The 72,089-nt window shown below is 33.6% G+C and overlaps 3 protein-coding genes and 3 non-coding genes across 19 annotated transcripts; 3 read left to right on the top strand and 3 right to left on the bottom strand.

The window, feature by feature from the left end:
* Positions 1 to 32,129: 32,129 nt before the first annotated feature.
* On the bottom strand, positions 32,130 to 52,797 carry LOC118204899 (uncharacterized). Of its 6 annotated transcripts, none has more exons than XR_004760906.2 (3): positions 51,814 to 52,797; positions 44,196 to 48,613; positions 32,130 to 32,509 (listed from the first exon to the last, which is right to left on the bottom strand). XR_004760906.2 is itself a non-coding variant. In XM_085809602.1 (3 exons), exons 1-2 carry the CDS (start codon positions 50,898 to 50,900, stop codon positions 48,598 to 48,600), a joined length of 516 nt encoding a protein of 171 aa, XP_085665728.1. In that variant the 5' UTR covers positions 50,901 to 51,785; the 3' UTR covers positions 32,130 to 32,509; positions 44,196 to 48,597. The 6 variants fall into 6 exon arrangements, 5 of the variants coding, with proteins under 5 accessions (XP_085665728.1, XP_035233087.2, XP_085665726.1 ...); XM_085809602.1 differs by lacking the exon at positions 51,814 to 52,797 and adding an exon at positions 50,405 to 51,785 and having other exon boundaries at positions 44,196 to 48,617; XM_035377196.2 differs by lacking the exon at positions 51,814 to 52,797 and adding an exon at positions 50,405 to 51,783.
* Positions 48,888 to 49,006, top strand: LOC118204900 (5S ribosomal RNA). Its single transcript, XR_004760907.2, has one exon. It is a non-coding gene; the product is annotated as a 5S ribosomal RNA (ribosomal RNA).
* Positions 52,798 to 54,647: 1,850 nt separating the features above from the next.
* On the bottom strand, positions 54,648 to 59,966 carry LOC118203939 (uncharacterized). Of its 5 annotated transcripts, none has more exons than XR_004760685.2 (2): positions 57,771 to 59,963; positions 54,648 to 56,798 (listed from the first exon to the last, which is right to left on the bottom strand). XR_004760685.2 is itself a non-coding variant. In XM_085809603.1 (2 exons), the coding sequence occupies exons 1-2, from the start codon at positions 59,079 to 59,081 to the stop codon at positions 56,779 to 56,781; spliced, it is 516 nt and encodes a 171-aa protein (XP_085665729.1). In that variant the 5' UTR covers positions 59,082 to 59,966; the 3' UTR covers positions 54,648 to 56,778. The 5 variants fall into 5 exon arrangements, 3 of the variants coding, with proteins under 3 accessions (XP_085665729.1, XP_035232143.1, XP_035232142.1); XR_004760684.2 differs by having other exon boundaries at positions 54,648 to 56,794; XM_085809603.1 differs by having other exon boundaries at positions 58,586 to 59,966.
* On the top strand, positions 57,069 to 57,187 carry LOC118204901 (5S ribosomal RNA). The gene has a single exon (XR_004760908.2). It is a non-coding gene; the product is annotated as a 5S ribosomal RNA (ribosomal RNA).
* A 4,831-nt stretch (positions 59,967 to 64,797) lies between the features above and the next one.
* Positions 64,798 to 68,148, bottom strand: LOC118203942 (uncharacterized). 5 transcript variants are annotated; one of them, XR_004760689.2, is made up of 2 exons: positions 65,952 to 68,144; positions 64,798 to 64,979 (listed from the first exon to the last, which is right to left on the bottom strand). XR_004760689.2 is itself a non-coding variant. In XM_035376256.2 (2 exons), exons 1-2 carry the CDS (start codon positions 67,260 to 67,262, stop codon positions 64,871 to 64,873), a joined length of 552 nt encoding a protein of 183 aa, XP_035232147.1. In that variant the 5' UTR covers positions 67,263 to 68,148; the 3' UTR covers positions 64,798 to 64,870. The 5 variants fall into 5 exon arrangements, 3 of the variants coding, with proteins under 3 accessions (XP_035232147.1, XP_085665730.1, XP_035232148.1); XR_004760688.2 differs by having other exon boundaries at positions 64,798 to 64,975; XM_035376256.2 differs by having other exon boundaries at positions 64,798 to 64,975; positions 66,816 to 68,148.
* On the top strand, positions 65,250 to 65,368 carry LOC118203949 (5S ribosomal RNA). The gene has a single exon (XR_004760692.2). It is a non-coding gene; the product is annotated as a 5S ribosomal RNA (ribosomal RNA).
* Positions 68,149 to 72,089: the final 3,941 nt, after the last annotated feature.

Genomic DNA, 72,089 nt, shown 5'->3' with positions numbered 1-72,089 from the left:
TAATAATAATAATAATAATAATAATAATAATAACCTTCTTAATTTTTTTAATTCAGAATATTCTATATATAAATAAAAAAAAAATAACAAAGCAAAATGAAATTCAATCCAAGAAGTGGCATAAAATTGTAAATATCATTCAAATATTGGGAAAAAAAAGTTTTCGAATATAACCGATGCTACATAAATTCTATCAAATACGACTCTCATGGTGGCAAGCTGTGCCTTGCTGGTATTTATTTCGCCCTTTAGCACTCCCGGCAATCCTTCCACAGTTTGGATATGGCATCCAGTCTCGGGATCTGCAAAATTATACCTGTAATCCAAGTTAAATGTTGATAGGTAGCATTTCTTAATTACTCTTTCTTACATCCTTTCCACCGTCTAAAAATATTTATTGCTGCCATCCGCGATGTTTTCCTGAACAGCAGTCATGAGTGTTAGCACAGCGATCGGGAACGGCGACTAAAAAACATTTTTTGGACAAAAGTCTTTCCGCGAAAAGGCTTTAGTCTATTTACACGATTTTTTGGCTCAGTCGATTTTATTTCTTTTACGAGGCAGCAAAGATTTTGCCCATACATCCTTCAAGTTTTATCCAATTTATGTTCGTATTACGGTTGATTTCACACTGAAGTTGACAAAATTCATTAGACGTCAATTCGTGACACTACAGCACACGATAAAACAAACAGCTCTAAGGAAAGAAAGACACAAGCCTAACCACGTTTTGGTTCTCATTCCTTTTTTTTTTTAACAGCAAGAACGTACATAACAACACCATATAGGAAACATCCCATATCTTTCTTGGAGTTAAAAATTCGCTTCATCGGAAGATTTGAGAAGACTACTTTCCTAAGAGGAGGGATGCCTTCGAGTAGGACTTTCTAAAGGAAACTGGCTCGTATACGCGGTACCAATGGGAAAAACCACGAAAAGGTCCATGCATCCATCCCGTCCTCGGAATTCAAACCTCGGGCCGAACTACCAGTATTCAGCGACTTTACCGCTCTGCCGCTGATAGGCCCTCCTTTGTCCTGAAACAATATTCTTCGTCATTAGGTAATTGCGAAATTGTTCAATCTATCTCACTCATAAAATGTCAGGAGCCCCCCCCCCAAAAAAAAAAACTCAAAATAACGAGTGATGATATTTCAGACGAAATCTAGAAATCTTGGACCACGATATTTCAATATGAACTTAAATTCTTACACGATATTTTGCGCAATTTTGGCGCACTTCTAACTGACGTCGCTCTAACAGAATGGTACCAAAATTTTAAATTACAGTTCTTCAAATGCTCAAAACATAGTAATAATATTAGCTTCTGTTGTTATTTATTCAGTAAAAAATCTCGAATTCCATCTTAAAAGGATTTGATTTCGTAGGAGGGGGAGGAACCAGGCCCGCGCCAAGCCTAATCTGAGCCGTCGTGCAAATGTCTAGCGAGCGCCTTTATACAGTGACGATTTTAAAGGGACATTGCTTGTGGCTAACATTTAAAATGAAACATTATTAGCATAATGATATGAAAAACCAAAAAAATATATGGTACTTTTCCGTTTTGCCGGCGCAAACGATAAAGTCGCCATTAATGGTACGACTGATGTCAGACGGAATATCTTCGCTGGTAACCTTTTACGCCTCCTTTTTAAAACACAAATACCCATTTCGTACCAGATTGATTGCTCTTTTCAATACTGGCATACAATTACAGAGAATATTTACAAAGATAATTAAATTTTATGCCCTAAGACAATTCGCGGTAATTAAGTCAATTAGATGCAATCACATCGCTCAACCGAAGGCGAAAATATAGAAAAAACAAAATCAAGAGTTAAATTCATTCATTCTAATGAGAATGCACTAGCGAAGTAAAGTACTACAGTTTTACAAAATTTCTGAGTAAGCTATTAGTACGAAATGAAATAATTCTTGCATTTAAACTTTTATTCCAGATTAAGATTTAACTTGAAATTAATGTAAATAATTACTGAGAGAATTAGATTTTTGTAGCGTAGTTTACGCGAGATGAGATCAATTTAAATGATGAAACCATATTAAAATGTTTATGCCTTCAAAATCAAAAATTATTAGAACTAATATTTGTTAAAGTTTTTTCTGTTTATACTGTATGTTGTCGCCAACAAAGTCTGCTTGGCGAGATTTGCGCCGGCGAAACGGAAAAGTACCAAATATATTTTACATTTTAATTTGTCTAAATATGCAAACATTTTGTGCTTTGTTTAAACCCATACTCAAACATATTTATTGAAGAATTATACATATATTATTTATGTTATAAAAAGCCGCCCAACCGGTATAGTGATTAGCATTGTTGACTGCCGTGCCGAAGGGCCCGGGTTCAAATTTCGGAGAAGGTATGGATGTTTGTAATTGTATTGTGCACGTGCGGTATGAGGCATTCTAAATATGCGAAGCAAAAGTCCTCTCGAAAGGTATGGAAAGAGGGGTGGGAGACGCTCGGACCTGTCCCCCAGGATGCTCTCCATCAAAATTGGGGGCGAAATTGAGCTAAGTCGCACTGTCACCTGTAAGGTGCTCAAGGCTGTTGCCAACGACAGGCGTATCTTCCGCTCCTTACCCCGAGGAATTTCGTGGGCTTGGGCTGACTGTAGGTTAGACAAGCGAGCATCAGTCAACAACAACAACATATTATGAAAACATAACACTGTAAGCGAAGCGAAATAATACATTAAACGCATTGGATATCAAATATGTTGCTGAACACTATTTATTATCTTAAAATTAAAAACAAATTAATATACATATCTAATAAGTTTGCACTGAATAAATTGTTGTTCGCAGCGTAGTTTACGACAAGGTTCAAACTGTGGTTACAAGACATAAAAAATACTCTAGGGCTGATATCTAAGGATATATCCAAAATTCCTTTTTACACACCGCTGTGTTGTTGACAACGATGTAGCTTAGAGTTTCAACCGGCAATGCCACATTTCCTCCAAAGGTTTGCAAAAACTGCAGTTCTTGCATAAGCTCTATACTATTTATCTGGCTTTGATTTTTATCAGTTAATGCTTTTTGCAGGTTTCGGCATAAGTTGAGCCGATCTTGTAAATGTATGTGAACGAAAATACGTGATGCGTATGTAAGGGTAGACGCGTTCGACAAATTGCTTAGTCCTTATTTTGTGTCTAGTGTTGCAATCGTAGTAATTTGTGCAACATTTATCTTTTTTGTGATTTTTTTGGCGATTGATTGTTGTTATTGTTATTCTACATAAAAAAGGTTAAGTGCAGTTACCATATTATGTTAAACTTAGGTTAGCTTTTTAATTCAAAAAAGCGACAATTTGAGCAGAATTACTCGAAAAATGTTTTTTTACATGAACCATTTGTTTATAAAACTAAAAATTATTATCTTTCGCGAAGAAAGGATTGACATATTTACGGAGTACCACTGAATTTAAAATATACCTATCTGAGATTTGAAGAAGTAAAAATATACAAGGTATTCTGAAATCAAAAATTGGCCATTTTCCGATTTTTATCTATATGGAAAACCAAAGGAAAAATGTTCCCTTATTTCATTAAGTCTTAAATACATACTTTAAATTTGCTTTATTTATTTCAATAAACAAAGGAATACTACCACCTCCTTAAATTATTTGTTATTGATCTAATAGTTCATATCTTTTCCAAGCAATGGCTGAACATATACTCAGTTTTTCAGAAGTGAGGTAAAATATTCCAAACAATGACTTTTCGAGTGTTCTTAGAAGAAGTGTTTTACGCAATAGTTATTATAATAGTTATTTTCTACTCTTATTTTTACTTTTCCCCAGATGTCGGAAGATGCAATGAAGAAAAAGAAAGTGAGAAGAAAACTTAATAAACCAGAACTTTAAAATTAGTTAGTTTTTCCAAAACGCAGAGAATACCCTACCTGACGCTACTAGCACTAGCCATTCATCAACGTCTCAGCTGCCATTGAAATTGCCAAAAGAAACTAATAATCAGAATGATGTAGAAAGTGTTTTCACCCCGGGAATTACCTTTAACTTCAATGCAGCCGATCGAAACAACAGAAGAAATACTAGTGAAATCTAAACTTTCTGCAGCAGATACGCATTTTCCTGTGCCTGATGATTCCGGATTATGGCCCAAGTCCATTATTGCCATCCCCAGTTCAAGCCTAATAGAAAATGGTCCTGGATATCCTGGTTTCAAGTTTCGGTTTCCCAAAAGACAAAAATGGACGTACGGACGTAAATGTTTTTAGATGTACTTTTGTCGAATCTTGCCAAATAACTAAAGAGTTAAAACGTTGCTAAATTCTGCTGGGAAGCACTTTCGCAAAGACCCGGTAAATGTAAACATCGCCAATTTTGGCGATAATAGTTCAAACCTGAGAACCCAGCAGATTCAACTTATTCGCTTGTTCGAAGGTTGCAACCATTCCTCTTACGTTTATTTTGGTGAATTATCACCGTCGTTGTTGGCATTCGCCGATTTAAATTATTCTTCACTTATTTATTATTAATTTTTCGTAATTTCACGTTATTTTTATGAACTTTTAACAATAAATAGATATAAATATTTTCATATAATTAAAGAAGTTTTCGGTGACAGATGCTGGATCGCTGGAGGGAGTCATTGATAATTAGTAACACGGCTGTTAACGTAGCGAAGTACGCAAAACCGCTAGTTTTCCAACCCCTAAAATATTTTTATTTCGTGGGCCGCCAAAATATGCATTTTAAATAATTAATTAACTAATATTTTTATTTTTTTTTTAGTCCAAAGGGGCCTTTTGTTCCCAAAGGACTATTGTTTTTTGCGATTTTGCGTTGAATCACTATATATGTCCGTTTCACTTTTCAAACTGTTGCCACCAAATTTTAGAGTCCTGCATTATATTTGAAGAAATTAAATGATGAAAAATCTGCATAAATGTATGTATATTTCTCGCATTTTGATAAAACAACGGAAATTTGGAATTTGTTTTATTATCAATTTCATATTTTGTAAAACTTTAACGAATTTTTGATTAAACTCAAGGATTTCAAAGAGAGCAATGGCAACACTGTACGGGAAAAAAAAAAAAAAAAACATTTGTATCTCCAGCGCCCGAGACTGATAATGAATAATACCGTGACCAAACACTTTAGATTAAGTATTCTCTACCTCAGTACTTGAGAAAGCAATCCTGCCATACAACACATAGTTAACACTTGATTACATGATATTACAAGCATTTTCTTTAGATTTGTGCTACGAGTGGTTAAAACGGCTCAATACTGGTAGTTCAATCTCGGCTCAAATCCTGATAAAATAGCTGGCTGTGCAGGTTTTGTTTTTTTTTTTCCCCGCATGCGTTTTGCGAAATTTTTGTGGTTTTCCTTAAGTGATGTAAATATGAGCCTACTTACCCTAGAAGCATGGCTACAAAATTTGAATCTAATAATTTTTCTCTAAGACAAACGCTTATCCAAACTGCAACAGTAACATTTATAAGGGGTTGTTCCGTCTCGATTAGAATATTTATGTCTATTTGTACTGGCTTAATGCTTGCAGCGCGACGTAATGTTAGTGGGGAGAGCCCAGTACTAATCAGTAAGCGATAGGGATGCACTCGGTCCACACCGAGTCTCCGCTCCTCTGCCCGAACAAAGCGGCAGTCAATTGTTAATTGTTCCTTACTCACTTCCTTGCTCGTTTAAGCGGCATTATTGTTTTTGGAAGAAAATAAATGTTGTTAAGTTTCTCAACTTGACTTTTATGAATTAATATACAGTCCACAACTACCAATTGCTATCAAAATTTTGGTCCTAGCCGACCCGAAGAAAGAACAGCAACTATGGATAATGTAATATCTTTGAATAGGCAACGCGGTTGTCTGAAAGCAAAAGTCACAAAACTGGAACACTGTCTGCGTGACTTCGTCGAAAATGAAGAAAGTGAATCCTTTTTAGAAGTGAAATTGCAATCGTTATCAGGAATAAAGCAATCCTTGGATGAATTAAAACAGCGGTACTTCAATCTACCAGCACAGGTCGCCATAGAAGAATCTTGTGAAATTATTGAAGAACTGGAGGACGATCTGGAGAAAATGGAGGTAAGTCTCAAATACATCCTTTCAAAATTAAAATCAAAAGTTAATGCATTACCAGTACGTAAAAATACTGTTGAAAATATTAATGTTAAATTGCCTGAAATACCTTTACCTCAATTCTCGGGAAAATATGAAGAATTTCATGATTTTAAATGCCAATTCATATCCTTAATTGCTGAAAATAAGAAGCTAACTGAAACACAAAAGCTTTATTATTTAAAGGCTGCTCTTAAAGGAGAGACAAAAAATATCGAGAATTGCGAAGATACATACAAGTCACTGTTTCAAGCTTTAGAATTAAGATATGAAAATAAACGGGCGATAGTGGATAGTCATATTCAAAATATTTTAAATCAAGAAAAAATTCAGCAGTAATCACCTAAAGAACTTCGCCGATTATTAGATCATACCAAACGCAATCTACGCGCCTTAAAAACGTTAGATTACAATCTTGATAGGCTATCTAACGCAATTTTAATAAACATTCTCCTTCAGAAAATTGACAAGGAAACCCGGAAGCAATTTGAGCTTACCTTAAAATCTAAAGATGTTCCATTACTCGATGAATTTTTAAATTTTCTTGAAAACCGAACTTTGGAACTTTGGCATTCATAAAAATATGCCTATCAAATTTCCTCCTAAACCCAGTATCGGTGCAAAACCAAAAGGTTTTTGTTATAAATTCAATTCATTCCAACTCAAAAAAAATGTATCCATTGTAAAGGAAACCATGCCCTCTTTAAATGTAGTGCGTTCAAACAAATGAATATTGAAAATAGGCACATTATCGTCAAAAATAAAAAAATTATGTGTGAATTGTCTAAAAACTCATTCCGGAGAATGCAATTCAAACTTTTCGTGCAGCCACTGTTTCCGAAAACATCATTCCCTTCTCCATATGGACAATGACCCTCAGGGTCCAACGGAAACTCCCTGCTTTCCTCCAAACCAGGGAAAAACAAACCCCTCCGAAGAAGCTTCGGGTGACAATATACAGCAAGCAGTACATAGTCTTGCATCCATTTCCGGTGCGGGAAATTCTGTTTTACTGAGTACGGTGGTTATTTATGTGACGAATGTGTTCGGGCAGCGCTGCAGAATAAGAGCCTTACTGGACTGCGGTTCGCAAATGAGCCTCATCACCAAAGAATGCGCATAATTTTTGGGTTTGAAAACTAAACCCATCCGAACGCACATTTCGGGAATAAGTGGTTCAGCTCATTCAATCAAAGCGAAGATTTTAGCCCATATTTCGAACGAAACAGAGACCTTTTCTCACAATTTAGAATTATGTATTATTCCAAAAATAACAGATGTAATTCCTTCGACAAAACTGGGTATTTCTAATCTAACGATACCGCATGACATTAAATTAGCAGATCCTAACTTCTATACACCTGGTAAAATCAATATATTGATAGGAAATGAACTATTCTTTAACATCTTGAGGGAAGGTAGAGTTCAAGCGCTGAATGGAAACATAATATTGCAAAACACAGAATTTGGTTATTTAATGACAGGGATTCTACCTACTGTTAATAATCAATCCTATTGTTATTTGATAAAGGAATCAAGTCTCGATAATGCAATTAAGAAGTTTTTCGAATTAGAATCCTTCCCGGGAGATGGTAAGGAAGTCGTAAAGAATGAAGAAGAAATATTTTGCGAAAGGCATTTTAATGAAACATACTCGCGTGATAAAACAGGTAGATACACAGTAAAATTACCTATGAAGGATGATGCTACTTCTATGCTGGGTTCATCTAAAGAAATTGCTATTAAGAGACTGAATACAATTTGGAATCGTCTTGATGCTAATAAGACTATGGCTAATTTGTATAAGGAATTTATGAACGAATATTTAAGCTTAAATCAAATGGAACCTCTTATGCCCGTGGATAACTGTGACACTTGTTACTACATTCCCCATCACGCAGTTTAGCGCCCGGAGAAAACTTCAACTCGATTAAGAGTTGTTTTCGATGCATCGTGTGAATCATCCAGTGGCTATTCGCTAAATTCAATTCTATTGAACGGAGGCACAATTCAAGAAGATCTTTTTTCTATAGTTTCCAGGTTTAGAAAACATCGTTTTGCCTTTAGTGCCGATATTAAGCAGATGTATCGACAAATACTCATACATCCATCGCAAAGAAATTTACAGAGAATTGTTTGGAAGCCAAGCCGCGAGGCCCCAGTTCAAGTGTATAGGTAACGTACGGTTACATACGGCACTACTAGCGCACCGTTCTTAGCCATGAGAACCTTAAAGGCATTGGCAGCTGACGAACAGGACTATTTTCCCAGGGCGGCTGCGGTCACATCTACGGATTTTTATATGGATGATATCCTGACAGGAGGAAATACTTTAGAAGAAGCAAAGGAGCTTCAGTCTGAATTAGTACAAATGCTTCGTCGTGGAGGTATGGAGCTACATAAATGGATATCCAATCATCCTGAGCTGCTTCATGATATTTCAACACAGGAATATTCCTTTGAATCTCAAGAAAGTGTAGTAAAGATGCTAGGAATGTTCTGGAAACCGAAGGATGATCACTTGACTTTCAAAACAGCTGTGAACAATCAAGATAGCTTTACTAAACGTTAGGTGTTATCTGAAATAGCTAAGCTTTTCGATCCATTTGGTCTCATCGGACCCGTAGTAACGAGGGCAAAAATATTCATGCAGAGACTATGGCTGCTGAAACTGGACTGGAACGAGGAATTACCTTCCAAGGAGTTGTGTGAATGGAAAAAAAGTCCTTTCCCAGCTTCAGTTAATCGATCAATTGAATATTCCCAGATATGTTTTAACTGAACATTCCGTTAGAACTGAGATGGGTTCTCGGACGCTTCGTAAAAGGCTTATGGTGCAGCTATTTACATCCGTTGTATTACCACTGATGGAATGAATTATTTCAATCTCCTTTGTAGCAAATCCAGTGTTTCTCCTATAAAGCCTGTTACAATTCCACGTCTTGAATTGTGTGGAGCATTACTTCTGTGTAGGCTTGTGTCAAAGGTAATAACAGCTCTGCAGCTAAGTATCGATGGTGTTTATTTGTGGTGTGATTCTACTATTGTTCTAGCATGGATAAACACGCCTGCGTACAAGCTCAAAACTTTTGTGAGCAATCGAATTGCTGAAATTCAAAACTTGAGTCATCGATTCAAATGGGGTCATGTTGCCTCAAAGGAAAATCCAGCGGATATAATATCCCGAGGAGCAGACACTAGTGAACTTTTGGCTAATTCCTTGTGGTGGTCAGGCCCTGAGTTCCTCAATCAGCAACTTCCATTTCCAGAATGCATTTCTTATTCGTCGGACGAGGAGTATGAGAAAGAACTGAAACAATCATCAAGTCCAGTTCTGACTTTGACAATGAATGAACATTTTATAGACTCTTTTTTAAAACTTTCCAATAATTTTCCTAAGCTTATCAGAATTCTCAGTTTTATTTTCAGGTTTATCTTAAATTGTAAATCTCAGGATAAGATGCAGAGATATTTAACTCTAGATGAGATGAAAAAGGCTGAGGAGTTTCTTATACGGCATGCCCAATTAACTGCCTTTAATTCGGAAATTACAGCTCTTCGACGAGTAAACCTATTCCTGCACAAAGTAAGTTAAAAGGTCTTGACCCTTTTCTAGATGAGAATTCTCTTTTAAGAATTGGAGGAAGATTAAAAAACTCAAATTTATTATTTGATTGTAAACACCAGTTAATTTTGCCTCCTACTCATAGAGTTACTGTATTTATTTTTGAATATTTTCATAAGAAGTATCTACATATTGGAGCGCAGGGTTTACTTCATCAGGTGCGTTTGAAATATTGGCCCATTCACGGCAAGGGCTTGGCTCGTAAGATAGTTCATGCTTGTGTGATTTGTTTTAAAAACAAACCAATTGCAGCAAGTCAGGTCACGGGTAATTTGCCCACTGAGCGTATAACTCCGACTTCACCCTTTCTTAATTGTGGCGTTGACTTCTGCGGACCATTTCATGTACAATTCATTACAGATAATGCCACAAATTTTAAGGGGGTTCATACAGAGTTAAAGCGTTTACAGAAATTGATTAGAAAACCAGATGAGGCGTTATCCAGCTATTTCACCTCAGAATCTGTAGTCTGGAAATTAATTCCCCCTAGATCACCAAATTTTGGTGGACTGTGGGAAGCGGGAGTTAAACCCTTTAAGTACCATCTTAGAAGAACTATGGGAAGTACTAAGGTTGCTATGGAAGAATTTCTTACAATCATTACTCAGATTGAAGGAATTTTAAATTCACGCCCGTTAACCCCTATGTCTAATGATATTAATGAATTTGAAGTTTTAACGCCAGGACATTTTTTAGTCGGCCGTCCAATCACGTCTATACCAGAGCCTGAACTTATTGAAATCACTGATAATAGGTTATCAAGGTGGCAGCGCACAACAAAATTTGTTCAATTAATATGGAAGCGTTGGCAAACAGATTACCTCAATCACTTGCAATAGCGCAATAAATGGCAGTTTCAGAAATCCAATGTAGAAACAGGTGCAATGGTTCTACTTAAGGATGAGAATTTGCCGCATTGCCATTGGGCCTTAGGTAGAATTTTAGAGACAGTCCCTGGTACAGATGGTAAGGTACGTGTAGCTAAAGTTAAAACTGCTTCAGGAATCTGCACTAGATCTATATCAAAGATCTGTTTATTGCCAATGTAATATTCAAATTTCTACTGACTTTATATATGTTTGTGGAATCAGTTTATACATTACAACAATTTAATAATGATTATATGTTTAAAGGATTTGTATAGCTTACTTTGAAATGTATGTGTATTTTAACACTTTTTATGTCAACTTAGTATATATTGTTTGCATAATTACTATTTTCAATATTTAAGGTTCTTAAACTCCATAATTCAGTTTTAGATCTGTAGTAATCTGACAATTATTTATGTGATTATCAGTTTTGAAATATTGTGATTTGTCACTAATTAATTAATTGAAATTTTTGTATCAAATTTCAATGCCGGGCGGAATGTTCCGTCTCGGTTAGAATATTTATGTCTATTTGTACTGGCTTAATGCTTGCAGCGCCACGTAATGTTAGTGCCGAGAGCCCAGTACTAATCAGTAAGCGATAGGGATGCATTCGGTCCACACCGAGTCTCCGCTCCTCTGCCCGAACAAAGCGGCAGTCAATTGTTAATTGTTCCTTACTCACTTCCTTGCTCGTTTAAGCGGCATTATTGTTTTTGAAAGAAAATAAACGTTGTTAAGTTTCTCAACTTGACTTTTATGAATTAATATACAGTCCACAACTACCAATTGCTATCAACAGGGGTTGTTATCAAATCATACAGCTTCATATTAAATAAAGATTCGAGAGATTTCACGATTTACACTCGATAGAAATCAATTTTATACGTTCATTATGCGGAAAAAACCTTACAGATCCATGCAGAATACATGCATATTTATGATTTTTCAGTCATGGCAGGTTTTCGCATAAATCATTATTGTAGTCATAATTATAAGGTTGATTCTTTCATTCCGATTACTTTCAATTTTTTTTTCCATCTCGAAAGAAGAAAAATAGCATACTTTCTCATTTGACAGTGATTTAAGTATCCACTTTTCGGGAGTTATATTTTCTTAATAATATGAGAAATAACTCCCGAAACTAGGGCAAAATCGCATAAGGAAAAGTACGGAAAAAAAGTGTTAGGTATAAATGAGATTAGAAAAGCATGTACAATTTAAATAAACCAAAATATCGTTACAGTTAAAAGGAAAAAACGAAAGGATTAACAGAAAGTTTTTTTTTTTTTTTTTACTGTTAAATAACTACGCGATAAAATTTTTCTTTTTTTAAAAAAGCTATTGAATTTTGCTTAAGACAATAACTTAAAAAGTTTAGCGGTAAGGAACTCAGTTTTTCAATGTCTGTAATAAAATATCAGTTTCAATCAATCTTCATTATGAAATCGGAGAGTTTATTGTCTTTTATAACGATTCGTTTGGCATCTTGTAAATAACATGCTTTTTATCCACCTGAAGGGGGGGGGGGAACGCGCTTCTAAGTTGATTTACTGAGAGTTTTTTGTGGATAAATACCTAATTAAAACGTAAATAATATATATTAAATAAATAAAGTTTTCGTAAGTATAGGTGGTTTTTTTTTTTTTTTTTTTTTTTTTTTTTTTTTTTTTTTTTTATAAATCTTCAGTAATACTGCATGACAGATTTTAAAAACAAATCCTTTAAAAACGGATTATTAAACGATAAATAAATATCACAGAGACATTTTGACATTTAAGTTAATCAGCTAATTAAGCAGAATATGCAGTCCTCTAAATATCTACTTTAGATATGCATTATTTACACTTTTTTCCCTCATCACTTAAGTGTCATTTTCATTAGTCAAAAGGGCGTTAGCCCAGAAGGGCTATAATTTCGTTTTGGCATTTTACGTTGAAAACTTTAAAGGGTGTATCACTTTTCAAATTGTTGCCACCAAATATTATCGCCCTGTAATATATTTAAAGAAATTAACTAATGAATAATCTGCATAAATGTATGTATGTTTATCGCATTGTAATAAAACAACGCTACCTAGAGCCAGCCAATTTTGAATAAAGTAATCCTCCACCCGAATATGGGCATCTGGAAGCCCTAATTTGGAATTTGTTTTATTATCTGTTTTATATTTTGTAAAATGTTAATGAAATTTTGAATAGCAAACTCAATGATTTCAAAGGGAGCAATTGCAGCACTGTACGGAAAAAAAAATTATCACCAGCGCGCGAGACTATCGTAAATTTCTAAAGATATGCTTTTTTAAAATTATTTTGTGATACTGAACTGAATTTTATGGTTTACGTGCGGAGAACATGATATTTAATAAATAAATGTAACACACAAAACGTTAAAAAAAAGTCTCTTTGAGCGTAACATAAAATCTGAAAACTTCCCGATTTTTTGTTTATGTTTACATATATTTACTTAAGAAATGTGATATCCATTGCAGAAATCTTGCGCTGATTCTTCGAAACTTTAATAAGTCTCTTTACTTTAATTATCCAGAATTTTGGTACTGTGAAATAAACAGAGATTCTCCGATATGGCATTCGCTTGAGGCAAGAACAACACCTGCTTTTCTGAAAATATTTCTGAGATGGCAGATTGATACGATCCAGTGCTTAAATTGCGCCGAAGCCCGGCTCCGGTACTTCTCAATTTTTAAGATAAATTACAATTCCAGCCGGAGCGCACCGGAGCCCTAAATAAAATGAGCTCCGGTACTTCTTTTTATAAAATTGAGCCACAATTAGAATTTAAAAAAAAAAAATTAGAATTCCTAACGTTTTAGTTTAGTAATAAGCAGACCTTGACTCTATTTCCCTAGAACTACAAACTCATAAACACGAGACATTCAATTAAAGTCCCCTCACTTATATGCGGAAACCTTTCCCTTTAAAAAGGGCAATAAATTGGGGGAGGTTGTTTAGGAACGCGTAAGTTTCTGGCCCTGCCATTCTATCTGGTGTATTGTTATCGATAGTTACTGTTAGTTATCCTGGCAGGAAGGAAAATTTGTGTTCTTAAATGTGAGGCCCACCAGCGGCCGAGCGGTAAAGTCGCTGAACACTGGTAGTTCGGTCCGAGGTTCGTATCCCGCGAACGGGCTGGCTGCATGGGTGTTTTCGTGGTTATCCCCATGTGTAACGTGCATACGAGCCAGTTTCCCTTAGAAAGTCCTCCACGAAGGCATCCCTCCCCTTAGGCAGATAGCCCTCAAAGCTTTGCCGTAATTTAATAACCTAACCTAACCTGTTCTTAAATGGGCGTTAAGTGACAGCGAGTGCAATAAGAGTGAAATACTGAGATAAACTTCTCAAGCACGTCCTATAATGCATGCTCCTATGCTCAAGCATCGTCTTCCCACAGTATCCACTAATGTAACCAAATACGGGGGGGGAGGGCGAAAAGTGTAGCCAGCAACTTTAACATTCATCCTTAGGATACAGATTCAGGACTCATTTTACCCCTGACATATATCCGCTTGATGGCTATATCAGCAAATCGTTTATTAAATTTTAATTTATCTCTTTACATTTAATTTAATTTTAATTATTTAATTACTCTAATCTTTAATTATTTCAATAAATAACAAATAATTAATTATCTAATAATTATCAATGAAATTATAATTAATTATATAATAATGATTGATTAAATAACAATTAATAAACATTAATTAAATAGATATTTATTAATTTGATAATAATTAACTATTTAATTTTAAAATTATTAGTGAGTTTAATAGCCATTTTATTTATTTCTTTACTCTTGTTAGTTTTTGCTGACGGTCTTCCGTAGGGCTCCGGCACTTCTTAATTTTAGAAATTAAGCCCCGATACGATCGTATGAAGACCCGAGAGAATAGAAGGACAGCTCTTCACAAAGAGTAAATCCACTAAGAAACCACTTTGTCTTCAAAACATAAAAACCGCAGATGCCACCCACCACTTGGCAAAGGATAAAATAATTTTTCAATTTGTTTAGTGGAAGCAAATTTCAAAGCTTGTAGAAACAGATTGCCCTATGTGTATCAGTTTTTTTTATCTCTTCAAAAATGTATGGAAAATGAAAAATCAGTAAATTTTAATCAAAAGACGTGTAGCATAAATTATTTAGAGGCACGTGAGTATTTCTTTCGGGAATGATGGTGCGAGATAACATTCCAGTGTTTGCAATTTAATGAAAGATACGGATGGCTAAAATGGGAAGCTTAAATTGAATTAAAAAGGACACCAATACAAGGTCAATTTTGAGATTTTGTCACCAAGTTAAACTGGATTATTTAATTATATTGAAGTATACCACTACTATCACACTAAGTGGAGAATACTAGAGAGCTGGCTGCATGGAAGTTTTCGTTCGGGTGTTATGTTGTAATGTCGATACGAACCATTACACTCATATAATTTACAAAGGAATCTGTCCTCTTAGGCCGGCAGCCTTCGCGTGCTTCACCGTAATCAAACAAGCCTCAGAAAAGTGGCCCAAAACAGAATTAATTATTTAATTATCATTTATTTTTTATTTAATTATAAAAAACATGCTAGATTCAAAACTTTCTAAAAGACGGGGGGGCCTATTAACTCTTTCCGGCACGCTACCTTTTAAAGTCGGAGTTTTGATTTAAAAAAAAAAAAAAGTAGGCAGTTTAATTAGGCCTAGAGGAGTACACAAGTAAAATTTTGTAAAGATAGCACTTATCGTTTAAATTCTGTGGGTGTGCCCAAAGTGGCACACTGATTGAATCGAGCTTCGAAAAGAGTGCTGAAACGAGCATCGTTGTCAATGAACTAACCAATGAGATGCGGAGAAACAAAGAATACAGACACTCAGTTGTCCTAGATGATCGGTGAGCCCGCTCTGAGCACACCTAGGGTTCGCCGTTTGATTTTAAGCAAGATTTCAAGGTAAAAATTTAAAACTAATATAGAATAAGGAGATTAGCATACAGCCCAAAAAATAACATATAAATTTCATTTCAAACAATTCCTTTTATATCCTAAAAAAATCTGGAAGATTTCTTTGAAAAATGAGGGTCTTAAAAAACTAAACATGGCTAAAATATATGAACTGGTTTGTGTTGAGCTGCTATCTACTATAAATAAAGAAGGCTCAGAGTAACCTATAAATCCTTTTTCATTCAATTTTTCTGTGCGTACAGAAGGAAAATTTTAGGTGTGTCCAGACCGAACGGTATCCGGACATAATCCCGACAGACGGAATCCCGACAAGCCAAAATCCCGACAGCGTCGAAATCCCGACAAACCAAAATCCCGATAGGGTCGAAATCCCGACAAGCCAAAATCCTGATTGTCCAATATCCCGACAGGGTCAAAATACCGACACAGGCGAAATCCCAATAAGGCCTAATGACCCCTTAACATACTTCCACAGCTGCTTACGGAAGGACATCCTAATGACAAAGGGTCGGCTGACCTCACGCGAAGGTCATTTCTTATCTTTTAGGCCTTTTATAATCTATGTGAATAGGAGAAAGAGGGAACTATTTCACAATAATCTATGTGAATAGGAGAAAGAGGGAACTATTTCTCAATAATCGATGTGAATAGGAGAAAGAGGGAACTATTTCACAATGACGGAATGATACAGCTCTAGGCTTTCTACATGCTATAGGGTTACGTTCGCCTTGAGATACGCAGTGCTCACTTGCCGGTTTATTTTTTGCTCATTAAATTGTTCCAAAATATGGCTGAAATTTGTGAAATTGTTCCGTCTCAAAAAGGAAGCAATAAAATTAATGCACGTGGTTATTTAATGGTGAAAGATAAGAATCGCGACGATTTATATTATTGGTGTTGTGAAAAAAGAAAATACGATATGTGCAAAGGTCGAGTAACAACAATATTTCTGAATGGACAACATCATCTCCGTAAATTTACTCAGATGAATTAAAAAGAAGATGCTCGGCATACCGGAAGTGAACCGTGTCAGATAATTCAAAGCAACATCGTAAAAACCTCTCAGAACATTCGCCCATACCTTCCATGAAAAGAAGCTATTCGGAAAAAAATTAAACGGGTCAGGCAAAACGAAAGGCCACCAGAACCAAAAACATTGAATAAAATTGATATTCCAGCTACTTTAAGAAATACTTTAACTCGTGAATTATTTTTAATGAGAGATTCTGCAGTTGGATATGAGAGAATTCTAATGTTTACAACAGTTGCAAATGTTAAACATTTATCACAGGCACCTTATTGGATTATGGACGGCACTTTTGAAACGGTGCCCACAATATTTTACCAGCTATATACGTATATTCACGCACCTGTTGGATCTCAAAATTTTAGAAATCTTCCACTAGTATATGCTTTGATGATTATCAAATCTGAAGAAAATTACAAAAGATTATTCCAAGATTTAATTGATTTCGCTGAAGAAAATAATATTGAACTGAGGCCATCTAGAATCATTAGTGATCTAGAAAAGGCAGCTATAAATGCTTCAAAATCAGAGTTCCCTGACGTTATTAATAAGGCTTGTTTTTTCCATCTGTGTCAGTGTGGTTGGAGAAAAGTCCAATCGAGTGGATTGGCTTCTCGCTACGGCACAGATGAAAGATTTATAGAAGGATTTCAAAAAGAACAGGAGCATGTGGAATACCAAGTTGAATGCATTCTTCACGGAGAACAACAACCAAAACGTAGGAAGGTAGATGATGACAGAGAAAGGAGAATTATGACTGTTGTGGACGATCGTGATAATCGACCTGTAATGGAATATCTTCGTGGTATCGCTCACAATGTGTCACTGTAAATATGTCGTTTGCCTGTGTAAGTGATGTTTTCTTTTTCTTAATAAAGAGAATTTTATAAATCTTCATTTCAAATTTTAACGGTCATTTCAATTTGTTAAAAATTATTTTAAGTAATGACATAATTTTTATGATTCTTTGATTTAAACTTCTAATTAGAATTATGTAATAGTTAGTTAAAAATTGTATTTTATTAAGCTAAATTGAGTGTTTGTATTTAGATATTAACTTGTCGGGATTCTGGACACTCAGGATTCTGGTTTGTCGGGATTTTGACCCTGTCGGGACTTTGGGTTGTCGGGATTTCGGCCCTGTCGGGGTTTTGAACAGTCGGGATTCTGGCTTGTCGTGATTTCGGCTGTCGGGATTATGACCCAGACCCAGACTGAACACGATGTGCCGCAAAAGGTTAATGATATATACTACGCTGAAAGTTAATAGTCTAAAAATTAAAAAAAAATTAGAATTCAAAATTTGTTATGCTTTATTTGGATATCATATGATGTTATTTAAGTCCCCTTTTCTGCATTGCATTTTACACGTTCTTATTGAATTGAAATTATTCATTGAAATGTTTCAAGGGACCATGAAATGCAATCACTTGGACTGCAAGGGCCTGTTCACTTAGAGTAGAACTCAATTCAAACTAACAGTGTTCAGCTGATTTTCTGCTCGGCCGCTAGTGGGCCACGCGGTGTATTAAGCTATTTGCTTCTTTCAACCAGCTGCAGATTTTACAGGAATTTAGGCATCAATTCAAAAAGTTGCTGTAACTTTATGTTCCGCTTTTATAGTGGCCGAGTGGTTAAGATTGTTGAATACTGGTAGTTCGAAGTGGGTTTGAAACTAAGTAAACGCGCTGGCTGCATGGCTTATTTTCACAATCTTCCCCATGCATGACATAAATACATGATAGTTCCCCTCAGAAAATCTTCCACGTATGCATCCCTCCTCATCGGCAGATTGCACTAGGTTGTCTTGTCACACTGAAATAATCTAGCTTTCAGATTATGACAAAATTCGAGGGCGCTGTTCAGATTCAGTCTTTTCCCAATAGAGCGGTGACAATTTTTTTCTCAGTTCAGCCCGAAACTGAAATATTTTTGACAATTTCTATCACTTCAGCCTTAATCTCCCACTCCTCGTACAAATGTAAAGCAAGGGGGATCCTATGAATTTTATCCTCCAATTGTTATATTAAAAATAGTATGGTAATTGTAATGGACTATATTTGCGTTTGTCTTTTCTTTAGGAGTAAAACTTAATGCCAGCTTACTCTTGCTAGCTTGCATAAGAGTTCTTTTAAGATAGTCACAGAGGTTGAAGATAGAATATATTGAAAATGGAAGATATTCAAAAGCCCTGTTTATCACCACAGATCTTTTAGACTGAAACATGTCTTTAAAAACTGAGGTAAGCAATACTTTTGCCAATCTATCAATTAATATATTATTTAATATGTTTAAAAGTTCAGCTACCGGTTCTATCTTATTTTACTTATAAAAAGGAGTATGTAAACCTAAACCATTCTAAATGCGTGAAGGCGCGTATTTTGATAAATAAATGAGATGGCGAGCTCGTTTAGGAGTAAAGTAACTCAATCGTTACCCACTGAGGCTCAGTTGGGAATAAACTTTCAAATTTGAACTGTGAACTGAAATGGACACTTAAGCCAAATGAGTCAGTTTCCTTTAGGAAATTCTCCATGAAGGCATCCACCTGCTAGGTACATATACTTTCAGTATTTTTCCATGTACGGATTAAATTGGTTTGATTTGATTTCGTTTATTTAATTATGGCAAACCACACTAGTGCTATCTGCCTATCGGGAAGGATGCCTTCGTGGAGAACATTTTTAGGGGAACAGGCTAGTATACACATTACACATGGGGAAAAACCTTGAAAACGCCCATGCAGGCAGCCCATTCGAACTACCAGTGTTCAGCGACTTTAGCGCTCGGCCGCTAGGTGTTATGAAATAAATAAAATAATGCAGCATATTACATCTAGGTTACTTACATAGAGTAAAATATATTATTTTTATAAAACATTAAAAGTTAATTACAATGATTATTACTCGCAATTACAACATTTTTTTTTCACGTTTTTCACTTTTAATACAGCAGGTTCAATAGCTTTTTGATATAGTCGGTTTCGGAGTGTAATATAATACGAGACATAACATAATTATAATCCATTGTTGTTTCATTTGTTATGATCATGTAAAAAAACAGTTTTTTGATACTTTCATAATATTTTTCCACACATTCATCTTTTAATGTTCTATACTCGATTTTTTATTCACTGGATCATCAGAATATTCTTTAATTCCTTCCAGAAGTTTTCAAAAATCCGAAAACTACGTTCACATATCTAGTTGAGGGACTCTTAAACTTTAGAGGCTTAAATAAGACTTGATAATAATAATTTATTACTCCTATTATAACCACTTAAACAAGAATAATATATATATATATATATTATAACGTTGCGCGCCTCCAACTTGCACGCAACCAAGAGGTGACTGTGAAAACTTGTATAAAAGATAGAGCTTTGTGAAGGGTTTAAGTCCCTTTTTATTCAACGTAATAAATTACAATTGCGTCCTCTTGACGCTTACAGACTGTGCCAACTTGGCAGTGAAATAAAAATAATAACCTGAAAAGAAAGTAAAGACAAGATTCTAACTACGAGGCTCTCTAAAATAACTAACTCACTGCGTTTTACAATACCGCTGCTAATTCAGCAGACTTGAAGCTCACTGGAACGACTACCACTACTTCCCGCCAAGCACATAGGCCGCAACGCGGGGTTCTTCAATTCTCGCTAACTACCTCCGTGCTTGCTAAGTAAGAATATCACACCGAACTCGTTTCCTTCTATTTAAATCAGAATACTTCCGCTGATAATTTGAATCCTTGCGCGTTCTACTCAAATTTACATATTCTGGCATTGGCAGTTCCAGGGGAAAGTAAGGCTTGACAGGAAAGATAGTTTAAACTTAAAATAAATGTTAGTTAGAATAAATATAAACCCTACATTTGCCGCTGCCAGAATTTGGAAAACTTGGAAGCAGGTCCTACAAACGACCTGTTGTAAGTTTATCTAATTCTGAACTAACTGGCGAAAGCCTCGTTTACACAAAAATAATCTTAGGTAACAATTAAAATTCTGTTACTCTTTACAAAGGTTTCTTCTTACAGCAACTTTTCCTGGACTTCATCAATCAATCTTGGTCTTTCCTTCCAGCATCTGGAAGGAATAAGTATCAGTATCTTTCTACATACATTATAATTTACACTTTCTTGACACAATAAATTTTTGTTTTTAACGTTTCGTTTTTCTTAGTTATTGCTTACTTCACATTCATTCAATTTTTCAAGCATTAATTTAACTTTACCCTGGCTCTCCACCGTGTGTGGTGTCAAACGGGAATATTCGTGTTTTAGTCTTACAACACTTCCCCTAACCACCATGATTTGTTAGAATTCAACAACCAAATAGACACACCTTACTCGACATTCTACAACTCAATGAGCTACTTTAATATTCTTAAAAATTCAAATGTAGGTGGAGAACCCTACAAAACACATTCATTCTAACTTCCCCCTCATTCATCTTTTAAACATGCAGGCTTTCGCTCTAAAGCATGACTTTACAGTTTAATACTTAAATTTTGACTTCATTGCTTTTAAGCATTCACTTTTAGCATCTACAATTTTATGCTTCTAGACTAAATTCTACTTTTGCATAACATGCAAGTATTTACATACATTTACAAAAGTTTAATACATATGCTTTTTACAATTTACCATAAAATGAATAAGAGAAAATAAATTTTTACTTTACTCATCCTTCGCCAAGCTGGCGGCACTGAAACTAAAATTCTTATTAGTACATACAAGAATACGAAGTTATTTTTATCTCCGGCCAAATTTTGGCTTTAACATAACAGAATTAGTCTTTCGACCAACAGAAAATGCTTGTTTTTAGCTTTTACACTTAAAGAAAATAATACTTTTGCCTTAGCTAAATAAAGTAAAACAAAACTAAGTCTCAACCGAGACATATTGACTTTCGTCAAAACATAGAACTTCGTACTTATGCATAACATTTCGGAACAAAAGAGAAAAAAATTTATAGAAGGTTTTAACTTATCTTTGAGTTTTCGATTCTTGAAACTCCGTCATCCGTTTTTGGCAAAATTGATCCCAAGTTAGAGGTTTCATGGATGTCAATCTTCTCCTTATTGATCTCCTTTCCGTTTCTCCCTGGGACGGCTGGTCTTGACGTCCTCCGGTCTCGAGTCCTTCTTGAATTTCTTCTGTTCCTCGTATTTTTGTGCCTCCTGTTGGCGTTTCAGTTTCCGGAACGGCGGCCTTGCTGGCACCTGACTCTGTGGCCGTGTGCGCGTTCTCCTTGATGTGTAATTTCTCCTGCTATCCTTTGTAGGTGGTGTTTTTCTCTTTACCACGGTTTCTTTACCCGGTTCATCTGTATTTTTGTTTTTCTTAAACGCCGGAGTTTGAAAATCATTTTTTCTTTTTGATACCGACGTCCGGGTTGTAGAAGTGCTAGGTCTCTCTTCAGTTCTCTGTTTCTTGGGTGGTGGAATAGTTGTTGTAGTCTCTGGCCCTTCTATTTCGTTTAGACTTGAGTCCTGCAAGAAACTTTTAAGGATTTCAAAATCATTTGGATTATAGTATTTTTTCACCTGGTCGGGACTTGCTTTACAGATTTCCCCTCTGTCGTTCTTAAGATATAATACTACCCCTTTGATTTCCTGAATTACATAGGGGCCTTCAAACTTTGGAGCTAGCTTTGCCATAAAATTGTCTGGGGCACTTGATAAAGAAAATTTCCGCTTCAATACTTTATCCCCAACTTTAAAATCTGCTTCACGGCGTTTTCTATCATAATATAACTTTTGTCTATTTCTTGCCGTATCCGAGGTTTTAAGTGCCTGATCAATCAACTTTTGCACATCTTGTTGTTTAAACTCCTGCTCTCTTTGTTGCACAAAGAATAATTTATCTAAAGGCGTAATTAACTTTCTGCCTAAAAATAATTCTGCTGGAGTTTTTCCTGTAGTATCATGATGTGCCGTTCTTAAAGCATAAGCTAAATCATTTATGTAGCCATCCCAGCGCTTGTGATGTGTGCTAACGTAACTGCGAATTATTTTTACTATGTTTTTATTAACTCTTTCTGCTATGTTAGCCTGTGGTCTATACGGAACCATTTTGATATGGCGTATGCCAAGTCCATTGCATATGGTTTCAAATATTTGACTAATGAATTGTTTTCCGTTATCGCTAATGACTTTTATCGGTGCACCGTATTTTAAAATGTATCTGTGTAAGAATGCATCTGCGACTGTTTTGGCTGACGCGCGTTTAAGTGGAACAATTTCTGTCCATTTTGAAAAATGATCTACTATTACTAAAAGAAAACGATTTTTATTTAACTCGTTCTGGGGGAAGGGACCAAGGAGATCTATGCCTAAAATTTCATTCGGAAATGTAGCGCGAATGCTATTTAAGTACCCGGCCGGGCTGTAATTAATATCATTTATTAACTGACATTGATTGCAGGACCTGACATACGCCGTTACTATTTTGTATAATTGCGGGCGCCTCGCGTACCCTTTTTAAAGTCTTTCTGACCCCTAAATGGCCCGCTGTTTTTGCTTCGTGCAACTCCTCAAAATGCTTAATCGAAGCGAGGCTGGGATGACTGGTTTATACTCAAGATTTTCGTTTGTTGTTTTCGTATAGAATAATAAATTATCTATTATTTCATAGTTTTTTGCTCTATTTCTTATCGCATCGATATCTGTATGCTCAAAGCTTTCGGGGTCTTTCAAATAAGCATAGATATTTCCAAATTCAGGATCAGCTTTCAGTTCAGTAATAACCGTATCTCTAGAATCTAAAATTTTTGAAGTCAACACAGCGCATTTAAGTTCATTTCCTTCGTCGTCCAGTTTTATACGAGAAAGTGCGTCAGCTACATTGTTTTCCTTACCCGGTTTATATTTTATTGTGATATTATATTCTTGGAGTTTTAAAGCCCATCTTATTAACCTGGGCGTTAGGTTTTTTCCCGAGTAAAGTCTACCAACAGCCGCATGATCCGAAAAGACTGTTACTGGCGATTTGCCGAAATAAACTCGAAATTTGTGTACAGCCATTAATACGGCTAATGTTTCTCTTTCTGTAGCTGTATAATTCCTTTGTGTCTGATTCAATGTTTTACTAAAAAATGCCAGCGGATGGTTATTTTGCATAAGAATCGCACCCGCCGCATAGTCTGACGCATCTGCTGCAATTTCCAGGTTTTCGTTCCCTGAGGGGAATTTTAAAACAGGGGCATTAATAAGCGCTTCTTTTAATCTTTCAAAAGCTGTGTTAGCTTCCGCTGTCCACGTAAATTTACTCTTTTTTCTTTTGATTACTAAGAGTGGTTCAACAATATTAGCGAAATCTTTTATGAAAGATCTATAGTAAGAACATAATCCAAGGAAAGACGAAAGTTTCTTGGCGGTGTTGGGAGGTGGGAAATTCTTAATAGCTTTTATTTTTGAATCTTGCGTTTCTATACCCTTTTGCGAAATTTTATAACCGAGATATTTAAGTTCTTTAGTTGCGAACTTGCATTTTGAGGCGTTAATTGTAAGACCGGCCTCTTTTAATAATTTAAAAACTTGTTCGAGGTCATTAATGTGTTGTTCCAACGTACTACTCGTTATAATTATATCATCTAGATAAATTAAAGTTGAATTTCCTAGGACAGGCTTTAGAACAATGTCCATAGCTCTCTGGAATGTTGATGGGGCCCCACACAACCCAAAGGGCATGCGTAAAAATGCATAAGTGCCCGATTTTGTTATAAACGCGGTTTTGTGTATATCCTCGGGTCTCATAGCTATTTGATAGTAGCCAGACGTTAAGTCCAAAGTAGACATATATCTTGTCGATTTGATCTGTCTAATGATCTCGTCTATAACCGGCAAAGGGTAAACTGGAAATTTAGTAATGCTATTTAGTTTTCTGTAATCAATAGCAAACCTCCAAGCCCTTTTATCCGAAGGAGGAAACTCGTTCTTTTTCCTACATAGTACGACTGGACTCGCGTACTCACTATTTATGGGCGTTATTATTTTATTCTTTAACATCTCCTGAATATGTTCTTCGATGATTAGGTCTTTTTGTTTATCGTAACGATACGGTTTAGTCCTACAAGGTTTTTCGGCATTTAATTGAATCTTATGAGTTACGATTTGGCAGTTTCCTGGTTTTTCTGAAAACAAATGAGAAAAATTACTCACCACTTGCTGTATTGCTTTACTTTCCTGGTCATTCAGATGGCTAAGGTCCAATTCAGGTGTCTCCACAGGTTCCACCACCCTCTGGTCCATCTCCAACACCACGGAACTATCTTGAAAATTTAATTTGGCCCTCGCGGCCCTTAGAAAGTCCATACCTAAAATAAGAGCGTGTTGCAGGTGTTTCACCACAAAAATTAATACTTTGAGATTTTCCTCTTTTACCTGTAAGTTTAATGATAATTTCCCGATGCAGTGACATGTTTTTCCTTGCGCTGCTATAATTTCCGTATTTCTGGTTTTAAATAGTCGTATCCTACAAAAGTTCTTTTTGAAGAACTTTTCACTCATAAAATTTCCTTCTGCTCCTGTATCGATGAGGGCTTCTACTGGTACATCGCCAACCAGGACTTGTATAATTGGTAGCTGTGAGTTTTTTACGATGACCGTGTTTAAATGTCTATTTGAGGGTTTTTTTTAAACTTCCGGGGTCTGGACCCTCCCTTTCACAGGCCCCTCTAGTCGTTTAAAGCTTTCCTTTCAATCTGTGTCTTCTGGGTACGCGGATGCTTATTTTCAAATTTTCTTTTTGGGCCTTGACCTTCGAGTTTCGATGCGTTAGCTTGATAGTTCTTTCCCCCATATGAGCGATTTCCATTTCTGGTTTCCTCCTTCCTTCGGGTATGTTGAGAATATGTTTCCCCTCTCGCTTTTTCCGCTATTCTGCGATTTTGAAACTTCACCGCCAATTCGAAAAGTTCCTGCAATGTGCTTGGGTTTCTAATTTCAAAGTAGTCTTGGACAGCGGGTAACAATCTTGGTAATATTATTTCAATTATCTCCGCATCGGGTTTTTTTCCATACAGCATATCCGTTAGCTTGATTTTTCGTAAAATAAAGTCCGTCAATTCTGCTGTATCCCGTTGATAGAAACTATATAGCTCGGCTTCCAGCCGTGCGCGATCTTTCACTATGGGTAAGGCCTTTACTAACGATTTTTTGAAATTTTCAAATGTATATGTCGGGCTTCCAAATTCACCTAGTAGAAATTTTCCTATGTTTTTCCACCATAGCGCGGCCTGTCCTCTTAGTGCTGATGTGGCGATGGCAACTTTTTGTCTTTCAGGCACAGGGTAGAGCTGAAAGTGGTTTTCTAGACCTTCGAGAAATACCGCCACCGAATTTTTTCCGTCGAAATGGACGTTTGGCTTGATTGATGCTCTCAAAGTCTGGACCAGGTATCCAAATCCTTCTAACTGAGTTGTCATTTCTTGGTGTTGTCCAGCGGCTTCCATCCAATTTTCGGCCATTTCAGTTCGATAAGTGTTCGGGCGCCAATATAACGTTGCGCGCCTCCAACTTGCACGCAACCAAGAGGTGACTGTGAAAACTTGTATAAAAGATAGAGCCTTGTGAAGGGTTTAAGTCCCTTTTTATTCAACGTAATAAATTACAATTGCGTCCTCTTGACGCTTAGAGACTGTGCCAACTTGGCAGTCAAATAAAAATAATAACCTGAAAAGAAAGTAAAGACAAGATTCTAACTACGAGGCTCTCTAAAATAACTAACTCACTGCGTTTTACAATACCGCTGCTAATTCAGCAGACTTGAAGCTCACTGGAACGATTACCACTACTTCCCGCCAAGCACATAGGCCGCAACGCGGGGTTCTTCAATTCTCGCTAACTACCTCCGCGCTTGCTAAGTAAGAATATCACACCGAACTCGTTTCCTTCTATTTAAATCAGAATACTTCCGCTGATAATTTGAATCCTTGCGCGTTCTACTTAAATTTACATATTCTGGCATTGGCAGTTCCAGGGGAAAGTAAGGCTTGACAGGAAAGATAGTTTAAACTTAAAATAAATGTTAGTTAAAATAAATATAAACCCTACAATATATATATATATATATATATATATATATATATACCATCACATACCATCATGTTACAATATGTGTACGAAAAGGCACATAATTTCACATTCATTTAAATCTTTTTTTTAAAAAACAGCAATTCCAAAAATGACATAGTGTACCATTAGTGGCACTTGTGCCATAGTTTGAGAAATATTCTACGCCCACGCAGCCAGCCCGTTCGCGAGATTCAGACATCAGACCGAACTACCAGTGTTCAGCGACTTTACCGCTCAGCCGCTGGTGGGCTTCTTAAAAGGAAAATATTACGGTTTAAAATATGTAAGTATATATAAATAAGTCCAACTCAGAATACGTAAAAGAAAGCATGCAAAAGAGTAGAATTCTCTTTTTGGTTTAAAGTACTTTGGAGGAAAAATATAGCATAGGATATTTTAGATTAGATAATTATTCTCTTTGTCAGTGGATTTATTTTAACATTCTGATATTATTTCTTCGTGTGTATCTTTTTTTTACTGAATTGTTTTAAGTCGCCTTAAGAATTTTGAGCTGCGTTTATTTGTATTGAACATGTACCAGCTGGTTTTTGCAACATCTTTCTGGACTGGGACCAGGAATTTGTATCTCCAGCTGTGGCCATTCTAATGAGGTAAAGGAAAGGACAGAAGAGGGTGGGTCATTGTTTCCTCACATTCAAGGTCTTTGGGTAATTGAGGTCCTGGGAAAAATTGTGCTTTGCCTTGGGGGAAAATGGAGCTTTTGAAGGGAATTCCTGTGATAAGCATCAGGATGAAATACCCTCATTTGCGGTCAGGTCATAAATTTACAATCCCTTTTTTCAGGGGGAGAGCTGACAAGGAGCAGACAATCTCACTAGGGATCTTGAGAAAATGCGGGGGTTGTTTAAACATCTAACTTCTCTACTTTCAGTTTTATACAGAGGAAAATACAAATTGAATTCTTCGAATGAATGCAATTTTGTACAATGAAAATGTATTACTTAACGATAAACTGTAAGATAAATAACATCTTTTTTTAAAGCCATAGGTGTAGAAAGACAGATATTTGTTACACGAATGAATTTGTAGTAAATATTGAGTTTTTCATTTCGAATGCTATGTTCCATGTATGCAAAGTAGCTGAGTATGTGAGATAATAGTCATAACCGAATGGCTTTCAACCTTTTCACGGCTAAGGACTGTTTCTCAATTACATTGTGGTCGCTGCTGTTTGGTTAATTTTCTAATGGCATATAAACAATAATTGTTTTTATTTGAGACTTATGAATAAAATAAAGCAAACTAGACTGCAGAAAATTCCTAAGAATTTTGTGTTTTATATGTAGTAGTATTAACTACTACTATAATCCTTAAATTATATATATCTGTGTGTAGGTATATATAAATGGAACCAAATATAGAATAAGGTATAAAATATCTTTATTATACAATGTTCATTACCATACGTATATTTATGTAATATCAATATAAATAGTTAGGTTTGTACATATATAATTTATTTTTATATTTTGTATTTTTTGTATTAGATTCAGTATTGTATACGTATCTGAAGTTTAATTTGTTCTCTTTTTGGGTTACGACTTTTAAGTGAGAAAGAATTGTTAGGGTCCTCATAGGGATTACATTATATACAATCAGTTAGGATCCGACTTTTCCTTTCTTTTAATCATTATATATATTGAAATACTACTTAATCAGTATACATAAAATATAGCAGTTTGTAAGCTACTTATTTATATATCTATTGTTTAGTATGGTTTGTTTGATTATAGCAAAGCATTCAACGGTTATTTGCCTAAGGGTAAGGGTGCCTCGTGGAGAACTTTCTAAGCAAAACTGACTCTTATGCACGTTACACGTGGGGAAAACCTCGAAAACGCCAATACAGCCATCCCCGTCGATCCGGATTCGAACCCCAGATCAACCTGACAGAGTTCAGCGACTTTACAGCTCAGCCGCTAGTGAGCCACACACACACACATCCACACATATACATTAAATAGTATTTACACGTCGTTTATAAAGCATAATTGAGTGCAATTTAATCATAAAGAGTTAGAAAATATTCTACGGAATTACTTCACTTCGTAGACTTTTTGTTAAGCTTCACCATATTTCTTAAAGAGAATCTCAATGCTAGTTCCATTTCCAAGCTGTTTATGTACCTTATTTTTCATGCTTTGAATTATATTTAGAAAATTATTTCACTTGGTTATAGCTGAAAATGTAGTTTTTTTTTTTTATTGAAGAATTTAAGGGTAAGAAGAGAATTATGCCTTTTTCTAATTAATTATTCTTGAAGCATTTAATTTTTTTTAAAAAAAGCGCACATTAATACGAATCACTGAACTAAAGTGGTCGATACAAGACAGATTAATTCGCTACTAAATTTTGATTTTCGTTGAGTAAAAAGGAATTCATCTGCATTCTATAAGAAAGCAGATATTCAAAAAATGTTTTTTTTTCCTATTCTCGCAGTCATATTTTTCTTAAATATTCAGCTAATTCATATTCAAATATTCCAATCCATTACAATAAGTAATAAATCGATACAGTAAATAAATAATTAAAATCAATTAAATGGAATTTTAATTGTCATTTTCCCTCTGATAAACCCCTCTTTAGAGTTCAATAGCAGTCGATCAGCTTTTGTTGGGGGTTCATTTTTCTTTATGGTATGCTTACGTTATATACGTATGTATTATGCATTGCTCATACTTGTCAATTGCAGCTTTTAACATCTTTTGGAAAAAAATCAATATGAGAATCCAGAAAATGATTCTTAGCGACGCTAAAACTATTATTACTAGGCACTCTCATGCCACAGTGTTTAAAAACAAATCCCATTGTTTAAAGGTAGATTCTATGCTCATATTTTAGTCTAAAATTAAAAGCTGCGAGTCAAAATTAAGGGGGTTGCTCTTAGAAAGCCTCAATTAGAAGTAGTTATAGGAAATGTTAATCAATACTTATAATCTTAAGGTATGTAAATATGAGCCCATTTTCCTTAGAAAATTCTCCATGAAATCATGCCTAGCCAACCCTCATATGTTTTGCCATATTCAACACAAAATCATTCTTAAGATGATTAATTAATTAATTTTATGTTAGATGATACGAAGCTTTTCAAAAACTAGGATGCTTTCCGTAAACAATTAGTATTAATAAGCGCTGTTCAACTGGAATTGGGTTGGATTATTTGTTTATAGCAGTGCTTTTCAGCCGACTTACATGTACCTGTTTGTATTGCTCAGAGGGGGGTGGAAGGAAATTTCTGAACGAAAACAATGTAATAATGAAATGTTAATAAACAAATAAATATAACTTTCCGTATCTTATGTAATTTCTCTCCATTCTGATACCATGTGCATCATTTATTTCTGATATACTGATACTGAATGAGACCTAAAAACACTTTTTCTTTAAAAATATATCACCCCTTATTATCCCTGACATGACACAGCCGTTTACTTTCCCCTTCCGTAATTAACGTCAGTCTCCTGCTCTGGACCGCATTTGCCAAGCCACCATCAGGATAGTAGCATTTCATGTAGACATCAGTGAGTAGGAGTGGTCTAGGCAAAGAATCTTTGATTATAGTTAGTAGAGTAGTCAGCACACTGAACTGCAAGTGAAAAAACTGTAAGACAAACACTGGACTTCAGTATTTGAAAGGTAAGTGCTTTTCCTTTGGTTCATTTGTAACACCTATGAAAAAATATCATGCAGATTGATTATTTATTATTATGAATTTTCATAAGTGTTTAAGATGATTTAAAAACATGTAAATTTTAAACTGTTTAAAAATCAAAGTTAAATTAATTATGCTTATGCACGATAGATGATGTCATTTAATGGTTTGATAAATTTTAAGTCAAATTAATTCTAAATACATTTACTTTAAATTAATTTATAGTAATAGCTGTAAAGTGATACTTCGTTTGTGACATAAAACACAATTAATTTACAATAAATATAACACTTTTTTAATGTAGTTTTTTTTTTTTTTTTTTTTTTTTTTTTTTTACCAAATTACATTAGCAGCTGTAATAAGAATAATAGTTCTTTAGATAATCTAAATACCTATAACTTCAATACTTCATCCAGAGCTTGATAGATTAGGAAAGTTTTTAAATTCTAAAAAATTATATTTTTCATTTCTGATGAAATTGCATGTTTCTTCTGTTGATACCAAATTTTATAATTAATAGGTTGGTTAAATTTTATCTTTGTATTACAAAAGGATGCTTCTGATGACAAATTTTCTCTGTGAATATAAACTTAAACTGAAGAAATCTGTCATTAATTTCAATTAATTCTGCTGTTGTTTAGTAATGAGTTAACTGTACAATTAAAGTTATGCATGAAAAATGTGAAGTCTGCAAAATTTGAGCATCTCTTCTGAAAGCACATCTAAATTCTTATGTAGTTTGATAATAAATAAAACAAACTTTCATAATAAATTAAAACATTACTAAAACAATTTTTTAAAAGCAATGCATTGGGATTATGGGAGCGTAAAGCAAGCAAAATGTATCTACATTTCATCTAGAAGTAACAAGCTGGTGTAAGGAACTAATTATTACTGATGTGAATTAAAAAGCATTAGATTTTAAATAAGTAATGGCATTTTAAGCATTCAGACATAATATTTATTACAAGGTAAGCAAAGCATGAATATCATGTATGCAAAAGTAAAATTTTCATGCGTAAATAGTTTTTGGAAAATAAGTAAAAAATTGCTAAATGCCTATAATTTAAAAGGTGATTGATTGTTCATTTGTTTAATTTAGTGGTTTGCAAAGTGTGAGGCATGATCCATTAGTGGGTCATTAAGAAATTTTTATGGATAATATAAATTAATTACTAAACATGCTTTGCAATTTCCCCAGTTCATTCAATCTTCAATGACCTTATTTACTTTTGTATTAATTATTAGCATCACTAATTAAGTTATCTTCGTTTCTTCAGTATGGAGTAATAATTTATCAATATTAATTCAGAATAAGGATTTAACTGAACAATACTTTACATACTAAGTAACGATGCTAAATTACCTCCTGCTTTTGACCTAAATTTTGATTTAAATTAAAAGAAATATTCTTAATGTTACAGACAGGCAAAATTGTATAACTATATAAATTCCCCCCAATATAAAAATGTCATCCTGAAATTTTTTATGTATTCTTACTTGATCATCAGCCATATCATGCAATCTAGAAAATTAATCAGTTTTATGACTATGAGTGGATGGAATTTGCATTCAAACAGCAATTTCTCCAAATCAAACAAGATGTAATTTAAATTACAGAATTCATTATTACTCTTAATTATTATATTTTTTGAAATTTTGTTTAAATTCTCATCACTACTATCATCACTAATTTTGTTCAAATTCCTCATCACTACCATTTTATATAGAGCAAATTTGTTGAAAGGTCAAAATACATGTCTTGAAACAATTTTGAACAAATATTTATTTGCATATTTATTGATAATTTGTATTTTTCAAAAAAAAAGAACTTATTTGGAATATAATTATGTAAAACATTAGATCTTTGGTGATTCTATTTCATGCAATATTAAATAATGACAATTATACAATTTAAAATACAGTCAACATTCATAAAGTTGTGGCTTTTAGAATAGAAATAGCAATCAGTGACACAAGTACATTCATAAAATTATTACTCTTAGAACAGAAACAGAAATCTGCACAGAAATAGTAATCAGAGACACAAGTACAGTTGGCTATATTCAGTTCATCATCAGAAGTAAAACTCGAAATAACTCGAAATCGCAGCTTAACTTTCTTGATAGCTGCTTTTCCACTGCACCTAAAATTAGAAATATATTTTGAATAAAATTCGCATTCTGAACATTAAACAACATTTTGTGCTATTTCATTAGTAACAGTGTTAGAATAAAAGGAATACTCAGACGAAATAATCAGTTAATCTACAAAGTATTAGGACTAGGCTGTTTTATAATTGAAAGTTTGAAGACTGAAATATTTTCTTCTTATCTTTCAATATATCCGTTTAAGCTTACAGAACATTTGACATGTTTGTACAGAATTTTGAAAATATTGCTTGGTTAATCAATACTACTACTAAATTTCTTTTGGAATAGTGTAAGTTGTGGTTATGGTTTTCCTTTTTAAGTACTGTCAGTGCAATTACAATAATGACCTTTGTACTAATAGTAATTGCACTAATAGTAATAAAACATTTTACTACTTTTCTCTGCCAGAAGCTTGTTTTGACGAAGCTGTTTTTTAATATGCAGTTCACTGTCAATTCTTGTGAATTACAACTAACATGGTCTTTACTCAAGATTTTTTAAAGATTGCTCAAGGTTTTCTGGAAGAACAACAGAGAAACCTCTTAATTTTAATGCTTCCCCCCCCCCCGAATTTTGAAATTAGTGATAGCAAATGTTCAGTGCATCAAAGGAAATGATTTACTGAACAGAAAATTTTGCCCATCGACAGATTTGGGCTAATGTTTGTTTGCATTAAATATATTTAAAATCAGCCTATCTTTAGCAATTTCGCGTGCTGGGGATAAAAATGTTTTTTTCCGTTCAGTGTTGCCACTGCTCGCTTTGAAACCATTGAGTTTGTTAACAAAAATTCGTTGTAAAATATGACATATACTAAAATCACTAATAAATAAAAAAATTAATTTAATTAAAATAAATACTAAAATATGAAATATATTTCATTAGAAAATATGAAATACACAATAAAACATACACAATTCAACAATATGGCTTCCAGGTTTTCATATTTGGGTGGAGGTCTACATTGAAAAACATGCAGAGATTCATGCAAATTCTTCATTATTTAAATTCTTTAAATATAATATAGGGCGATAATATTTTGTGGCAACAATTTGAAAAGTGATTCAGTCTTTTATAGGGATTGAACGCAAAATCTCGTTGTGAGATTTAGTTACAAATTATTTCTTCTGGTTTTAATTAATTATTACTTCTGGCTCATCCTGCTAACTTATGTTGTAACTTGTTTAGTTTGTATTCTATCCATCATATAACTTAGTTAAATATAATTGTATTTACTATTAATTTCATTAATATACAGATAACACAAGATCATTAAACGAATTGCTTTATCTTCCAGAAATGTGAATTTTTAGGGCAGTGTTGAACATTTAATTGTTTAATGTGGGCAGTAAACCAAAAAAGTTAAACAGTTTTTACTTTCCACATAATATTATTGTGTAAAATGAAATATTTAAAGAAGAATACACTGTTTTGCATGTATGTATGTATAAATATGTACACCCAACTAAAATCCGTTGCAGATATAAATATTTGAAATAATAATTTTAAGTCATAAGCAGGGGAAAATTTTTAATGATATGAAAGATGAACATAAAAAATTACAGAAGAAAAATTCCAAATAATTTTTCCTGAAGAATTGATAAAAATTTGATAATTTGTAACATTTTGTTAACTTTGTCAGATAAATATAAGTATTTCATTGATGCTTTAGAATCACTGTTAACTGTAGACAAAGACTCTTTAAAAAAGTTTTAAAAAAATGTGTAAGAAAAATAATCATAATGATAAAGATTGTTTTCATTGCAAAGATAACAGTGAAGTTAGATCTAATAATCATTAAGTACAGTAAAATAAAATCACTGCTTACTAAAACCAAAACCCAAGGAACAAATTCAAGTTTTCATTGCAAAGATAACAATGAAGTTATGTCTAATAATCAACAAGTAAATAATATCACTGCTTATTAAAAACAAAACCCAAGGAACAAATTCAAATGAATACAATATCATAAAATAATTGCTTCATAAAATCAATGCTTTCATAAAAATAAAAAATGAAATCGCTTTTAAAATTTTAAAGTCGAAACCCATTCCAGCAATTCACTGCACATTTGGCAATTTCCTGCATTCCTGGTTCCACTTATACTGAGATTAGCTTGCATTTTTTAAAGCTGTATTCTGGTTGTGTTGAATTAGTTGCCCTAATGGCGAAGCATTCTGCATTTTCCTTAATTTGTGGCTTTGAAAAGAGCACCTTGTATTTTTAATTTATGGCCTTAGCCTTTTTTTTTTTTTTTTTTTTAACTGAGTTATTCAATCACTAAGATTATCATCTGACGAATCTGAGCTACCTGACTCATTGATGTTAAATTTCATGCACCCAACAGTGTTCTCCAGCAGACAATCTAATTTTCACATTTTTCTCTTCTTTATTTATGTGCCTCATGCATTTAGCTCATTGTATAGGAGTCACCAAATTAATCAATTTACAGTTTTTTCCTTTCATATTTTATTTTCAAGATGCTACACACACTTTCACAATTCAAATTGGGATGAGTTCAGTTTGCAATGATATAGTGGTAAATATAGCTCAGTATGTATGCCTTTCTTCTTGTTTTCTGACAACCTATGTTGAATGTCTATTTTACTTGTAATTGAAGAATGCTTTCAGACAAAATGCTGTGATACGATGTATTGTGCAAGATTATTATATTGTTCGGTTGCAGGCTAAGTAGCTAGTTTTTTTTTTTTTTTTTTTTTTTAACTAATTTTAATAATATTCTGCATTCATTTTCCTGATAAACTTTTTTTTTAAAATCTCTGAATATATCACATGCTTCAGGAATAAATCTGTTTTTGTTACCAGCATGAACAAGTATGCAATGTGAGCCTTTTCCTGAGGGAGCAATTAAACCTTTGAAAGGCCAGTGAAAAAGGCTCTCTTAGCGCATTTTATAGTCGCATCCTCCCGAATTTTGGGCCTAAAAATTCACCCAAGTTTCATCACTAATAAACCGTCTTACTTTGTGCACGATACTTTTTTTACATATCTTGAATATCTGTGCATGCCTCCAGCACAAACTATCATCACATTCAATGGTTCAATGAAAACTGACTGGCATTTTCCTTTTCTAAATGCAAATGCTAAATCATCCATCATTCGTTCTACTGTGCCAATAGCATTTCCAACATACTGGGCAAATCAACTTTATCATTTATAGCTTTAGTCCTTTTTCGCACAGCAGGAATTTCAAAGCCAGTTAAATCAGCAGCAAAAGTAATAATTTCACTTTCAGATTTATTAGGAAAATGCTTCCGTAATTTTACAAAAACTTTTATAACAATATTCTTAGGTTTAAGAACGGGGAAGATGAGCATCATACCTTTACCATTTGGTTAATTCGTTTAGCGCCGTCTTCCCACTACGTGACCCAGCCATTTATTGATATTAACAAAATAGATACATGATTTGGAATGAATACATAATTTGGAATCACACATAGTTTGGAACATAATACAAAAATTTGGAGCATTGTGTATAAAATAACATAATAATAAATGTACAGAGTTTTGAATATAATACAAAAATTTTAAACATAATATATGACAACTCTTTAATATACGTACGCAATTTTGAACATAATATGCGACGAAAAGAAATAGTAGTAATGAAGAGTAGTTTACGAAACATACCGATATGATATGATATGATATGATGTTCATACGTAATATATCGTAAGAAATATGTGTACGTCATCTACACTTCAAAGTCTATTCAAAATCCACAGTTCAAAGTCTATATTCAAAGTCTACAGTTCAAAATCTATAGTTCATATTTCAAAATGTTCATGTATATAGTTCAAATAGCTCGTATATGTAGTTCAGGTAGTTCTAATAAAGAGTTTAGATATATTAAAGATATATAAAAAAATTGAAGTTCAGATAAATTAAAAAATTGAAGTTTCTAAAATATAAATAGTTCTAAAGTTTAAATAAATTGTAGTTTATCATACTGTTCAGAGTTTATCTGTAAAATAAAGTTTGGATAGTTCAAAGATAATGACTCTCATTCAGTAGATCAAAGTATGTGTTATGTTAATAGTTCATAATTGTAAACTCGTGAAAAGTTCCTAACAAAATAAAAGAATTCGTATTTTCATACGATATGATGCTTGACAGATGTCTAAACAAAGGTCGAATAACTTTTGCAATCTGAATTTGCAAGATGTTTTTGGCAGATCATGAATTTGCAGAAAGCTTAGGTATTGGAAGATGGAATTGGGATGAGGGAGCTTTCAGTTAGTAGACAAGGGAACAGGGAATGGGCCATGTCCAGAAATGTAACGAACCAAATGTGGATCGACTATTAGGCGACTGCTATTGACCTAATAGAGGTGACAGTATGTTCTTCGGCCAGTGATATTATCATCCCATTCTTCTTGCTATATGCTGTGAGCTTTTAATTGGAGTTGTCGTTTTAGATATGATATTGGCCAGGGTATTTAGAGAATATCGGCATTAATATTTCATGCAGCATCCCTAGCAATAGAATCAGCCGACTCATTGCCAGTGTTTCCAGAGTGTGCTTTTATCCATGAGAGTCGGGTACATAGTTGGTTATTATTTTGGAGGATTGTTTGTATGGATTTAATGATAGGAGATTTATGGAGAGGATCCAGTATGGCATGGAGTGTTGATAAGCTATCTGTTTTTATAATGGTGAGTTTCAGGTTATTGTGCTCGATATAGGGAAGTGCATGTTTTATTGCGGAAGCTTCGCCTTGGAAAACACTTTTGTTGGGAGTGTAGATGTCCCTCCCATTCATGGAGGCAATGATTATTATGGAGAACAACAAACATTTTCATTGAGTTTGGAGGCATCTGTGTAAATAGTAATGTAGTATATGCTTTCGGTTATTTCTGCAAGACTTGTGCAGATGCCAATACTCTGGAGTGCGGGATGCATATCATATGGATTGATTTTTTCTTCAAAGTTAGTTGGAGAAAAGCTATTACAGTACAAATTCTGTAATCCGGACTCGTCGGGACTTCCGGATTAGGGGGTTTTCCGGATTATAGATCATCAATTTAAATCTGGTAAGATGGCATGCAGAAATTATACAATTAAAAATATGAAACTGTAATTTATGAAATAAAGAGCAATTATGATCTAAAGGGTATCAAATTTTACAAAAAAAAAAGAAGCTTAATATTTATTTGTTTACTATATTAAACATTTCAATACACGCATGCGTAATTGTATGCGCATTCTTTACACACATGGCATAAAGTTTGTGGCTTTGAGGTACAGATTATAGATCATTCCAGATAATGGACGTCCAGATTACGGACTTTGTACTGTATTGTGAAATGCTGCTGGCATACGTAGGAGTTAAGCATTTTGTGCTATTTCTTCTTGTTCCCCTTTTACGTGGAGTGGTAGTAAGCCTGCAAGGACTTGGAGAGAGCTATTGGAGGTAGTGCGATAGACTTTGGTTATATTTAAAATGAATGGTCTTTGAATACTTAGGAGATGCCTGATTTCATGTCCTTGCATAGGCTGAGCCCAAATAGCTGCAGCAGATGTGACTATTTTTTCTGCGACTGTCGTATAAAGGTGTTGGTGTACTTAATTATGGCAAACGCACACGAGGGATATCTGCCTAAGGGAAGGGATGCCTTCGTGGAGAACTTTCTAAGGGAAACTGGCTCTTATACACGTTACACATGGGGAAAACCACGAAAACGCCCATGCAGCCATCCTGTTCGCGGGATTCGAACCTCGGACCTAACTACCAGTGTTCAGCGACTTTACCGCTCAGCTGCTGGTCGGCTCTGTCGTATAAAGGATATTTTGAAGATGGATTGATGCACCAATTTCGTCTTTGCATAGATTTTAGATTTTTAGCTATTATATATGTGCATTTTTTAAGATCCAGAATATGATTAATCCAGTTTAATTTATTGTTAAAAATGACTCCAAAGTATTTTAAGTTTTTAACTATTTTAATACGATTTCTGTCAATGGTAATATGAGGTTGTCATGTAAGGGATCTGTCTTTCTTAGGAATCAATAAGATTTGAGATTTGTGAAGGACTATTTCAAATTCGAGCTTAGAACATCATTGGTATAAAAGGTGATAAAGCTCATTTGAGTTTTGTTGTAATTCTTTCTGCATATTTCCTGAAATGAGGAGAGCTACATCATCTGTATATGCTAGAATTTTTGTTTGACTGGGCCAGGAAGTTTTAAGTATATTGTTGAAAGTGATCTTCCATAATATGGGTCCTGCACAGGAACCCTGCAGGTAGCTGTTTGCTTGTTTTTGTAAATAGTTCCATTATTATTATTATAAAGAAGAAGGTGACAATATGAGAGGTAATTTTTGAATATATTGTATAAAATGATAGGACACTTTGCTTTCTTAAGAGCTTAGATAATAGCCATCCACCATAAGCTATGAAATACATTCTTGAGGTCAACACTGATAAATGCTGTATGTTGGCCATTCATTCTATTGTTTAATAAAGTTTTCTTAATATTAGATAATGCATTCAGTGTAGATCTTCCGGTTTCAGTTGGTTGACTAATAATTTTTTCAAAATTTTTGCCTAGAGAAGACAGGAAGGACGGTATCAGCATTATATTTTCAAATTTTCACAGGCCTAGTTTCGATGGTTTTACCGAACCACCATCCTCAGCTGCAAAAGCGCAAATGAACGAGATAGGATATAATGATCAATAAGATAAGAAAGCCTGGACAGAAAATGAGCTAGTGGTGCCATCTGTTGATGAAACCAGAACTAAAACATAATTTCTTTAAAGGCTGAAGGCAAAGATGGATTGAAATTAGGATCATTATTATTTCTTCAGCCTGTTATTGTGTCTTAATGTATAAATAGTTGGTGTGTATAAATAGTTGGTTGTGTAATGTTGTAAATAGTTGGTGTGCTGAAGTATGTATGCTTGTAGATGCAAATCTGATTGTATGTTGTTCAGAAGCATCATCGCGTGGGTTATAAGTTCCAAAAATTCTGGTTGAAGAATTTGATGCAATAAATTATTTATATCACTTGGTTGATGGTCCGGGCCAGTTTGTAGGTGCAGTTGAGCTAATTTATATAGGTGGTTAGTAGTTATTTTATGATGAATGCCATATATTTCACTATTTCCTGGACAATATTTTTGCCATGACGTTATTTTCGCTTGAACAATCATACGTTTGTATCTGGCTCTTCTGCAGTGATAAATTTTCAAGATTTGTGTATGTATACCAAGGCCATGGATTTTGCTTAAGTTTTCGATGACGGTATGACATTGTGGAACGTGCTTTGCAAGTACTATGGATTTTTATTACTTTTTGGTAAGATTGACAATAAGGAGTATATGCAGGATGATCACAATAATAATGCAACTGGAATATTTATTATTTATGGTGCAGTTTATACAATTTGGTTTATTGGCAGGACATTACACTTCTCTGTGCTTTTCGCCGTAGTAAGTGCAGTGACAGTGATATGGGCAATTATTTGTTCTTGTCAAAAGCCTGACAGTTGGCACATTGTCTGGCATCTATAAATTAGGAGATACAGGAAATATGCCAACCGTACTGGATTGTTTAGGTAACAGGTGTACATTCGATAATTCATTTAATTGTATTATTTCGATCTCGAAGTTTAAATAAGTGTTTGAATTCTGGTAGATTATGGTTTGTTACTCTTGAAAGAATATTTACAACGGCTTCTCCTGTTGCATTCTAGTGTGTGTGTGTGTGTATTTAATTATGGCAAAGCCTCGAGGGCTATCTGCCTAAGAGGAGGGATGCCCTCGTGGAGGACTTTCTAAGGGAAACTGGCTTGTATACACGTTACACATGGGGAAAACCACGAAAACGCCCATACAGCCAGCCCATTCGCGGGATTCGAACCTCGGACCGAACTACCAGTGTTCAGCGACTTTACCGCTCGGCCGCTGGTGGGCCCTGTTGCATTCTAGTATGTACGATATTGTGTGCATTTTCAAATTGCTGGAGTAAGTTATTTAATTCTTCAACATCTTCTTTGGTCTTTCAGTGTACGGCAATTCCTTGTGTTCCATTATTGGTGTAGAAACAGGGATTTGCTCTCTTTCATGTGGGGCAGGTATCATGCAACTTGCTGAACCAGAATTCTGGTGAAGTTGGAATTTTTGTGGTGCTGAAGTGATAGAGTAACTGGTTGTAGAAACAGTAATTTGACATAGAGCTGTGACATTGAATTAAAATGGATTTTGTCATCCATGGGAAAAAATAATAAAAGTTTTATTAAAAAGTGTATATTTAACTTACATATTAAGCAGTATATAAAAAAAGAGTATTAATCTCAACAGCCGGGCTGTATGCAAGGAGAGAGAGGTTTACGTATGTACAGAATTTATTCAGAAAAACTTCTTGAAATCTTGTATAAAATAAGTATTTTTATAATTTTGTATCTCCCCCCTCACCCCCCAAAAAATATATAACCTTGTATCCTTAACATAAACGAAATCCTGCATGGCTGCATATAAAACTCAATCACTTTATAGAATCAAATTGTATTACTATTATTTTATATTACTCATTATACAATTTTTTATTTATTTTAATTTAATATTTATATAATTTTTAAGTATAAATGAAGTAATAATAATTATAAAAGCAGTGTAGTTAGTGAGTTTGTTAATTTAGATCTGATAATCATATCATATATATTTCAGCCAAGCTAGGTCATAACATATTAAACCTAGCTTGGCATCAGCCTAAGCAGCTATCACATACATGCCTACACACATTGATATACAGAAAATAAACACTATCTACTCCCTAATAGATGAAAAATCTTGGATTAAATCATTGTGAAATTAAATAACTTATGCAGTGAAATCTGGAATACAGTGAGTAATAAAATTGCACAAAAGGGGGCCCACAGGGGCTAGAGTGTGTAGTGGGAGAATACAGATTTTTAGCTTTTATTTTAAAGCTCCAAACGGATTTTAAAAATAAAGTAGGTCTTTTATATATTTGCAAAACTCTGATCATTCCTGAGAAGTTTTCAGTTGTTATTTTATGAAACAGGTGCAAATGCGCTTGTAAATGTTACTTTGATTGTTTTTTGTTTGATGTGTATATATGTTTTGCACATTTATTATAGCAACCATTAATTCCTAAAGCCATTAAGTGGGAGTGAGAAATGACAGAAACTGTGCACAGTTGAACTACACATTTATATATGTGTGCAAAGATGCAACCCTAAATTATGTAGGTCTTGTCTACGTTAGCCAATTTTTGTTTGATGGATGGTCTTCAAATGAGTTAATATTTATTGGAAGCCAGAACCGTACAAAAATAATAATAATAATAATAATAATAATAATAATAATTTGATTAAAAGTCTTATTTTGTGCATATTGATGCATGTGGACCTAAGATGAAGTATTTTATAACTTTTCTTGGTGACTACACTCATTTTGTAATCGTTTATTTGACATATAAGTGTGGAACATTTGTGAAAATTAGTTCAGAAATTTTCAGAAATTAATTCTCCACAATTATCATAAAATTGCTTTGGATTATACTTTTTCCTATGTAATTAAATGGAAAAGAAGAACGAATGAATCACGCAAACAACAAATGAAGAAATTCTTAGAAGAAAAGTTAAGTGAATAATAGTGAAAGAATAAATAAATATTTCACGCTTATTTGACTTGGAAAATTTCTGTCTCGGATCATACTAAGAAATTTTGATTTTCATATTTTTTGTCTCTACTGTGTTTCTGGCCTTCCTTAAAAAAAAAAAAAAAAAAAAAAAAATAAGAATAATAGTAAATTTCTGACAGTAAACGAAATAAAATAGTTCAAATGGGTATGTCTCATTTGAAAAATACCAACTTATTACACACAAATTTTGGTGATAAATTAAATAATGCAGTTTCCAAACCACATTATACTTAACAAGTGTTAATGTTAAAATATTTAATTTTTTTTTTATGCTGAGGTGATAATGGCAAGATTCTGTCATAAAATTTTCTGTTTAGTACAGATTTTTAAACTTCAGATACTAAGTGTTTATTAAATATAATAGGTATAAATTACCTCTGTTCTAATTAGGAAATAACAGGAAATTATATGAAACTAATTAGGAAATAAAATAATCATGAAATTATATAATATAAAATAAAGAATGTTTAAACTGGATAAAATTAGCTACTGTTGGATGAAGTAGGTAGCATTGGGTAAAATTTGTTTAAAGCGGATACTTAGAAAATGTGTACTACTTAGCTAATACCTCTCATTAATAATATTTAAATACTGAAGGATGCTGAATTTGGGGCTTATTTATTTGGTGAGTCTTTTTTGGGGAGAGGGGGCATGTTTCTAAATTCTATGAAACCTAAAATAATTTCTTAAAGAAAAATAAAACCATTTCACTTGGACTAGCATTTAATTCTGGAATGTTTTTTCATAGAAATTGTTACAGATAGACATGCATTTCTTTATTTTTGCAGTTACATGTTATTTATTACCTTTCTGAAAGGAATTTAAGAGCTTGCAAGAATAATAATTTGATACAGCGAATAACAGCAATTTATAATATGAAGTAAATCTGATATTGTGACTATATGACACAGTGAAAAATGCAATGAATCACCATTAAATTAATATATAATAATATTGAAACATATTATTTATATATATATTGAAACAGATTAGTTGATATCTCTCAAAACTGAATAAAGATGGAATACAAATTTAAAAAGGCTCATAACTAATGTTATTATCTTATCTTTTTAATTATATGTCTATCACTCAAAGTTTTTAACATGCATGTCATGCTTCAAGTAATGTTCATTAAGGATTCAAAAACAATATGCTTAAAACACCTTCGTGAATAACTTTATGCTCTACATTATTTCGAATTTCTGGTATTCTAAATAATATGAAAAATATGGCTCCATTTTGTTTAGTCTTAAATTGCTTCATAAATATATTTATAAAATGACAAATTATTTCTAGAAATTAGGGTTATGCTGTGAAAACTGAGACATATGGTTATTTTACAGCAGTTTAGGGTATATATTTGCATATTATTAGGGTAGGATAGCATTAGGATGTATTTGCATTAAGGATTTATCTGCATTAAGGTACTGTAAAATAAATTATCTTTTACTTAACATATTTCTGTGCATATTTATTGACTAGCTCTCTATCAGAATCAAAAACAAGACTGGATTTTCTATAGCAGACATATATATTTAGTGAAGTATGAATAAGATCGTTACAAAATGAAAGGCAGTTTTAATATGAATGGCTAATGTTGGAAAGAAATATTTATGTAGCTGTTTTATGTAAAATTACTCAATAACATTTAATAATGAATGAAATATAAGTAACAGCTTCTAAAAGTCAAATATGAAATAAAAATTTGTAAAACGGCTACATGTGTAACTATTCATTTGTTAATCACTGTGGCAAATGAATAGTTAGAGTATTTAGTAAATGCTAGTGATTATTAAATACTCTACGTATTTATTTGCATTACAAATTAGAGATTCTATAAAGTATATGAAATAGAAAAATTTTAAAACACATAACTAATATATGTTAGTTACATGACGTCGGATTAAATATATGGCAGTAGAATTGACGAAGCCCACCGACGCAAATTTAGTTTCTTTTATATTAAAACAGAAAAGGGGACTTACTCATGTTAGCCATCACCATGAAACCTGATCGTATTAAAGAAATATAAAATTCTATCCGAAACTTGGACTGTACAAGTTCATCTTAAAACGAATACGCAAGAAATCCTAATATATCCATGTTCCATATTCCACTTTATGCCGCGATTAGCACGTAAGATTACGTGCTATGTTCCGGCAGTCATAAGACAGTTGCTTCGAGGAGCGCTGAAAGTAAAGAATTACATGAGCTGGGCGGTGCAGGATTGTACTAATATATCAATGGGAAGATGCCTTGTAAACATCTTCTGTATGTAATTTAAATATGTTAATGTAGTGATTACTCCCAAAATTTTTAACTCCACCCATTTATCCGAATTTAATGGTTTTTATATTTGAAATCAAGCATTCTGATTGGCTAGAATTTTTAAATTGTTATTTTTTTTGTTTTTATTTCCCGGCCGTTTGCGGCGAGCCCCCTTCGTTAGAAGTACAGCATTATCCTCTTCTGCCGCGCGTTAGCGCGGCCGCTCCGCGCTTTTTTTTTTTTTTATTTTTATTTCTGGGCGTGGTTAAGGGCGGGGCTATTATATTTCAGCCAATCCAATCTGTCTGAAAATGATTGACATCTATTTGTCAGGCGTCTTGCAGAACAAGCCAGGAACGTTTTTCTTTTACTTCGCAGGTGTAATAATTACACGAGATCAGTCAGGTATGGAACATGTAGATGGATAGAACTCAAGAATATTTTTTCTACTTATATGCGCCCTGTTGGGACACACACTTCATCACTGTTAATCGCCTTAAATGGATAAAAGTAGGTCAAGTAATATATTTTCATTAACACGACACTTGAAGTTCAAAGGTATGATCTGACCTGCCGTATCGTTTTGTAGTAGCAAAGTGCCGATGCGGAAAAAACATGTTTTCCTTTTGAAATAGTTCGTAGTGATGGAGAATAGCGAAGTATTAGCCGATTATTGTGGTGTGAGTTGGATGTGATAGTAGTTATTGTCAAAGTATGGAAGAAAAGTCGACAATTGAAGAAGTGGATGCTACTGATGGGAAATGAACCGCTATTCATTTGGCCAACCGCTTAAACTAAAACTGGAGTGCTTTTCTGTGTTACAATGACTCTGCATTAGTGCTTTCAGTTTTTATTTCTACTATGCTGCTTACGAAGGTGTAATATTTATTGTGTGTTTTCTCATCGTTCTCTCTCGTTCGTGTCGTAGTGAATTAATAGTAGTAGAGATTGGAATAGTGGTGTGTTATCTTGTTCTTTAAAGGCAAGGATTCCTTTCATCATGTATATTCTTCAGTTCTACGTCTTAACTTTCCAGTATGTGTGCAGTATATAGTGAATAATATACGCCGTTCTCTCTTTTAGATATTGTGTTGATGTTGGTTTCTATTGCTCACTTTCAACTTCGCAATATCCTTCATGTTTTTTAAAAATCTGCACAATGTATATGCTCAAAATAAAAATATTTGGATATGGATTTATATTTCTTTATGCAAAATGTATTAGTGCATAAAAAAACAGTAAAGGTATGCATATTGAACGGCCAAATCAAACACCAGTCAGTTACAACCAAATCACTAAAGCTGTAAGTGCTGTTACATATGGAAAACGTAGTTCATGTCATGACATTTTTAACAGTTATTGAGCATAGTATTCAATATAAAAGAAAACATAATGCAACCTTTTTTTTTTTTTTTTTGTTGTTGTTGTTGTTGTTTTTTCCATCCTCTTTAATTGCTTTCAGTTTCTGCCTTGCAGTGAGGTAGTTTGGCACAATTCATTTATATTAAATATCTTAATTTTGTTGATTGCCTGAACTCAGTAGTTCTTAATTTCATATCACACATGCCTAGTGCTATTTTCACGCATGAAGCTGCTGAAAAATTATCAGTAAAGACATAAAGTAAGTAATTTAGATCAAATTTTTCATAAAGACAAAAAAATGAAATTAATAATTCATATATTTTAGATAATCCTGTAAATGCAATAACGTATTTAAGAAATGTTAAAACCAGAACTTTTCAGACAAGCAATACCCCTACTTTATTTATATATATATATATAACGAAAAAGTAAGCTCTACACAGCTGTTTATTAAAAGACTTGAATTTCAGAATGTAAAAAAAAAAGTAGAAGAAATGCTATGCTGGAGCAGATCTGCATATATATTTAAATTCTCTAAACATAAATAACTATCCAGGTAAGTTGATTTAGGTATGGCTTTCTTTTATTGAAAATACTTAATTACATAAATGGGAAAAGGAAACAAAGAAGTTTTATAAATTTTATTTCTACACTAAATAATGTCACACAGAATCAAAACACATTGCAGGAAAGTACTGGAATCATTCAGTGAGGCAATACAACTGTTGCCACTTACACTGTATGTAAATAGCTATTGAAATGCAAATTAACCCTCGATATCTATTTCAGAGTGGGGCAGGCAGATGCAATAGAATTCATTGTTCAAAAGAGTTCTGTTGTGCTGAAGTGATCACTCAACTTATAAAGTGGTCAGATCAAATTGCATCCTGTATAGCAAGATGGTGCATGTTTAGGGTAAAGAATGTTCAAGAACTTAGCATTGTTCAACTAAATCTGTAATATATATAAATAGGAATGTAGTTTTTATTGAAAGGTAAGTTTATTCCATAAGTAATAGGAAAATTTGTAGGATAAAAGCATTTTTCAAAAACCATATTTTTCTTCTTAGTTTTTCTTTCTGGTGTATAAATGTTTATTTTTTATAATAATTGTTTTGGAAAAAAGAAGGATATCCCATAATTCTAAATGCTTGGTGAAGGCTTCCACTTATCATAGTGGATCTTCATGTGAATATTTTACTATGTATTTGAAATTTTCATCATGCATGTGCTTTGATTACGTTTTACCCTTTTATGTTGAATATAAAATTGGAAATTCTATGAGTATTTATTGTGTTTAATGTTTAGTGTTTATGATATATTTTTTAAAAAGAAAAATATTCTGTAATTCCAAATGCTTGGTCTATCATATGAAAAACTAAATAGTTTTTTTTTCAAACTTATTAATCATATTACATACATGTTCTGAGCTGGAAAGTTGGAAGAGTGTTCTTGCTGTGGATTAGAAATGCTTACTGACATAGCACTCTTAATTTAGAGAGTATTCCTTGATGGATACCGAATTTATTGCAATTTATATTGAGTGACATAATCAGATTTAAACATGAATGCAGTATCAGTTCTCATTTGAGTAGTCAGTATCGCTTTCTGATGAGGTAGAAAAAATAAATAAGCAGTTGCTGACATACCGAAAGACAGCTATGTTCATTGTTGTACCTGATAATTAGAATCTTGTTATCATCATTGAACTAGTAGTACAATATTTAGAACTACTTCCATTTAAGCATATTTTAAAAATTTACATGAAAGTGAGGTAATACCTTGTGTTTAGAAACAAGAAGTCATCTTCACTTTAATTAGGTCATTTAATGCAAATGGAATATCATCTCACACAGCTGAAATCTGATGGTTATGAGATGCAACATTAATTCACTTTGTGAAAGGAAAGGACTTTCATCGAATTTGTTGTTACTACTGACAAAATCAAATGTTTTATATTCGATAAGTGCACAGAACCAGAAGTTCAAACAATTCGTGATGCATACACCTGAAAGCAACAACACTGATATGAAGACATTTTGCTGAATTTGATAAATAGCAAACTTATGGAAAAACAACTGCATTGAAAGCTATTAAGGCTGATGTCAGCCAATGAATTTTGATACCAAGGAATCATGAAAGGCAAAGCATAGACTTATTTCACCTCTCATTATTGTGCGTATATAGGATTAGATCCACATTTTGAAAGAAAGAAATTGGATGCAGAGCAACAAGGATAAAGATGAGCTGAGATGTCAACTTGCAAAGTTGAAGTATATCATTAAATTCTTTTGCAAAGAGTAAGTGTGAATTCCTTTAAGAATGCCTATGTGAAATGAGTGATATGTGGCATAGAATTTAAGGATAAGCAGGCAACAGCTAATCTTTATCATTAGGGCCTTTTTTTATAAAGAAAGCTTTGAAAATTTATTTAGAGCTGGTGTACTTGGTGATAGCTTTGGTACCTTCCCCAACAGCATGTTTTGCCAGTTCATCAGGCAACAACAGTCGTACTGCAGTTTGAGTTTCTTGCCTAGTGATAGTACTCCTCTTATTGTAATGAGCTAAACGAAAAAATTCTGCTGCAATTCTCTCAAAGATGTCGTTAACGAAGAAATTCGTGATGGACATTGCTTTGCTGGAAATACCAATGTCGGGATGAACCTGTTTCAAAACCTTGTAGATATAAATAGCGAAAGATTCCTTCCTGCGCTTTTTCCTCTTTTTCTTGTCACCAGCTCGTTCTCATCCAACTGCTTTAATTTCCATCCAACCTATCTTGGAGAGAAAAAGTTCATTATAATATATGCATATTCAAATTATTTTTATTACAGTTTACTATTACACATATTGTGGGTTGTAGTTATTACCTTCTAATTTATTGTTTCCCACCCAGCTATAAAAAAAATATGTTTCCCAATGGGAAATGCTTCATAACCTTTATGATTCATAAAAAAAAATATCACAGATGTGCATCAAGTAAAGGAATACTTTTGAACTCAGAGTTTTGGGTTACGTACATGTTATTTATTTCTGTATATTGTAAATGTCAACGGCCATACTATGCTGAAAGTACCGGTTCTCGTCCGATCACCGAAGTCAAGCAGCATCGGGCGCAGTCAGTACTTGGGAGGGTGACCACCTGGGAACACTGCGTGCTGTTGACATATTTTAGTCTCGTTAAAAATTTTTATGCTTCCATAGTAATAATTATTTAAAACACCATTTTTTGTGTGTACTATAGGAAACCTATACTATTCAATAAAATTAATCAGTGGGTGGAAATGCCAAAGCATCTATCGAGCTGATGACATGAAATACTGCAAGAGATCTTGATGAAAACATGAAGGAAAGTATAAGCATTTGGTGAATTGTTATTTATTTAAGATGAATTTAATTACAATATGACACTGGTAAGAAAGTAAATTAATAAGTAAACACTGGCATTCTTAAAAGTGATTAATAATAACTAAAAAGGGAACCATGAGCCAGCCTAAAGGTAGAAAGCTTTTTAAAATAAGATAAGCATATCATATAAAAATAAAAGCTCGCATAAGTAAGTCATAATATATATATATATATATATATTTTTTTTTTAAATTATAAAATTTATATACAGATGGTCTCATTATAGGAGATAACATTTGGGCAGAAAGAGTTCATCTATTGAGTTTGCATATTGTATTTCAGGTAACTTGGTACTGATTTTCTGAAGAATTTTGGCTATTGAAAGACCCTTAAATAGATTACCTATTTCCTTTAGAAGCTTGTAAACTTCTCCTAGGGAGCTTTAAGTTGAGGCTACTGGTATTAGTACTGTTTACATCAATACAACTTGTATTGACTGGGTGTCTAACATAATCGTATTTCCACTTGTTACATTTGCATAAGATAACTCATTAGTACTACGGGATCTATTACATATTATCAGTTTTCCAGTACAATTTACATAGGTCTGGAGTTAGTTTTGTTGGGTTTTGGAAATTTAGGACAACCCCTAAAATTGGCGGTGTGTCCTACTTTGAGGCAGTTGCAACACCTAACTACTTCTAACCTTTTAGTCTATGCATTTGTGCAATTTTCCTAACTTTGAACCCCATGTTACTTAATTCTTGTTTAATTTCATCTATCGAACAGTCTATGAGAAGGCCTCTGGCTAGTACTTTAATTAGTCGGTCATATTTTTTGGTAATGAGATAATAATCAATTTTACATCTGCCGTTATAATTGGTTATACCTCGATGAGCATCTTCTGTTTTGGGAAAGATTTTCCAAAAAATCACCCCCAAACCTTGCCCGCGAAATTTAATCCCGTATCTTGCTTCATATTTTTCTTGAAATCTGAATACTGAATTGGTGGTTGGGCTTAGGCAACATTTTCAACATATTATTTTCATTGCTGTCCGAAACATCTTTGGGTAATTCATGAAATTTATTACTGAGGGGAATTTCAACATTATTCTTTATCAATTTAGATGGTCTGGCCGTTTTTTTTACTCGATTTTTTGACGGCCGTTTAAGCTTAGAAGTCATAAGAGAATTATTATCAGAAATATTAACATTACGGGTATGAATATCCTCCATAATGATAACACAGTCACTATTAGTCTTCACCTGATTAGGGGTATCAATAACATCAACATTGCAAACAGCACTAGAATTTTCATTAACATTATATTCATCATGCAAATTAAGAACCAGTCCACCATAATTAAGTTTAACAATATTATGATGTAATTCACAAAATGCTTTGCACTTATCTTGAAATAAAATTGTTAGCTCTTCACAAATAGTCCTAATTTTCTGGTATTGTTCTATGCCAGGCGACATTGTTTTCTGTGTAAAGAGAGCGTGGCGAATTTTTACGTAATCCTTGAGGTCAGTCGGTTCTTTCAATAATAAGTCGTTACATTCGCTATTCAGTTTTTCATGAGCGTATTTAACAAGTTCATCCGGCAAACCCGACACCAAAGAATACACGAGGCGACGAGCAACAGCTTTCGCATCCTCGAAAGTTAATGGGGGGAAAATCATTTCCCGCCATCTTAATTTCACAAACATAATCCAACGGAAACACTTAGAAGTTCATCACAGTTCAAAATAAAATCCTCAATAATTAGCGCACATCAAAATATGTATAGAGATAAAAGAAGAGCACGAGGGTCGCGTGAAAATGGCGATCCACACAGAAGAGGAGCACTAACAAATAACGTCACATAAGCTCAGCATCGAATCCATATGCTACATTTATGATGACAGCAGTAGTTAACTAATTAATTTTTGTCTCTACTTAAATATAAATTTTTTAATATCTGTATAGTGAACTCAAATTCTTTATTTCTTAATTAACACAGTGATTAAATAGCGTTCCGTACGGCTTCGACAACGACCGAAAATTATATTCATTTTTCTTTTCCTGTTTCCGGATGCGGAGTCAGTTTATTTTACAGAATAAAATTTCTTGTACTCCAGAACTCTTTTCATTCATTCAATCAGTATTGCTATTGAAATGCAACCTGATCTTTTCGATTTTAAATTACATTAATTGTTTGTAATTCTATCACCCTCCTAATAATTTCTTCTTATTGGGCGAACCGACACTTTTTTCGTATAAAGCATAAAAATGCGCGTCTGGATCTGCGAGGCAGGTACTCCGTAATTTGAAATCATTGGCATTGGCGCGCGGCCACTTATCTGAAGTTTTTTTTTAGGCTGTCATATAATTTCACCTCATTCTTTTTGAGTTAAATTAAAATTAGCATTTAATTTTCTTTTTATATATCTGAATTCTAACACAATAATGTTAAAGTTCCAATTTCTTTTTGACGTATATTCTCTATATTTCATAAATTTTTTGGATGACCTATATCTAAAGCGCTCACACATAGGACTCTCTTCTTCAGGAGCAATGAAGTCTTTTGGAGTCAGGTTTCGCTGCCTTTACAGCTTTCTTCGGGCTTTTTGCTTTACTCACCTTTTTAACACTAACTTTCTCAGCAGCCGGTTTCTTTTTCTCTTCTTTAGTCTTAGCTGGTTTCTTAGCAGCTGGTTTAGCTTTCTTGGCTGATGATGCAGCTGCTTTCTTAGGCTTCTTTTCCTGACTCTTTACTCTTCTGACCGGATGCGCTAACTTTAAATGAACCAGTAGATCCTTTTCCTTTTGTCTGAACCAGGCTTCCACCCGCCACACGCGACGTTACCAGCTCTGCTGAAATAATGCCGCGAGAGCGGCAATTGAGATTGTAATCTGCGTGAAGGGTATTGTGGTCTGGTCAGGTCAGTTATCTGATTTAGACAGCATTTATCGGATCTTTTTCTGTTTCGTGCGAAAATGTTATATAATAATGGTAGGTGGGGCTTAGAAATCTTACCTCTACAATAGGTATTTTTAGTCACATGATCTGAAACTAAATTCACAAAAAGGCCAGGGCTAAAAATCATTTTTTCCCAATTCTGATACCTCCTATCACTCGGTCCAGTAACTGATATGTCATATGCCCTTCGGGCATACTTGTCATGAGCCGGACACGTTGCATCTAATGCAATATTTAGGCATAATTAGTAATGAATGAATGAAAAAAAAATCATTTTTAACTTACTTCCCCAAGCCATGTTTTTGGGTCATTTTCTTTTTTTTGAGTGCTGATATCCCATCTTTGGATCTACTCATGTAAACCTCATCACCATGCCCATTCTGGAAACATCTCAGGTTGCAGGGAAGTACTGCTGCCGCAGTAGAAACCCTGCATAATCACGTTCGTATCAAAGTATGAAGTAATTTTTAATCATTGGCATTTGCGAGGGCATATCTTTTCGTTTTAACGAAAGCGTTACTTTTTGTCATACCTCGTACTAAGCAGACTGCAAGGAAAAGTACCGGAGGTAAAGCTCCTAAGAAGCAGCTGGCCACCAAAGCTGCACATAAAAGCACACCAGCAACCGGAGGTGTTAAAGGTTAAAAAAAAAAAAAAAAAAAAAAAAAAGGCCATTTTCAGGGCTGTACAAATAATTTAATAAGATTCGATATAATTGCTATCATTTGTTCCCTCTTTTTTTTTTTTTTTTTTAACATTACATTTTTCCGTGGCCCACCAGCGGCCGAGCGGTAAAGTCGCTGAACACTGGTAGTTCGGTCCGAGGTTCGAATCCCGCGAACGGGCTGGCTGTATGGGCGTTTTCGTGGTTTTCCCCATGTGTAACGTGTATACTAGCCAGTTTCCCTTAGAAAGTCCTCCACGAGGGCATCCCTCCTCTTAGGCAGATAGCCCTGGAGGCTTTGCCATACTCACACACACACATTTGTTTTTCGTATTTACATTAGAAGACACTCTTTTAAAAAAGATTTCTTGTGATAGCAATTATTCTAACTAATAAAATTATTTGTAATTCTTGTAAAAGGGTTTAAAAACACCAAACTATGCGTTGTAGTGACTTTCGAAATTCAAGATTCGAACTACTTTTTAGTACAAATGTATATGGCAAGATGGCGCCACTTCTAAGATGCGCTTTAAACTCCGTTCACCTATAGTTTCCCACAGAAGTTTACTGATAAGTTATTGTTTTAAAATGTACTTGAAAACTTAAACGAATGTGTCCAGAATTACAGAATATTATTCTTATTAAAACTTATCTTATGAATATTAATTAACACTACTTCTCATTCTCATAAGTGGATGACAGAAACGTGAAGAGAAAAACCTGTTGCTAAATTCAGCTTTCTTCGTTATTGCTTCTCTTTCAACTGGTGCAATGTTTCATTATACAAGCTTGTGCTATATAGTTTTGCTATTTATATATATATGTACTCATAGTATGAGTACATAAGTACAGTGAGTAACTAGTGTATACAATTAAAATTAAAAATATACTCTTGAATGTAAATATACTTACTGTACAAAAATAATTAGATATATGAATGTATACACATGCATACATACGTACATACACACTCATTGAACATTTCTTCTCCAGAATATATAAGAGCACTATGTTTATACCAAAAATAGCTGCTGTAGAGAAATCTGCACATGAATGAATATGTTGTGAAGCAAAAGAGAAATTAAGAACTGTGATTTATTCGGCCAAATCAAACACCAGTCAGTTACAACCAAATCACTAAAGCTGTAAGTGCTGTTACATATGGAAAACGTAGTTCATGTCATGACATTTTTAACAGTTATTGAGCATAGTATTCAATATAAAAGAAAACATAATGCAACCTTTTTTTTTTTTTTTTTGTTGTTGTTGTTGTTGTTTTTTCCATCCTCTTTAATTGCTTTCAGTTTCTGCCTTGCAGTGAGGTAGTTTGGCACAATTCATTTATATTAAATATCTTAATTTTGTTGATTGCCTGAACTCAGTAGTTCTTAATTTCATATCACACATGCCTAGTGCTATTTTCACGCATGAAGCTGCTGAAAAATTATCAGTAAAGACATAAAGTAAGTAATTTAGATCAAATTTTTCATAAAGACAAAAAAATGAAATTAATAATTCATATATTTTAGATAATCCTGTAAATGCAATAACGTATTTAAGAAATGTTAAAACCAGAACTTTTCAGACAAGCAATACCCCTACTTTATTTATATATATATATATAACGAAAAAGTAAGCTCTACACAGCTGTTTATTAAAAGACTTGAATTTCAGAATGTAAAAAAAAAAGTAGAAGAAATGCTATGCTGGAGCAGATCTGCATATATATTTAAATTCTCTAAACATAAATAACTATCCAGGTAAGTTGATTTAGGTATGGCTTTCTTTTATTGAAAATACTTAATTACATAAATGGGAAAAGGAAACAAAGAAGTTTTATAAATTTTATTTCTACACTAAATAATGTCACACAGAATCAAAACACATTGCAGGAAAGTACTGGAATCATTCAGTGAGGCAATACAACTGTTGCCACTTACACTGTATGTAAATAGCTATTGAAATGCAAATTAACCCTCGATATCTATTTCAGAGTGGGGCAGGCAGATGCAATAGAATTCATTGTTCAAAAGAGTTCTGTTGTGCTGAAGTGATCACTCAACTTATAAAGTGGTCAGATCAAATTGCATCCTGTATAGCAAGATGGTGCATGTTTAGGGTAAAGAATGTTCAAGAACTTAGCATTGTTCAACTAAATCTGTAATATATATAAATAGGAATGTAGTTTTTATTGAAAGGTAAGTTTATTCCATAAGTAATAGGAAAATTTGTAGGATAAAAGCATTTTTCAAAAACCATATTTTTCTTCTTAGTTTTTCTTTCTGGTGTATAAATGTTTATTTTTTATAATAATTGTTTTGGAAAAAAGAAGGATATCCCATAATTCTAAATGCTTGGTGAAGGCTTCCACTTATCATAGTGGATCTTCATGTGAATATTTTACTATGTATTTGAAATTTTCATCATGCATGTGCTTTGATTACGTTTTACCCTTTTATGTTGAATATAAAATTGGAAATTCTATGAGTATTTATTGTGTTTAATGTTTAGTGTTTATGATATATTTTTTAAAAAGAAAAATATTCTGTAATTCCAAATGCTTGGTCTATCATATGAAAAACTAAATAGTTTTTTTTTCAAACTTATTAATCATATTACATACATGTTCTGAGCTGGAAAGTTGGAAGAGTGTTCTTGCTGTGGATTAGAAATGCTTACTGACATAGCACTCTTAATTTAGAGAGTATTCCTTGATGGATACCGAATTTATTGCAATTTATATTGAGTGACATAATCAGATTTAAACATGAATGCAGTATCAGTTCTCATTTGAGTAGTCAGTATCGCTTTCTGATGAGGTAGAAAAAATAAATAAGCAGTTGCTGACATACCGAAAGACAGCTATGTTCATTGTTGTACCTGATAATTAGAATCTTGTTATCATCATTGAACTAGTAGTACAATATTTAGAACTACTTCCATTTAAGCATATTTTAAAAATTTACATGAAAGTGAGGTAATACCTTGTGTTTAGAAACAAGAAGTCATCTTCACTTTAATTAGGTCATTTAATGCAAATGGAATATCATCTCACACAGCTGAAATCTGATGGTTATGAGATGCAACATTAATTCACTTTGTGAAAGGAAAGGACTTTCATCGAATTTGTTGTTACTACTGACAAAATCAAATGTTTTATATTCGATAAGTGCACAGAACCAGAAGTTCAAACAATTCGTGATGCATACACCTGAAAGCAACAACACTGATATGAAGACATTTTGCTGAATTTGATAAATAGCAAACTTATGGAAAAACAACTGCATTGAAAGCTATTAAGGCTGATGTCAGCCAATGAATTTTGATACCAAGGAATCATGAAAGGCAAAGCATAGACTTATTTCACCTCTCATTATTGTGCGTATATAGGATTAGATCCACATTTTGAAAGAAAGAAATTGGATGCAGAGCAACAAGGATAAAGATGAGCTGAGATGTCAACTTGCAAAGTTGAAGTATATCATTAAATTCTTTTGCAAAGAGTAAGTGTGAATTCCTTTAAGAATGCCTATGTGAAATGAGTGATATGTGGCATAGAATTTAAGGATAAGCAGGCAACAGCTAATCTTTATCATTAGGGCCTTTTTTTATAAAGAAAGCTTTGAAAATTTATTTAGAGCTGGTGTACTTGGTGATAGCTTTGGTACCTTCCCCAACAGCATGTTTTGCCAGTTCATCAGGCAACAACAGTCGTACTGCAGTTTGAGTTTCTTGCCTAGTGATAGTACTCCTCTTATTGTAATGAGCTAAACGAAAAAATTCTGCTGCAATTCTCTCAAAGATGTCGTTAACGAAGAAATTCGTGATGGACATTGCTTTGCTGGAAATACCAATGTCGGGATGAACCTGTTTCAAAACCTTGTAGATATAAATAGCGAAAGATTCCTTCCTGCGCTTTTTCCTCTTTTTCTTGTCACCAGCTCGTTCTCATCCAACTGCTTTAATTTCCATCCAACCTATCTTGGAGAGAAAAAGTTCATTATAATATATGCATATTCAAATTATTTTTATTACAGTTTACTATTACACATATTGTGGGTTGTAGTTATTACCTTCTAATTTATTGTTTCCCACCCAGCTATAAAAAAAATATGTTTCCCAATGGGAAATGCTTCATAACCTTTATGATTCATAAAAAAAAATATCACAGATGTGCATCAAGTAAAGGAATACTTTTGAACTCAGAGTTTTGGGTTACGTACATGTTATTTATTTCTGTATATTGTAAATGTCAACGGCCATACTATGCTGAAAGTACCGGTTCTCGTCCGATCACCGAAGTCAAGCAGCATCGGGCGCAGTCAGTACTTGGGAGGGTGACCACCTGGGAACACTGCGTGCTGTTGACATATTTTAGTCTCGTTAAAAATTTTTATGCTTCCATAGTAATAATTATTTAAAACACCATTTTTTGTGTGTACTATAGGAAACCTATACTATTCAATAAAATTAATCAGTGGGTGGAAATGCCAAAGCATCTATCGAGCTGATGACATGAAATACTGCAAGAGATCTTGATGAAAACATGAAGGAAAGTATAAGCATTTGGTGAATTGTTATTTATTTAAGATGAATTTAATTACAATATGACACTGGTAAGAAAGTAAATTAATAAGTAAACACTGGCATTCTTAAAAGTGATTAATAATAACTAAAAAGGGAACCATGAGCCAGCCTAAAGGTAGAAAGCTTTTTAAAATAAGATAAGCATATCATATAAAAATAAAAGCTCGCATAAGTAAGTCATAATATATATATATATATATATATTTTTTTTTTAAATTATAAAATTTATATACAGATGGTCTCATTATAGGAGATAACATTTGGGCAGAAAGAGTTCATCTATTGAGTTTGCATATTGTATTTCAGGTAACTTGGTACTGATTTTCTGAAGAATTTTGGCTATTGAAAGACCCTTAAATAGATTACCTATTTCCTTTAGAAGCTTGTAAACTTCTCCTAGGGAGCTTTAAGTTGAGGCTACTGGTATTAGTACTGTTTACATCAATACAACTTGTATTGACTGGGTGTCTAACATAATCGTATTTCCACTTGTTACATTTGCATAAGATAACTCATTAGTACTACGGGATCTATTACATATTATCAGTTTTCCAGTACAATTTACATAGGTCTGGAGTTAGTTTTGTTGGGTTTTGGAAATTTAGGACAACCCCTAAAATTGGCGGTGTGTCCTACTTTGAGGCAGTTGCAACACCTAACTACTTCTAACCTTTTAGTCTATGCATTTGTGCAATTTTCCTAACTTTGAACCCCATGTTACTTAATTCTTGTTTAATTTCATCTATCGAACAGTCTATGAGAAGGCCTCTGGCTAGTACTTTAATTAGTCGGTCATATTTTTTGGTAATGAGATAATAATCAATTTTACATCTGCCGTTATAATTGGTTATACCTCGATGAGCATCTTCTGTTTTGGGAAAGATTTTCCAAAAAATCACCCCCAAACCTTGCCCGCGAAATTTAATCCCGTATCTTGCTTCATATTTTTCTTGAAATCTGAATACTGAATTGGTGGTTGGGCTTAGGCAACATTTTCAACATATTATTTTCATTGCTGTCCGAAACATCTTTGGGTAATTCATGAAATTTATTACTGAGGGGAATTTCAACATTATTCTTTATCAATTTAGATGGTCTGGCCGTTTTTTTTACTCGATTTTTTGACGGCCGTTTAAGCTTAGAAGTCATAAGAGAATTATTATCAGAAATATTAACATTACGGGTATGAATATCCTCCATAATGATAACACAGTCACTATTAGTCTTCACCTGATTAGGGGTATCAATAACATCAACATTGCAAACAGCACTAGAATTTTCATTAACATTATATTCATCATGCAAATTAAGAACCAGTCCACCATAATTAAGTTTAACAATATTATGATGTAATTCACAAAATGCTTTGCACTTATCTTGAAATAAAATTGTTAGCTCTTCACAAATAGTCCTAATTTTCTGGTATTGTTCTATGCCAGGCGACATTGTTTTCTGTGTAAAGAGAGCGTGGCGAATTTTTACGTAATCCTTGAGGTCAGTCGGTTCTTTCAATAATAAGTCGTTACATTCGCTATTCAGTTTTTCATGAGCGTATTTAACAAGTTCATCCGGCAAACCCGACACCAAAGAATACACGAGGCGACGAGCAACAGCTTTCGCATCCTCGAAAGTTAATGGGGGGAAAATCATTTCCCGCCATCTTAATTTCACAAACATAATCCAACGGAAACACTTAGAAGTTCATCACAGTTCAAAATAAAATCCTCAATAATTAGCGCACATCAAAATATGTATAGAGATAAAAGAAGAGCACGAGGGTCGCGTGAAAATGGCGATCCACACAGAAGAGGAGCACTAACAAATAACGTCACATAAGCTCAGCATCGAATCCATATGCTACATTTATGATGACAGCAGTAGTTAACTAATTAATTTTTGTCTCTACTTAAATATAAATTTTTTAATATCTGTATAGTGAACTCAAATTCTTTATTTCTTAATTAACACAGTGATTAAATAGCGTTCCGTACGGCTTCGACAACGACCGAAAATTATATTCATTTTTCTTTTCCTGTTTCCGGATGCGGAGTCAGTTTATTTTACAGAATAAAATTTCTTGTACTCCAGAACTCTTTTCATTCATTCAATCAGTATTGCTATTGAAATGCAACCTGATCTTTTCGATTTTAAATTACATTAATTGTTTGTAATTCTATCACCCTCCTAATAATTTCTTCTTATTGGGCGAACCGACACTTTTTTCGTATAAAGCATAAAAATGCGCGTCTGGATCTGCGAGGCAGGTACTCCGTAATTTGAAATCATTGGCATTGGCGCGCGGCCACTTATCTGAAGTTTTTTTTTAGGCTGTCATATAATTTCACCTCATTCTTTTTGAGTTAAATTAAAATTAGCATTTAATTTTCTTTTTATATATCTGAATTCTAACACAATAATGTTAAAGTTCCAATTTCTTTTTGACGTATATTCTCTATATTTCATAAATTTTTTGGATGACCTATATCTAAAGCGCTCACACATAGGACTCTCTTCTTCAGGAGCAATGAAGTCTTTTGGAGTCAGGTTTCGCTGCCTTTACAGCTTTCTTCGGGCTTTTTGCTTTACTCACCTTTTTAACACTAACTTTCTCAGCAGCCGGTTTCTTTTTCTCTTCTTTAGTCTTAGCTGGTTTCTTAGCAGCTGGTTTAGCTTTCTTGGCTGATGATGCAGCTGCTTTCTTAGGCTTCTTTTCCTGACTCTTTACTCTTCTGACCGGATGCGCTAACTTTAAATGAACCAGTAGATCCTTTTCCTTTTGTCTGAACCAGGCTTCCACCCGCCACACGCGACGTTACCAGCTCTGCTGAAATAATGCCGCGAGAGCGGCAATTGAGATTGTAATCTGCGTGAAGGGTATTGTGGTCTGGTCAGGTCAGTTATCTGATTTAGACAGCATTTATCGGATCTTTTTCTGTTTCGTGCGAAAATGTTATATAATAATGGTAGGTGGGGCTTAGAAATCTTACCTCTACAATAGGTATTTTTAGTCACATGATCTGAAACTAAATTCACAAAAAGGCCAGGGCTAAAAATCATTTTTTCCCAATTCTGATACCTCCTATCACTCGGTCCAGTAACTGATATGTCATATGCCCTTCGGGCATACTTGTCATGAGCCGGACACGTTGCATCTAATGCAATATTTAGGCATAATTAGTAATGAATGAATGAAAAAAAAATCATTTTTAACTTACTTCCCCAAGCCATGTTTTTGGGTCATTTTCTTTTTTTTGAGTGCTGATATCCCATCTTTGGATCTACTCATGTAAACCTCATCACCATGCCCATTCTGGAAACATCTCAGGTTGCAGGGAAGTACTGCTGCCGCAGTAGAAACCCTGCATAATCACGTTCGTATCAAAGTATGAAGTAATTTTTAATCATTGGCATTTGCGAGGGCATATCTTTTCGTTTTAACGAAAGCGTTACTTTTTGTCATACCTCGTACTAAGCAGACTGCAAGGAAAAGTACCGGAGGTAAAGCTCCTAAGAAGCAGCTGGCCACCAAAGCTGCACATAAAAGCACACCAGCAACCGGAGGTGTTAAAGGTTAAAAAAAAAAAAAAAAAAAAAAAAAAGGCCATTTTCAGGGCTGTACAAATAATTTAATAAGATTCGATATAATTGCTATCATTTGTTCCCTCTTTTTTTTTTTTTTTTTTAACATTACATTTTTCCGTGGCCCACCAGCGGCCGAGCGGTAAAGTCGCTGAACACTGGTAGTTCGGTCCGAGGTTCGAATCCCGCGAACGGGCTGGCTGTATGGGCGTTTTCGTGGTTTTCCCCATGTGTAACGTGTATACTAGCCAGTTTCCCTTAGAAAGTCCTCCACGAGGGCATCCCTCCTCTTAGGCAGATAGCCCTGGAGGCTTTGCCATACTCACACACACACATTTGTTTTTCGTATTTACATTAGAAGACACTCTTTTAAAAAAGATTTCTTGTGATAGCAATTATTCTAACTAATAAAATTATTTGTAATTCTTGTAAAAGGGTTTAAAAACACCAAACTATGCGTTGTAGTGACTTTCGAAATTCAAGATTCGAACTACTTTTTAGTACAAATGTATATGGCAAGATGGCGCCACTTCTAAGATGCGCTTTAAACTCCGTTCACCTATAGTTTCCCACAGAAGTTTACTGATAAGTTATTGTTTTAAAATGTACTTGAAAACTTAAACGAATGTGTCCAGAATTACAGAATATTATTCTTATTAAAACTTATCTTATGAATATTAATTAACACTACTTCTCATTCTCATAAGTGGATGACAGAAACGTGAAGAGAAAAACCTGTTGCTAAATTCAGCTTTCTTCGTTATTGCTTCTCTTTCAACTGGTGCAATGTTTCATTATACAAGCTTGTGCTATATAGTTTTGCTATTTATATATATATGTACTCATAGTATGAGTACATAAGTACAGTGAGTAACTAGTGTATACAATTAAAATTAAAAATATACTCTTGAATGTAAATATACTTACTGTACAAAAATAATTAGATATATGAATGTATACACATGCATACATACGTACATACACACTCATTGAACATTTCTTCTCCAGAATATATAAGAGCACTATGTTTATACCAAAAATAGCTGCTGTAGAGAAATCTGCACATGAATGAATATGTTGTGAAGCAAAAGAGAAATTAAGAACTGTGATTTATTCGGCCAAATCAAACACCAGTCAGTTACAACCAAATCACTAAAGCTGTAAGTGCTGTTACATATGGAAAACGTAGTTCATGTCATGACATTTTTAACAGTTATTGAGCATAGTATTCAATATAAAAGAAAACATAATGCAACCTTTTTTTTTTTTTTTTTGTTGTTGTTGTTGTTGTTTTTTCCATCCTCTTTAATTGCTTTCAGTTTCTGCCTTGCAGTGAGGTAGTTTGGCACAATTCATTTATATTAAATATCTTAATTTTGTTGATTGCCTGAACTCAGTAGTTCTTAATTTCATATCACACATGCCTAGTGCTATTTTCACGCATGAAGCTGCTGAAAAATTATCAGTAAAGACATAAAGTAAGTAATTTAGATCAAATTTTTCATAAAGACAAAAAAATGAAATTAATAATTCATATATTTTAGATAATCCTGTAAATGCAATAACGTATTTAAGAAATGTTAAAACCAGAACTTTTCAGACAAGCAATACCCCTACTTTATTTATATATATATATATAACGAAAAAGTAAGCTCTACACAGCTGTTTATTAAAAGACTTGAATTTCAGAATGTAAAAAAAAAAGTAGAAGAAATGCTATGCTGGAGCAGATCTGCATATATATTTAAATTCTCTAAACATAAATAACTATCCAGGTAAGTTGATTTAGGTATGGCTTTCTTTTATTGAAAATACTTAATTACATAAATGGGAAAAGGAAACAAAGAAGTTTTATAAATTTTATTTCTACACTAAATAATGTCACACAGAATCAAAACACATTGCAGGAAAGTACTGGAATCATTCAGTGAGGCAATACAACTGTTGCCACTTACACTGTATGTAAATAGCTATTGAAATGCAAATTAACCCTCGATATCTATTTCAGAGTGGGGCAGGCAGATGCAATAGAATTCATTGTTCAAAAGAGTTCTGTTGTGCTGAAGTGATCACTCAACTTATAAAGTGGTCAGATCAAATTGCATCCTGTATAGCAAGATGGTGCATGTTTAGGGTAAAGAATGTTCAAGAACTTAGCATTGTTCAACTAAATCTGTAATATATATAAATAGGAATGTAGTTTTTATTGAAAGGTAAGTTTATTCCATAAGTAATAGGAAAATTTGTAGGATAAAAGCATTTTTCAAAAACCATATTTTTCTTCTTAGTTTTTCTTTCTGGTGTATAAATGTTTATTTTTTATAATAATTGTTTTGGAAAAAAGAAGGATATCCCATAATTCTAAATGCTTGGTGAAGGCTTCCACTTATCATAGTGGATCTTCATGTGAATATTTTACTATGTATTTGAAATTTTCATCATGCATGTGCTTTGATTACGTTTTACCCTTTTATGTTGAATATAAAATTGGAAATTCTATGAGTATTTATTGTGTTTAATGTTTAGTGTTTATGATATATTTTTTAAAAAGAAAAATATTCTGTAATTCCAAATGCTTGGTCTATCATATGAAAAACTAAATAGTTTTTTTTTCAAACTTATTAATCATATTACATACATGTTCTGAGCTGGAAAGTTGGAAGAGTGTTCTTGCTGTGGATTAGAAATGCTTACTGACATAGCACTCTTAATTTAGAGAGTATTCCTTGATGGATACCGAATTTATTGCAATTTATATTGAGTGACATAATCAGATTTAAACATGAATGCAGTATCAGTTCTCATTTGAGTAGTCAGTATCGCTTTCTGATGAGGTAGAAAAAATAAATAAGCAGTTGCTGACATACCGAAAGACAGCTATGTTCATTGTTGTACCTGATAATTAGAATCTTGTTATCATCATTGAACTAGTAGTACAATATTTAGAACTACTTCCATTTAAGCATATTTTAAAAATTTACATGAAAGTGAGGTAATACCTTGTGTTTAGAAACAAGAAGTCATCTTCACTTTAATTAGGTCATTTAATGCAAATGGAATATCATCTCACACAGCTGAAATCTGATGGTTATGAGATGCAACATTAATTCACTTTGTGAAAGGAAAGGACTTTCATCGAATTTGTTGTTACTACTGACAAAATCAAATGTTTTATATTCGATAAGTGCACAGAACCAGAAGTTCAAACAATTCGTGATGCATACACCTGAAAGCAACAACACTGATATGAAGACATTTTGCTGAATTTGATAAATAGCAAACTTATGGAAAAACAACTGCATTGAAAGCTATTAAGGCTGATGTCAGCCAATGAATTTTGATACCAAGGAATCATGAAAGGCAAAGCATAGACTTATTTCACCTCTCATTATTGTGCGTATATAGGATTAGATCCACATTTTGAAAGAAAGAAATTGGATGCAGAGCAACAAGGATAAAGATGAGCTGAGATGTCAACTTGCAAAGTTGAAGTATATCATTAAATTCTTTTGCAAAGAGTAAGTGTGAATTCCTTTAAGAATGCCTATGTGAAATGAGTGATATGTGGCATAGAATTTAAGGATAAGCAGGCAACAGCTAATCTTTATCATTAGGGCCTTTTTTTATAAAGAAAGCTTTGAAAATTTATTTAGAGCTGGTGTACTTGGTGATAGCTTTGGTACCTTCCCCAACAGCATGTTTTGCCAGTTCATCAGGCAACAACAGTCGTACTGCAGTTTGAGTTTCTTGCCTAGTGATAGTACTCCTCTTATTGTAATGAGCTAAACGAAAAAATTCTGCTGCAATTCTCTCAAAGATGTCGTTAACGAAGAAATTCGTGATGGACATTGCTTTGCTGGAAATACCAATGTCGGGATGAACCTGTTTCAAAACCTTGTAGATATAAATAGCGAAAGATTCCTTCCTGCGCTTTTTCCTCTTTTTCTTGTCACCAGCTCGTTCTCATCCAACTGCTTTAATTTCCATCCAACCTATCTTGGAGAGAAAAAGTTCATTATAATATATGCATATTCAAATTATTTTTATTACAGTTTACTATTACACATATTGTGGGTTGTAGTTATTACCTTCTAATTTATTGTTTCCCACCCAGCTATAAAAAAAATATGTTTCCCAATGGGAAATGCTTCATAACCTTTATGATTCATAAAAAAAAATATCACAGATGTGCATCAAGTAAAGGAATACTTTTGAACTCAGAGTTTTGGGTTACGTACATGTTATTTATTTCTGTATATTGTAAATGTCAACGGCCATACTATGCTGAAAGTACCGGTTCTCGTCCGATCACCGAAGTCAAGCAGCATCGGGCGCAGTCAGTACTTGGGAGGGTGACCACCTGGGAACACTGCGTGCTGTTGACATATTTTAGTCTCGTTAAAAATTTTTATGCTTCCATAGTAATAATTATTTAAAACACCATTTTTTGTGTGTACTATAGGAAACCTATACTATTCAATAAAATTAATCAGTGGGTGGAAATGCCAAAGCATCTATCGAGCTGATGACATGAAATACTGCAAGAGATCTTGATGAAAACATGAAGGAAAGTATAAGCATTTGGTGAATTGTTATTTATTTAAGATGAATTTAATTACAATATGACACTGGTAAGAAAGTAAATTAATAAGTAAACACTGGCATTCTTAAAAGTGATTAATAATAACTAAAAAGGGAACCATGAGCCAGCCTAAAGGTAGAAAGCTTTTTAAAATAAGATAAGCATATCATATAAAAATAAAAGCTCGCATAAGTAAGTCATAATATATATATATATATATATATTTTTTTTTTAAATTATAAAATTTATATACAGATGGTCTCATTATAGGAGATAACATTTGGGCAGAAAGAGTTCATCTATTGAGTTTGCATATTGTATTTCAGGTAACTTGGTACTGATTTTCTGAAGAATTTTGGCTATTGAAAGACCCTTAAATAGATTACCTATTTCCTTTAGAAGCTTGTAAACTTCTCCTAGGGAGCTTTAAGTTGAGGCTACTGGTATTAGTACTGTTTACATCAATACAACTTGTATTGACTGGGTGTCTAACATAATCGTATTTCCACTTGTTACATTTGCATAAGATAACTCATTAGTACTACGGGATCTATTACATATTATCAGTTTTCCAGTACAATTTACATAGGTCTGGAGTTAGTTTTGTTGGGTTTTGGAAATTTAGGACAACCCCTAAAATTGGCGGTGTGTCCTACTTTGAGGCAGTTGCAACACCTAACTACTTCTAACCTTTTAGTCTATGCATTTGTGCAATTTTCCTAACTTTGAACCCCATGTTACTTAATTCTTGTTTAATTTCATCTATCGAACAGTCTATGAGAAGGCCTCTGGCTAGTACTTTAATTAGTCGGTCATATTTTTTGGTAATGAGATAATAATCAATTTTACATCTGCCGTTATAATTGGTTATACCTCGATGAGCATCTTCTGTTTTGGGAAAGATTTTCCAAAAAATCACCCCCAAACCTTGCCCGCGAAATTTAATCCCGTATCTTGCTTCATATTTTTCTTGAAATCTGAATACTGAATTGGTGGTTGGGCTTAGGCAACATTTTCAACATATTATTTTCATTGCTGTCCGAAACATCTTTGGGTAATTCATGAAATTTATTACTGAGGGGAATTTCAACATTATTCTTTATCAATTTAGATGGTCTGGCCGTTTTTTTTACTCGATTTTTTGACGGCCGTTTAAGCTTAGAAGTCATAAGAGAATTATTATCAGAAATATTAACATTACGGGTATGAATATCCTCCATAATGATAACACAGTCACTATTAGTCTTCACCTGATTAGGGGTATCAATAACATCAACATTGCAAACAGCACTAGAATTTTCATTAACATTATATTCATCATGCAAATTAAGAACCAGTCCACCATAATTAAGTTTAACAATATTATGATGTAATTCACAAAATGCTTTGCACTTATCTTGAAATAAAATTGTTAGCTCTTCACAAATAGTCCTAATTTTCTGGTATTGTTCTATGCCAGGCGACATTGTTTTCTGTGTAAAGAGAGCGTGGCGAATTTTTACGTAATCCTTGAGGTCAGTCGGTTCTTTCAATAATAAGTCGTTACATTCGCTATTCAGTTTTTCATGAGCGTATTTAACAAGTTCATCCGGCAAACCCGACACCAAAGAATACACGAGGCGACGAGCAACAGCTTTCGCATCCTCGAAAGTTAATGGGGGGAAAATCATTTCCCGCCATCTTAATTTCACAAACATAATCCAACGGAAACACTTAGAAGTTCATCACAGTTCAAAATAAAATCCTCAATAATTAGCGCACATCAAAATATGTATAGAGATAAAAGAAGAGCACGAGGGTCGCGTGAAAATGGCGATCCACACAGAAGAGGAGCACTAACAAATAACGTCACATAAGCTCAGCATCGAATCCATATGCTACATTTATGATGACAGCAGTAGTTAACTAATTAATTTTTGTCTCTACTTAAATATAAATTTTTTAATATCTGTATAGTGAACTCAAATTCTTTATTTCTTAATTAACACAGTGATTAAATAGCGTTCCGTACGGCTTCGACAACGACCGAAAATTATATTCATTTTTCTTTTCCTGTTTCCGGATGCGGAGTCAGTTTATTTTACAGAATAAAATTTCTTGTACTCCAGAACTCTTTTCATTCATTCAATCAGTATTGCTATTGAAATGCAACCTGATCTTTTCGATTTTAAATTACATTAATTGTTTGTAATTCTATCACCCTCCTAATAATTTCTTCTTATTGGGCGAACCGACACTTTTTTCGTATAAAGCATAAAAATGCGCGTCTGGATCTGCGAGGCAGGTACTCCGTAATTTGAAATCATTGGCATTGGCGCGCGGCCACTTATCTGAAGTTTTTTTTTAGGCTGTCATATAATTTCACCTCATTCTTTTTGAGTTAAATTAAAATTAGCATTTAATTTTCTTTTTATATATCTGAATTCTAACACAATAATGTTAAAGTTCCAATTTCTTTTTGACGTATATTCTCTATATTTCATAAATTTTTTGGATGACCTATATCTAAAGCGCTCACACATAGGACTCTCTTCTTCAGGAGCAATGAAGTCTTTTGGAGTCAGGTTTCGCTGCCTTTACAGCTTTCTTCGGGCTTTTTGCTTTACTCACCTTTTTAACACTAACTTTCTCAGCAGCCGGTTTCTTTTTCTCTTCTTTAGTCTTAGCTGGTTTCTTAGCAGCTGGTTTAGCTTTCTTGGCTGATGATGCAGCTGCTTTCTTAGGCTTCTTTTCCTGACTCTTTACTCTTCTGACCGGATGCGCTAACTTTAAATGAACCAGTAGATCCTTTTCCTTTTGTCTGAACCAGGCTTCCACCCGCCACACGCGACGTTACCAGCTCTGCTGAAATAATGCCGCGAGAGCGGCAATTGAGATTGTAATCTGCGTGAAGGGTATTGTGGTCTGGTCAGGTCAGTTATCTGATTTAGACAGCATTTATCGGATCTTTTTCTGTTTCGTGCGAAAATGTTATATAATAATGGTAGGTGGGGCTTAGAAATCTTACCTCTACAATAGGTATTTTTAGTCACATGATCTGAAACTAAATTCACAAAAAGGCCAGGGCTAAAAATCATTTTTTCCCAATTCTGATACCTCCTATCACTCGGTCCAGTAACTGATATGTCATATGCCCTTCGGGCATACTTGTCATGAGCCGGACACGTTGCATCTAATGCAATATTTAGGCATAATTAGTAATGAATGAATGAAAAAAAAATCATTTTTAACTTACTTCCCCAAGCCATGTTTTTGGGTCATTTTCTTTTTTTTGAGTGCTGATATCCCATCTTTGGATCTACTCATGTAAACCTCATCACCATGCCCATTCTGGAAACATCTCAGGTTGCAGGGAAGTACTGCTGCCGCAGTAGAAACCCTGCATAATCACGTTCGTATCAAAGTATGAAGTAATTTTTAATCATTGGCATTTGCGAGGGCATATCTTTTCGTTTTAACGAAAGCGTTACTTTTTGTCATACCTCGTACTAAGCAGACTGCAAGGAAAAGTACCGGAGGTAAAGCTCCTAAGAAGCAGCTGGCCACCAAAGCTGCACATAAAAGCACACCAGCAACCGGAGGTGTTAAAGGTTAAAAAAAAAAAAAAAAAAAAAAAAAAGGCCATTTTCAGGGCTGTACAAATAATTTAATAAGATTCGATATAATTGCTATCATTTGTTCCCTCTTTTTTTTTTTTTTTTTTAACATTACATTTTTCCGTGGCCCACCAGCGGCCGAGCGGTAAAGTCGCTGAACACTGGTAGTTCGGTCCGAGGTTCGAATCCCGCGAACGGGCTGGCTGTATGGGCGTTTTCGTGGTTTTCCCCATGTGTAACGTGTATACTAGCCAGTTTCCCTTAGAAAGTCCTCCACGAGGGCATCCCTCCTCTTAGGCAGATAGCCCTGGAGGCTTTGCCATACTCACACACACACATTTGTTTTTCGTATTTACATTAGAAGACACTCTTTTAAAAAAGATTTCTTGTGATAGCAATTATTCTAACTAATAAAATTATTTGTAATTCTTGTAAAAGGGTTTAAAAACACCAAACTATGCGTTGTAGTGACTTTCGAAATTCAAGATTCGAACTACTTTTTAGTACAAATGTATATGGCAAGATGGCGCCACTTCTAAGATGCGCTTTAAACTCCGTTCACCTATAGTTTCCCACAGAAGTTTACTGATAAGTTATTGTTTTAAAATGTACTTGAAAACTTAAACGAATGTGTCCAGAATTACAGAATATTATTCTTATTAAAACTTATCTTATGAATATTAATTAACACTACTTCTCATTCTCATAAGTGGATGACAGAAACGTGAAGAGAAAAACCTGTTGCTAAATTCAGCTTTCTTCGTTATTGCTTCTCTTTCAACTGGTGCAATGTTTCATTATACAAGCTTGTGCTATATAGTTTTGCTATTTATATATATATGTACTCATAGTATGAGTACATAAGTACAGTGAGTAACTAGTGTATACAATTAAAATTAAAAATATACTCTTGAATGTAAATATACTTACTGTACAAAAATAATTAGATATATGAATGTATACACATGCATACATACGTACATACACACTCATTGAACATTTCTTCTCCAGAATATATAAGAGCACTATGTTTATACCAAAAATAGCTGCTGTAGAGAAATCTGCACATGAATGAATATGTTGTGAAGCAAAAGAGAAATTAAGAACTGTGATTTATTCGGCCAAATCAAACACCAGTCAGTTACAACCAAATCACTAAAGCTGTAAGTGCTGTTACATATGGAAAACGTAGTTCATGTCATGACATTTTTAACAGTTATTGAGCATAGTATTCAATATAAAAGAAAACATAATGCAACCTTTTTTTTTTTTTTTTTGTTGTTGTTGTTGTTGTTTTTTCCATCCTCTTTAATTGCTTTCAGTTTCTGCCTTGCAGTGAGGTAGTTTGGCACAATTCATTTATATTAAATATCTTAATTTTGTTGATTGCCTGAACTCAGTAGTTCTTAATTTCATATCACACATGCCTAGTGCTATTTTCACGCATGAAGCTGCTGAAAAATTATCAGTAAAGACATAAAGTAAGTAATTTAGATCAAATTTTTCATAAAGACAAAAAAATGAAATTAATAATTCATATATTTTAGATAATCCTGTAAATGCAATAACGTATTTAAGAAATGTTAAAACCAGAACTTTTCAGACAAGCAATACCCCTACTTTATTTATATATATATATATAACGAAAAAGTAAGCTCTACACAGCTGTTTATTAAAAGACTTGAATTTCAGAATGTAAAAAAAAAAGTAGAAGAAATGCTATGCTGGAGCAGATCTGCATATATATTTAAATTCTCTAAACATAAATAACTATCCAGGTAAGTTGATTTAGGTATGGCTTTCTTTTATTGAAAATACTTAATTACATAAATGGGAAAAGGAAACAAAGAAGTTTTATAAATTTTATTTCTACACTAAATAATGTCACACAGAATCAAAACACATTGCAGGAAAGTACTGGAATCATTCAGTGAGGCAATACAACTGTTGCCACTTACACTGTATGTAAATAGCTATTGAAATGCAAATTAACCCTCGATATCTATTTCAGAGTGGGGCAGGCAGATGCAATAGAATTCATTGTTCAAAAGAGTTCTGTTGTGCTGAAGTGATCACTCAACTTATAAAGTGGTCAGATCAAATTGCATCCTGTATAGCAAGATGGTGCATGTTTAGGGTAAAGAATGTTCAAGAACTTAGCATTGTTCAACTAAATCTGTAATATATATAAATAGGAATGTAGTTTTTATTGAAAGGTAAGTTTATTCCATAAGTAATAGGAAAATTTGTAGGATAAAAGCATTTTTCAAAAACCATATTTTTCTTCTTAGTTTTTCTTTCTGGTGTATAAATGTTTATTTTTTATAATAATTGTTTTGGAAAAAAGAAGGATATCCCATAATTCTAAATGCTTGGTGAAGGCTTCCACTTATCATAGTGGATCTTCATGTGAATATTTTACTATGTATTTGAAATTTTCATCATGCATGTGCTTTGATTACGTTTTACCCTTTTATGTTGAATATAAAATTGGAAATTCTATGAGTATTTATTGTGTTTAATGTTTAGTGTTTATGATATATTTTTTAAAAAGAAAAATATTCTGTAATTCCAAATGCTTGGTCTATCATATGAAAAACTAAATAGTTTTTTTTTCAAACTTATTAATCATATTACATACATGTTCTGAGCTGGAAAGTTGGAAGAGTGTTCTTGCTGTGGATTAGAAATGCTTACTGACATAGCACTCTTAATTTAGAGAGTATTCCTTGATGGATACCGAATTTATTGCAATTTATATTGAGTGACATAATCAGATTTAAACATGAATGCAGTATCAGTTCTCATTTGAGTAGTCAGTATCGCTTTCTGATGAGGTAGAAAAAATAAATAAGCAGTTGCTGACATACCGAAAGACAGCTATGTTCATTGTTGTACCTGATAATTAGAATCTTGTTATCATCATTG

Source organism: Stegodyphus dumicola, chromosome X2 (assembly GCF_044657685.1).
Source record: "Stegodyphus dumicola isolate Sdum_Otavi_A_Nest chromosome X2, ASM4465768v1".
NCBI lineage: Eukaryota > Metazoa > Arthropoda > Arachnida > Araneae > Eresidae > Stegodyphus > Stegodyphus dumicola.
This window is presented reverse-complemented; position numbering and strand designations above follow the sequence as displayed.

What these genes read in the sequence shown, in the direction of transcription:
- LOC118204899 (XM_085809600.1), bottom strand. Translation starts at nt 50,900, where the DNA reads ATGTTTGTGAAATTAAGATGGCGGGAAATGATTTTCCCCCCATTAACT.
- LOC118203939 (XM_035376251.2), bottom strand. Translation starts at nt 59,081, where the DNA reads ATGTTTGTGAAATTAAGATGGCGGGAAATGATTTTCCCCCCATTAACT. An exon ending in TTATTGATACCCCTAATCAG is followed by an intron (nt 56,795 to 58,634) that starts GTGAAGACTAAT and finishes TCTCCAAGATAG; the next exon opens with GTTGGATGGAAATTAAAGCA.
- LOC118203942 (XM_035376256.2), bottom strand. Translation starts at nt 67,262, where the DNA reads ATGTTTGTGAAATTAAGATGGCGGGAAATGATTTTCCCCCCATTAACT. An exon ending in TTATTGATACCCCTAATCAG is followed by an intron (nt 64,976 to 66,815) that starts GTGAAGACTAAT and finishes TCTCCAAGATAG; the next exon opens with GTTGGATGGAAATTAAAGCA.